This window comes from Rhyacophila brunnea, unplaced genomic scaffold, assembly GCF_057557595.1.
Source record: "Rhyacophila brunnea isolate RB1 unplaced genomic scaffold, BYU_Rbru_1.0 scaffold_22, whole genome shotgun sequence".
NCBI classification, from domain to species: Eukaryota; Metazoa; Arthropoda; class Insecta; order Trichoptera; family Rhyacophilidae; genus Rhyacophila; species Rhyacophila brunnea.
The window spans coordinates 32,840,533-32,912,621 of NW_028232882.1; the positions used below are offsets into that span (position 1 = coordinate 32,840,533).

General features: G+C 34.0%; 2 protein-coding genes and 1 long non-coding RNA gene across 5 annotated transcripts; all 3 read right to left on the bottom strand.

Annotated features, from left to right (window-relative positions):
• Positions 1-2,946: 2,946 nt before the first annotated feature.
• LOC147070476 (uncharacterized) lies at positions 2,947-13,661 on the bottom strand. Of its 2 annotated transcripts, XM_085949322.1 has the most exons (4): positions 13,140-13,661; positions 9,662-11,435; positions 4,552-4,755; positions 2,947-3,066 (listed from the first exon to the last, which is right to left on the bottom strand). In XM_085949322.1, coding segments are annotated over exons 1-3 (1,845 nt in total). In that variant the 5' UTR covers positions 13,209-13,661; the 3' UTR covers positions 2,947-3,066; positions 4,552-4,753. The 2 variants fall into 2 exon arrangements, with proteins under 2 accessions (XP_085805448.1, XP_085805447.1); XM_085949321.1 differs by lacking the exons at positions 2,947-3,066; positions 4,552-4,755 and having other exon boundaries at positions 6,905-11,435.
• Positions 13,662-27,159: 13,498 nt separating this feature from the next.
• On the bottom strand, positions 27,160-30,026 carry LOC147070477 (uncharacterized). The gene is made up of 4 exons (XR_015070979.1): positions 29,973-30,026; positions 29,565-29,709; positions 28,768-28,857; positions 27,160-28,363 (listed from the first exon to the last, which is right to left on the bottom strand). It is a non-coding gene; the product is annotated as an uncharacterized LOC147070477 (long non-coding RNA).
• A 2,842-nt stretch (positions 30,027-32,868) lies between these two features.
• On the bottom strand, positions 32,869-46,600 carry LOC147070478 (uncharacterized). 2 transcript variants are annotated; one of them, XM_085949473.1, is made up of 3 exons: positions 46,433-46,549; positions 40,294-40,483; positions 32,869-36,199 (listed from the first exon to the last, which is right to left on the bottom strand). In XM_085949473.1, exons 1-3 carry the CDS (start codon positions 46,457-46,459, stop codon positions 36,156-36,158), a joined length of 261 nt encoding a protein of 86 aa, XP_085805599.1. In that variant the 5' UTR covers positions 46,460-46,549; the 3' UTR covers positions 32,869-36,155. The 2 variants fall into 2 exon arrangements, with proteins under 2 accessions (XP_085805599.1, XP_085805598.1); XM_085949472.1 differs by lacking the exon at positions 32,869-36,199 and having other exon boundaries at positions 36,745-40,483; positions 46,433-46,600.
• Positions 46,601-72,089: the final 25,489 nt, after the last annotated feature.

Here is a 72,089-nt window from a genome sequence, read left to right on the forward strand (position 1 = left end):
AATTATTTTTAATCGTTAGAGTTTCGATATATTTTAATATTGTTATTAAATTAATTTTATTATTTCACCGATTGTGTGAAAATTCATAAAAATTCCCTATCACGCAGTTTGGACCATTCCATCGCACTTGCCAATTCCTAGGCACGAATGACGATGGGTTGCCCCCTTGCGCTCGCTCGTGGAGCGTACATATGCAACATGTCGCGGATCACGTAGAAAAGCTTCGCTATGTTTCGTACAACGTACGGAACAGTTCGCAACGTTGGGGCGGCTCGTAGACTCAATGCTGCGAGCCATGTTGCGAGACATTTTGTCCCCTAGTGAGTACAAGGCACAAGCGAAGCGACATCGTGAAACATGTCTCGCGTCACGTAGAAAAGCCGCATATGTTGCGTCCAACGATGTGCGACAGAGCGCAACGTTGCGCCAGCACGTAGACTCAATGTTTGGCGTCATGTTGCGATACATTTTGTCCCCTAGTGAATTCAAGCCTTTATTGTCAGGTCTGCCGAATGGTTCGGTTCGAACGGGATCGCTCAAATGAACATTGACACAAGAAACACTGTTCTAACGCCATTACAATAAAGGTGATATTGCTATAAATTCCCGATGCGTGATATCGCATAATGGAAATTGCGTGACATCTACCTATACATGTGCGAACGTCGCTATGCGAAAATTTACTTGCTAGCTACTGTATTGAGTGTGTTGTCCATTAATAATGTCACTGCATGCGATCATAAAATGCTGAGGATTAATAAGACATTTCATTTACATAATATATTATATCTTTCGTACAAAGTCTACAGATTGTTCAGAATCAACTCCCAAAGATACCCCAAATGCTTCATGATCAATATGGGCTCTTAATAATGGCAATATGTAATGTAATTACTACAGAAATATGCTTCAATTCGACCCCTCAGGGTCAAAGTGTATCTAATTTGGTTACATGTAAATTGTCACGGTGGCACAGTTCGCCGTGAGCTTTCTATCGGAAAGAAATGACCGTATACTATACGGTCCCCAATCCTATTGGATTCAACATGAACATTAATTCAATTTTCATAGCTGATTTTGGCAGGTTTCATGAATTCAAGAATGAAAACCTAACCTAACAAATAATTCAGTATATCGGCTATTTTTTAAATTTGTTTGCTGCTGGCTTCCTGTAAAGCGTAAACCGACAAGAACCGTGTTTTGTTTAGACATGAATTTTATCTCAGTACTATATGACCCAAAGAAATTGAACGGTCTTTAATATACGACCATATATTTCCGATACAACATTTCACGGTGAAGTGATAACAACAAACTGCATAGGTACGTACAAGTTTCCGGACACGATCTAATTTTTGTCTACTTTACAGAAGACCCCAAAAACACAGGTAAATTTACATTACACTGACATTAACAAGAAAGTTTGTTTTCAGGACATAAATATTGAATTATCTTTTGTCTGTTGAATTTTTGTTATTTAATGTACAGTTAAAAGTACTATACATAACTTAAAAATATATAATAGGTATATAATTGTAACTGTCAGTATGTTAGCGATCAAATATCTATTTTTAATGTATCAAGTTATTCGACCGCAATGATATATTCCCAGCGAATCATATTCCAGTAAACAACTTTTATCTGTATCAGCAGATTGAATGGTGATATGAAATACGCTATCGCAATGGAAAAGTAGTTGAATATCAATTCCCATAGTCTCATATTATATTATGACTAATAATATATAACATTCACAGGTACTCGAATTTAAACCGCTGACTCGTTCAAGATAATTATCTACTAGAATATAATGTTTATATATTACTTTCGACTGTTTAAATTACGAAGAATAATTTATCAAATGTCACTCGAAGATACGTTTCCAGTCTGTTACCATCGTAGTCTCGATATCGCTTCGCTCAACATCTGATTGTACCGAGGTGCGGACCTCGGCTCCGTACCTATCGTAAGACTGTCATTGTAATCTGAACTGCTGTAACGTCTATTGTACCAACCATTACGCTGCTAATAAAACTCGCTCCTGCTACATCTTCGACTTCATCTTCACCACCATCCTTCAACCCCCAAATAATGTTATAAATAATAAATACCTACCGCTTATTTTAAGATTTGATCCACATTTTAAATTCTAATTTCGAATGGGTTTTGAAAAAAAACTCACTTTTATAAAACAAATTTTAAAATATGTTTATTTAAATTTAAAGTTGACAAGTACAGACGCTTTTTGGGCTAGATTTCAAGGAATGAAAATCAAACCAAAGAAAAAACAGTAATTTACATCGTTTAATTGGGACATTAAATTTAAGATCACAATACATATTAATTACCATGTTACGATAAAAATGAAGACTGTGTAAATGCAATTGTTGAAGTCATTAAATCGAAGCATTAAAAGACGATGATGATGATCCACTTGTGCCTGGCTATTGTATAGAATTGAATCAAATTTTGTTTTGAAAGATAAATATTCATTGTTTAATTTTGAGGAATTTGCTTAAGTGAAACCGCAAATAATTTTCAACTATAGTTGCGACGAAATTTCGGACTGGCTGGCAATCGGAGAGCAAAAGTCGAGCTGTGAACACTTCAATTTGTTTTGTGATGGCGACGGGGGAATTAATTCTTAAATCGTGTAAAGATGACTAAAAAACGTTACCCATTTACTTGAAAAAGAAAACATGTCAATAAATATATTATTATTATTAGTAATAGAACAATAAACATAACATTAAATGGACGCATGTTGACATTTTATGACAAATTATGTTTTGTTCTGAACGCGTCATTTGCACAATCTTCGCGTCACATAGTCACGATTGTTTTAGACCGTGCCCCAGCTGAAGTATAGCCTTAATTGGGGCAGTCACTTAATTGGGCCAAAATGCCCTAATCCTGATACGTCCGAATTAAGCGGAATCTACTTACATGATTCGAGATAAGTTGGTTTCAGACTTAAGTAGAGGTCACTTGTTCAACTGTCTCTCTCAAACATTTGAGCGGGATTGTCTTGAGTTCAACAGACAAATCCTGATTCCCGCATTGCCTCTGAAAATGCCGATTTAACAAAAGTTGTATATGTACAAAAATGAACGTATATAGTTAAAAAGGCTCGCTTAATATTTGTAGACAGCCTGGCGTAGTAAAATTTGAAACTGGCAGCAAGATTACAATTATTGTAATTACTTTAGAAATTATTTATCAAGCAAATATAGTGAACATATTTTGAAACAAGTTAAAAGCTCGGAAAAATTCTTTTAATAAAACTGTTGATTGTATAAATTTTTGTTTATTTTTATTTGTTGTTTATTTGTTCCTGCAATTGTATGTAATCAATATATTTTAATAACAGTGATTACTGCGAATTATTATGTGACTATTTTTGTATGTTCTCTTTTGTACACATAGTGTACTTATTTAGATTTATTATAATTTAAATAAAATGATGTATTTTTTCTTAATTTCTTCCTGATCAATGGCACGGACGAGTTAACTTGCCAAAGTATATATGTTGAGTTAACTCGCGGGTTCTAGTAAACATCATAATTTCTGAATAAACTATTTGTGTATATTTTCTAAAAAACAGTTATCATTTTAGTGTGAAAATATTCACGATAAACTCGAGAAACATGTTGATTTGGTAAGTTTTCACAAATATTTATCGTTCTGTTCCTATTTCATATTTTTTAAGGGATTTATTTTATTCCGAAAATAGTTGGCCTACAAGTCGCACCGTGAGTGGAAAACCAACGTATCTGCAAATTTTTCAATTTCGAGATTGAATGCAAAACAACTGCAGAAGTCGTGAACCTGATCATGTAAAAGTGAAGCAACTGAAAGAACATGCAATATAATGTAGATATAAATCAAATATTATGTTTTTTTTTTAGAAAATCTATTTCTAACAAAACGAAGACTTCAAACCCTAATATATCCAAAATATGTCTTTTGCAGATGCGTTGGTTTTACACTCACGGTGCGAAGTGTCTACTTAGTAAAAATTGGCTAGCAGTGATAAGTCTTTTAACATTTTTTTTTATGATCGTTCGAAATAAGGAATGTCCCGATCTGTGATTTTGGAAATCTGGCAACCCTGAGCCTGGAGGACACATCACGATTTATTTTTTTCCGACCATGTCTGATCCTAATAGGATCATATTATGGGCTTCCACAGAGTAGAGGTTTGTAGTAACAGATTTTGTTTTTTAAGAGAAATGGATGTCAGCCACTTGCTCAACCTATTAGGTCCATACCCTGACTCACACAAATTGAAAAACAATATGTGTACCTGCCAGACCCAGGATTCGAACCTGAGACCCACGGCGTGATAGTCCAACGCTTAAGCCACGCGGCCACCGTGGGTGTAACACAAATTGACAGATAATAAAATATTTTACTTCAAGGATATAAACATTTATTTTAAAATAACATGTGGATGTGCAATACAATTTTTGATTATCGTGTGTTGATACTCCTTCAAGTGAATGTATTAAAAAATTTTAAAAAATCATTAAAAATACACTAAATACCTACCCGTAATTTTAGCTGAAACACCATTTGGAAAACGCTATGGACCGTCACACTTAGAGTTGGGTATTTCTCGAAAAAATCTCAATCTCGAGATTCGGGATTTTCCGAAATTATGAAATTTTGAATTCTAGAGATTCGGGATTTCCAGAAAAGAATTCTCGAGAATTCCCGAGATATTGGGAAATTTAAAAAAAACCTGTAAAAATCCTAAAAACAGACAAATTCCAAAAAAATATGATTTTTTTTATTTAAGTAAGAGACAAACAAAATAGAACTAAGAAAACAATAATAATTCAAAATATTACTTAATAAAATAGAATTTCAAAAAACACAGACTGTCAATCGCGTACGCTTTTGAGACACAAAATTCCTTGATGTTTGATGCAAAAACTGCGCTCATTTTCAGTCGACGTTGGCTTAATTGTGTTATATGCCCCGATCAGTCTTTGAACGCTTTGTGTTTTCTGTCCACTTTTTTCATATAGAAAATCGTTTTTTCAATTAATATTTGATAATAAAGAAATGTTAAAAATTTCAATTCTCGAGATTCGGGATGGACTGTCGAAAATTTCTCGTGAATTCCCGAAACCCAACTCTAGTCACACTGAATTTAACCTTAGCGGTAGGTAGAGGAGGCCCACCAAAGATCCTAGCCTGGGGGCCCGCTTCAGGATGTGGAGTCCATTATCATACTGCATCTATTTCTTTTTTTTATACATACTATTTTAATATTTTTCTGTTTTTAAATATGTGAACGTCATTAATAATTCAGTTCACTAGATGTAATAAATGGCACGCCGACAAAACCACCCGGATATTGCCGCCCAAACATTACCGCCAAACCAAATTGCACCCGTACCAGTGTTTGTCAATACCGCCTGGCCAAATCCGCCTAGATAAAACCACCCGCAAAAAATACAAAAATATATAAACAAGTGATTTTTTGGTTTTTTCGAATTGCGTTTTGATCGAAATTTACATACTTAAGATAATCAGTGTAATTTGAGATTTAATCCCTTGCAGCTGTTAGTAGTGTAATAACTTAAAATCATCAGCTTCTTTTCATCAACACTTTTTTATTTAATGCCTTTGTGTGGTAGTACATATTTCTAATTTAGAATATTTAAGAAGGTTAGCACACAATATTGAAATTAATTTTAAATAATTTATATTTTTTTTTATATCTTTATTTGTATGTTTTTTTATTTGTGTATCTAAAATATATTATGTAAAAATAAAAATTCTCTCATTTCTAAATTGTTTTGGCGGCAATATCTGGGCGGTAATGTCCGGGCGGTTGTGTCGGGACCCCAAAACAAATAAAATTTTAATTTGATTTGATCAATCATAATATAGAGTAGAATTTGATTTCTACATTCTCATATCAGCAATGGATAAAAATAATGCCACACTCCTAACTACTAAAGGCGGGAGGGGGGTCGAAAGGTCCCATTTTTTGGTTTTTCGCTTATATCTCGAAAACGGTGCATGTAGAAAAAAAATGTTTCAAATAAAAATGAAAGCTAATTAAATTTCCTATAAAATTGTCACTATACATATTTGTCGAATTCCCAATGGTTTCTGAGATATACGTTATTGAAAATCGATAATTTTCAACGTTAATTTTGCAACATTAACAATTTTCAATAACGTATGTCGACCCCCCTCCCGCCTTTAGCTCACCTCGCAGAGGCGGGGACTTTTAGTATGTTTACCTACTAACTACTCCTAACAAAGTTCTGAAGTCAAAAATTGTGGCATATTCCATACACTCGTATCATGAATCATATGAGGTGCTGAGTCGCTAAACTAGCTCGTGGTGATTTTTCGATAAAATTAGTTTTGAATATACATTATGTGCTCTATTGATAGATCTACCAACTTTTCCAGTTGAGAGTTTCAAATTCCTTCCAATTTCGTCGAGAAATCAAAATGAATATTGACGTGAGTCGCCAAGCGCGCTCTTTGAAAAAATAACGAGTCGCTAAATTGTCTCTTCACAACCGACCAATCAGACGCCGCCATTCAAATGCTGATTTTAAACGTACTTTAAATTCTCTATACAATCGTGTCAAACTGGTCACGTGAATGCAGTGAGAAAGTCGTGATTTTGCTTCGTTTATTTGATTGTTTTTATTAATTAATAATGGATGTTTCATTAGTTACTGTAAGGGAATCTCAACCAGGAGAATCAAGGAAGCGTTTGAGAAATCCAGCTGGCTGGAAATGTAATGCGTTACGCCAAGAAAAGTATTTGAAAATGGGCATTCCAAACATTAATTTTTGCTGTAGTTGTTTGAATAATCCAGTGGTGTCACATATTAATTTTTAGTTTCGTATGCGTTTTTTTAAGTATGCCGTAAATATTGAATATTAAGCGTGATGTGATTAAGATTTTTAATTAAAATTTTTCAACATAATTTTAGTTTGTGTCAAAAAATATTATTATTAACATTATTTATGAATCACTTGACGACTTTCTAAGCGAATCCATAATTATGATAAATTGATAAACATAACCGCCAAAGGACTTCATATGTATTTACATATCTATATTAAATGCTGATAACCCGTGTATAGGTGTGGTTGGGCACTGCGCTACCCTAATATTGGTTTATGACATAGACCAACTCAGATAATTTCAATAAGTAATGGGAAATGACTTACATGTTGATATAATTACTCATAGGATTGCGTTTGGTTTAAAAACATACTTTTTGGGATGTATTTATTTAGTTAAAAGTAGACACATGTTTCGACTTACAACATCATCAAATTAGTTTTTTGGATTTTCTCTAGTAAATACCAATTAAAATTATTTTTCGTTAGCTATTTAATACTAAATAGTCACCATACAAGTTACGAAAAAAAAATATTTCAAAAAATTTTGTATATGACAATTATCGTTTATTCGAAATCAAATTTGAGTTAACGAGATTATACTGTACTAATATTTTATTTAATCAACTTATTTTCAATAATCCCCAGAAATCACTTATTCTTTTATTTTGTATATGTACTTCTGTAATTTCTTGCTTGTTGCTTATTAATAAACAACAATTCATTATTCCAAAAAAATGCTTTTTTATGTATGTATGTATGTATGTATACCACTTTAAAAGCTAAATAGATGCAATGTAAAAAAAGATCTGCCAGCTAGTAGGTAAGTATGGCTACAAAACATTTCTTTGGCAAAATAAATTCTAAAATATCTATATTGATTGAAATAAATACGGGACACTACTGAGCTGTCATTTCTGGCCGACCATGTTCCCGCAAGTGCCAAATTCGACTCTATTGACATGGAATGTCAAAATGTGAGTAACAAATTTTGCTCCTTGCGACAGCGAGTGACTCAAGTCCGGTCTCCGGACAATTAAAATAGATTTATTTGGAATATTGCTGCATATAAATTGAATTTGAGGTTTTATTTTACTTTTAATATTAACCTAGAAGATACAAAACCACTTAAATTACACATAAAGTTAACACACTGTCCATAACAGTTTTTCGTGATTTACTCAAAACTCAAAAAACCCTCAGGAGCCACTTTAGCGACTCAGCGCCACATATATTCATTGACTGGACTATATCTACAATATAATTAAAACATAGTTAAGCTGGCTCACACATCTAAACTCATCTCGTCTGCGACACAGTCATAAATCAAACCATGTAGGAATGTCGCATTCATGTTGCATAGTCGGCCGCCTAGCGACAGTGACACGCACAACCTTTCAAGACGTCAGTAATCAACAAAAATTAAACATCATTGCACAAAACTGCCATCAGACGCCGAAACAGCAATTATTATATATTGGTACCGAAGAAATCTATTGGCGTAGTCTCTTCGTTGTAAAATCATAATACACTCAATCTCTTGGATGAAATAAATGTTGGTGCGCTCGTCTGCCATTTTGAACGCGGGAGATACGACAACCGGCGAGTTTGACTTGACATTTTAATTTGAAATGGCTGACTCGTAGCGTGCGCACGTGCATAAATGCAAGACAAGAGGACGCGCGACATGCGGTGCAAGTTGCGTGATATTTGTTGCTGGCGACACCGGATATTTTTTTCAAACGAAAATGTTGCATTCCAGCAGTGTGCGGAGGTCCATTAGATAATGTGTGTTTTGTGAATACAACAAAGTCGCATCGACGTATTCGACATGTTGCAGTCGAGAAGAGTTTAGCCGGCTAAGAAATACAATCATAGCAAACAACTAAATATTCTATCATTATTATTATCAAAACCTTATACATAATACAAGTTAATTGTTAAACAAATACGTTACATAAATCAATTAATTTAACAAATACACAGACAGCGTGACAGTGGGCGACATGCACCGTGATATGCACCTCAATGTGGGTTGCGCTTTAATTTATCTTGATTGCAATTCAATCGCAAATGGCAGAAATTCAATCGACGTTAATTATCAGCTTGAATCCGCCATGAACAACTTTGAAATGTTTTTTTAACCCTTGCAGAGTACGGCTTTCCCATTTGCACTTGTTGCAATAGTAAGGTTTAAGAAAAATGTGAACCAATGTGTGGTTCTTCAGAAGAGACTTTGTTTTAAAGCAACGAGAACACGAACTACACTTAAACGGCCTGGCATTTGAATGTGTAACCATGTGACGTTTCAAGTTAGTAGGATATTTGCAGGAGAAATCGCAGAGCTCGCACAAAAACGGTTTATCTTCTTCGTGTACTATGCTGTGTACTTTTAATTGAGACTCAATCTTACAAGTGAAACTGCAAAGTTTACACGCGACCGGTCTAACATCGCTGTGAACATAGCTGTGCATTTTCAAATGCTGTTTGCTTTTACACGTGTATGGACACTGGTCACATTTGAAAGGGCGTAGTGTGTTGTGTGATTTCTTGTGTGTGACTAATGCGTTCTTTGATTTGCCTTTGTAGTCGCACTGCTCACAGTGGTAACGTCTGACGGTTCTGTGCACCACGTGATGAACTTGAAAGTGGCTCAAGATGGCAGTCTTGAAATCGCACAATTTACATTTGAAATATTTTCCATTGTTATGAATCAATATGACATGTTTCTTCATTACAAAATTATTTCTGCATTTAAAATTACAATACTTACACGACAGAGGGTAAGATGAAGTCCTGGATTTACGATTCTCATCTGAGACCCTTGCGACATTTACCCTTACTGTTTTGAGTGGTAGAGAATAATCCGAATTATCCTCCATACCAGCCGAAACAGGAACATTATTTTCGTTTTCACTGAAGGAATGAGTGACTTCATTACTACGATCACTACCTCTCTCATGCGAAGAATTCTTTTCCAATTGCGAATCAAATTTCTTCTTCTTAGTGGGTGAAGGTGAAACCTGGCTTCTACTATTGCTTTCAATACTGGCACGCCTTTTTCTTTCTCCGTGAAAATTAGTTTTACTTTCACTGTGAACAGTACCATGTCTTTCTATTTTAATGAAAGAGGTATCCAGCTTTCTTTTCAATGGAGACGCAACGAGGGGTTCACTTTTTTTATCACTCTCAATCTTCTTATTTAGATTAGAATCCTCGCTTTCATTAAGACCACCCTTAACATTAATTAATGGATGCCTTTCAAGTTTAATTATAGCACAAGCTAACTTACTTTTTGCTGGAATATCACACGATTTATAACTATTTTCAACTATATCATGGTTAACATTTACAGTGTGTTTATCCATTTTAACATCAACAGAAGCCTTCTTTTTTGGAGAAGCTTTCGGACTCTTATTTTTACTTTTTTTGAGCTCATTCGCTGAAGCATCGTGTTCAACATTAAATGAGTAACGTATTGTTCCCGGCTTACTTTTCGTCGTGTGAGTGGCAAGTTTATATCGGTTTTTATCTATATCATCATCAAAAGATCCATTGACATTTACGCTGCGTTTTTCCTTTTCAATTACGTCAGAATCTAATTTCTTTTTCTTCGGAGAGGCTACAGGGCTTTTATTTTTGTTTTCTTTCGCAGACTGAATTTTGCTATCATTGAGAGAATTATTTTCATTCCCCGAACCATTGTATTCAGCATTAAATGAATATCGTATTGTTCCCGGTTTGCTCTTCATTGGAGAATCAATAATTTCATCATCAATATTAAAGGAAACATTCTTTTTAATTTTATTAAAAGATTTATTTTCACCATTACTAATATTCAACACCTGTTTTTTCGTTTTAATTACCGGAGACTTTAACTGAGTTTTCTTTGTTGAAGAAGCCTTAGGACTTTTAGATTTGTTTTCATTGACAGCATTTGTTTGGCTTTCATTCAAATCTTTAATAACATTTATGTTGCTTTTTTCTGTTTCAATTTTGGCATTATCCAACTTATGTTTCTTTGTACCTGGACTCTGACCCTTATTTTTGGTTTCTTTTATTTGATTCTTCTTCTTTTCACTCAGGGAATTGATACTTTTACCTTCATTCAAGGAATTATTTATACCTTCATTAAAATCATTGCTGTCATTTAATCCACGATTTACCTTGCTTGGTCTTGAACCAGGTGACTTCTTATTATGATTTTTTTCCTCTGTGTTGCCATCCTTTATCTTTTTAGGAGAACTGTTTTTCTTTTTATTTCGATTAATGGAATCAGTTTTACTTTCATTTGAACCATTGTGGGCAGTCAACATGTGGTTTTTGAGAGATTTCGTCTTTGAAGTTTTAAAACTACATCGATCACATGACTTCCCATTTTTTAAATTTTCCGTCTGCAAATTGGTGTCTTCAGCCACGGTGGTATCCGGGAGGTCCTCCGTAGGCGGTTGATCAGCTTTTTTAATAGTTGCAACATGCCAACTGCGATCGCCCCAATTAGAATCAAATCCGGGTTCGTATCTAGGTATGAACACATCACCCAATACCTGTAAAAAAGAATATAAGCTATCATACATGGAAGATACTTCAATGAGTCTTGTACATATTGCATATTATATGAATATGCATACACCCGATCCACTTTTTGCACGGTTTCGAAATAACACGGTTTAAAAAAAGTACCGATTATTTTTTAATTAAACTGATTTTTTTGCTTTAACACATTTAAAAAAACTAAAAATAATAAAAATACATATTATGTACATATATTTATAAAAAAATTGCATTGCAATGGACCGCAAGCCACTGGTGCATACATATGTTGTCACTAGACGCCGCCCAGACATACATACGTCCATACATGGCGCCACTAGTCGGTCACTTCGGGTTCCATACGAGAAACGCGCCACGTGCTTCGGCTTCAGAAAAAGTATCACCTTTGATACTTTTCGATCCTTCAATATATATTATTGACCGGTGGTTACTCAAACGAATACATTCGGCCATAAACACTAACACTAAGAGAAGGAATCGAGATGATTTGCCAGACGAGAATTGGACAAAACTTTAAAAATTACTATAAACTTTATTCAAATATACGATGTTCTTACAATTTTTTTTATTAACTTAGTTGTATATTAATAAATTGTATTTGTTTGTTTGTTTAACTTTAGATTTGACATGTCTGAAATAAAAAAAAGGTTAAATTTTTGTGCGCAACGTGGCATAGGAAAAGCTGCTTTAAATTAAATTTAAATGATATTTGGGTAATTGTGCCACAGATGCCCGCACATGAGCTTTTATATTTTTTTTAATGAAAACAGTTAATTCCATGTAGACAATTAATTAGGTATATTAAATACCTATACCCTACCTATAATTGTTAATTTAAAATTTGACATTTTCATACATTTATACATACGATTATATTAGGTTGGGGTAGGTTAGGTTAGGTTTGGTTTGGTCTAAAGAGAAAGTTATAAAATTTCATGCGGGCATCTGTGGCATATTTACCGATATTTGAATTCAATTTTCTTTAGTAAAAAGCTTGGGACTTTTTACTGGTTCTCCGCCGTCGCTCGCTGTCATCTGTCAGTGAGCGCAGTGATGCCAACCAAACTATAATTATAGTACATTTTGGTCCGCGTACAATTTTGAAAAATGGAATTAATTGAATTCGCCGGTTAGATTAGGTTAGGTTAAATGGAAAAATGGAATTAACTGAATCCGCCCATTACCATTTTTCGGTCGTAAGAGGTGGTGAAAACAAAGCATCGGAATTTCTCGAATTCTCCGTTATGTTTATGTGACAAACAAAAAACTTACATTTTCAACATGTCCTATAATTTTGGCGGAAATACTATCATTTCTTGGACCGCGTACTTACTATAAATTCGATGACAAAAAAATAGCTGAATTCTTAAATGGCGACTGACGCTAAGGACGGCGGAGGACCAGTCACAACTACCAAAAGCTTGACAAGAGGTGAATTCCGTCACCTTTTTTCAAAAAAAAAGCCCTGCACAAATCAAGCAGAATTTATACTTTTTAGGTTATATCTACTAACGGGGATACATACCGGCGATATAATACAGCCAAAATACAGTACACTATAATACAGTCGGGGGATTAAGGACTAGTGGAGATTTTGACAGCACGATTCGCGCTGACTTTGCAATCGATCATTCTCGTGGAATTTGATAACAATAATATGAAAACCAGATTACAAATTCACGATTGTAATACGATACCTCTATAACAATACTGCAATCAGTCAATTTTGTATTGGAAACCTCCGAGATTTTCTTTTTTCTGCCCATTTTGGGTGTTTATGATCCGTCAGTAGACCCCAGATATCATAATATTCAATGATTCTTTTCACAAGTCGGTCGCTTTATTATAAAAATGGCCGTTACGCCGAAGGTGTTGTGACAGTCCAAGAAATCATAGACCATAGACCAGTGCTCCCAAGTCAAAATTTGAAATTTCAGTAGATTTCTGTTTCTCAATTTAGACGAGAATTATTTTGCCGCGGGCCGCAGTTTACTTAGTTTTCATAGTAGGCTCGTTTTTTTTAGGAGTAATATTTCGCCGCAGGCCACAAGTTACTAATTTTCGAAAGATGGCTCGTTTTTTCCCCGGATGGTGAGAATTTTATGGAAGGAAGAAATATCACTAGATTTCATAAAATATCAGTTTATTGCCAAAAATTAAAATATCAGTAGATCTACTGAAATTTCAGTAGAAATGGGAGCACTGCCATAGACTAATATACTTTTAATCATAGACAATACAAGATGGAACGACGCCGTAGTGCTGCCATTTAAAAAAATATATCAATACTTATCTCTTCCTATAAAAGAGGGTCCAATCTCTTTGAATTTAAATAAGGGTGGGAATTAATCACACAATGCAATAATCAAAATTCACAAAAAAAAATAACTTTAACATTTGGAAAGTAGTTTTCACATATATTAAATGATTTCACAAATAAATAGATGAAATCACATAAAATAGTTTGTTTCACAAAACAAAAATCATAAATCAGTCATTGTAAATATAAATTCACTCAATTTTGACAACTGCACACATTTGTAAAATTGTTTTCACCGACAAATAATATATCGCACAAAGAAAAGGTAGAAATTCACAAATGTCAAACTAATAATTGTAGCAGCAATACAATTTATTAGAAGGCAATCGCAAAAATGATGCTTAGGTGTCAATATAATTAATGTTTAACGCAGTAATATAAATATGTGTATATTCGTGCTGCTATCGTTCATATATTATTTGATGTAAATCTACAACCAAATAACACCACCTAGGTATATCTTTTTCGGTTCATCGATATAAATTTTGGTAAATGTTGCGCAGATGCCGTCATGAGATTGTATAAGTATCATTTTTGAACTAAAACTAACCTAACCTATTCTAACGTAATCTAACCTAATATAACTTAACCTAACCTAACCCAACTTAACCTAACCTGACCTGACCTAACCTAACCTAACCTAACCCAACCTAACCTAACCTAACCTACCCCAACCTAATATTAGGTACCTAATAATATAATCTTAGATTGTGATAATGAAGTATCAAAATCTATGAGCATTTCAAATTTTAAATTAACAATTATTGGATCGAAAAACCTATGTGCCGACAGAAAAAGGTATTTATTATAATTGTCTACTGGAATAAACTGTTTTCGTAAAAAAAATCATAAAAGCTCATGACGGCATCTGCGGCACAATTACCTAAGTTTTAATTAACGTCACTTTCTAAATAGGTATTTATAGTATTATTTGAATCTGAAAGTAGGTACTATCACTTCCCTCCATTTTGGTAAGAGAATTTCTCAACTGTCACTTTGTGTTTTGTTTTCTTTTTTATCGTCTGGGTTCGGGATTTGGAGGTGGATAATTGACACACCGGAATTATGATGGAAAACGGCGAGTTTATTTAAACGTTAATATTATACTATATGGTTACATTTTGAATAATTTATTTTATCCGTACGAAATCGGCGTGCTCGCGATTTTTCTGTTTGTCGCGATCTGCCCGCCATCTTGTGATTTTTTCCAACGAAACCGTCGTCGAAAAGAAAGCGACGTTGCAAATCTCCAACGGTTAACAAAATTTACGGCATTGCCGGCTGGGCTCTTTTATTATTATTTATTTTCGTAATCAGCGCTTTATTATTTGTTGGCTTTGATACCGATTCGGGCGTCTCCAGATACACAAAGACATCCCCAAATGGGGACCATACGGGGGTGTCACAGTACCTAATACATACTTATGTTCTGCCAAAATATTGTTTAAAATCATTAAACCTAATTTTTATAGTGTTTGTATTCTTTGACGATTAATTGGTTACAATAGTATATTGATACGTGAAGACTACTTTTTCCTTAGTGCAAATCGATCATTTGAGTGTTGTAGTTGATTTGTGAATATCATCCATTTCCGATGTGACGAACAACTTTTTAAATGTTGTCAGTGCTTTGTGAAAACAGTCTATTCAATTGAGCGAATATATATTCCCCTTTAAATAATACTATGCAATTAACAAACCACACACAGATAGAGATGAAGTCACTACAAACGTAGATTTTGACTAATAATAATAATGTTAACATATTCCGTCATTTATTTTAATACTACCGGCCAGCGTGGCAATATTTTTTTTCCTCAGATTGCATCGTTCTGGCGTATGGCGTTATATTTAGCATTTTTCGACATCGCAAACCGCTTTCTTAAAATAAAGCTAGAATATTATAGCAAATTTGCTTAAAAATCAACTTGGTGGTATTATGTTAGTACTATATATGTATTATATAAATAAAATACATGTTACATTAAAATATAGTGCCTAATTTCTTATTTTTATTACCTACCTACCTAATTGTACGAAATATCGACATATTTTTTGAAATGCAAATTTATATTCTGGACACTGAATTTTGAGGAAATCTTAACATTTTTTCTGCCATCTAGCTTGTTTTCTCACCCTATCTAGCACATTTTGCTGATCTGATTTGTGGGTAGGTACCTAGGCATGATTTTTTTGCAAAAGGCACCACAAGCCACTGATGTATTTTAGGCAATTATTTATTCATAAAACACATCAAATAGGGTTTATACAACTTTCTATTTTACAACGTTTTTATTAGCTCGTATTCTTGTTTGTCCGGTGGTGTCCAGTACAAATCTTGCAATCGATTTTTAGCTAACTTCCCGACTAGCTAGACATTTGAAACTTTTAGAATACCTATATTATCAGAATACAACGACAATGGATCTTTTAATACTCTTAGCCATCTTTTTAGCAGAATTGAATTCATTTTCAGTTAGTTCTGTTTTGTATAGAAAGTTATTTCAGAAAATCCGTGAAAAGCAAGACTATTATTGGTTGCTAAGGGGGTGGTCCTAGCAACTAAATTATTAAGTAATATATACGTGCATTACTATGTAAATCAAAATGACATTTCAGTATTCTATATATTTTGTTTGTTTGTTTTTTATTTACTTCATATCAAGTACAAATTTGAGCATAATAATTCAACAGATAATTTAAAAACGTTCTAAGTATATAAAAAGTTCTTTTTATCTTGTAATTACTTGTATGTAGGGTGTATGGAATATTGTAGATGTATATTATGGGAGACGAGGTTATCAAATCGAGACACAGGCTTTAAATTAACATGTTTATTATACCAAAGAAATATATAAAATTTAGTTAAATTTGATAAATTTATTAGACAAGTTATGTAGCGAGTCGCAAGTATGAGTATTGAAAACAGAAACGAGACACAAACTGCTGGAGCAGAGAACCAGAGGAGGTACTGCCCACTAGTACAGATAATCGTCGCAAACGCTGTTTTCAGTTGCCAAAAAGCAAAGTGTTGTTCATACATAAATATCGGGAATGGGACGATTTGACACCGCGAACTGGCCTCCGCCGATTGGCCTCCGGTAATTGGCCGCCGGTACAATCGGACGCCGGCCCAATTGGACGCCGACCCAATTCAACGCCGACCCAATTGGCCTCCGGGAGGATTGGACGCCGCATAGTTGAATTAAATGCGCAAAGGAATAGACGTACGTTACGATTTGTTGGAGTAAGTAAGCAAGTCAGTTTAATATGCTTCTATCTTCTCAGTAGTTGTACCTTATACATTTCGCGCTTGACACATTTTTAATATAGATTGAGAATAATTATTATGCCTTATGATGTTTATTAAAAGAAAATAAGTCTTCCCTCGCTAAAACTTAAAGATGTGCATAATCAATTAATTTATTGTCTATACACGGGTACTTATTTATATTTACAACAAATATTAAAAATAATGTTAGATGTTAGAATGAAAACTACATTATATTTCAGCGTTTTATCGACTTAATATTATAATAAAGCTTAAATATGTATATTATTATGCATAAATGCGTATTTTAAGATAGTATGAAATTAAAAACAAAATATTAAGTAAGTTATCTGCTAAGTATAAATGTTTCAGTAGTTTGATTGATAAGCTACTGGGAAGGTACTGGGACGAAATCCCGAATGGCCGGAATCCCGAAATCCCGAAAAATGAAAATAATACAAACACCAATAATTGCGCAATTTTTGCAAGAGACACAAAACCCATTTTTTGTGGAAATATAAAAAAAATGTAAAATACACACATCAATAATTGCGCAATCGTGCGCGCAATTTTTGTAAGAGAGACAAATCTCATTTTTGCGGAAAATGGGTTTTCCGATTGCGCAATTTTTTCAGAAGAGACCATTTTATAGAACGAATGGATTTTGTGTCTCTTGTAAAAATTGCGCAATTCGCGATTGCGCAATTATTGGTGTTTGTATTTTACATTTTTTTATATTTCCACAAAAAATGGGTTTTTGTGTCTCTTGCAAAAATTGCGCAATTATTGGTGTTTGTATTATTTTCATTTTTCGGGATTTCGGCCTTCGGGATTCCGGCCATTCGGGATTTCATCCCAGTACCTTCCCAGTACCTTATCAGTAGCTTATCAATCAAACTACTGAAACATTTATACTTAGCAGATAACTTACTTAATATTTTGTTTTTAATTTCATACTATCTTAAAATACGCATTTATGCATAATAATATACATGTTTAAGCTTTATTATAATATTAAGTCGATAAAACGCTGAAATATAATGTAGTTTTCATTCTAACATCTAACATTATTTTTAATATTTGTTGTAAATATAAATAAGTACCCGTGTATAGACAATAAATTAATTGATTATGCACATCTTTAAGTTTTAGCGAGGGAAGACTTATTTTCTTTTAATAAACATCATAAGGCATAATAATTATTCTCAATCTATATTAAAAATGTGTCAAGCGCGAAATGTATAAGGTACAACTACTGAGAAGATAGAAGCATATTAAACTGACTTGCTTACTTACTCCAACAAATCGTAACGTACGTCTATTCCTTTGCGCATTTAATTCAACTATGCGGCGTCCAATCCTCCCGGAGGCCAATTGGGTCGGCGTCGAATTGGGTCGGCGTCCAATTGGGCCGGCGTCCGATTGTACCGGCGGCCAATTACCGGAGGCCAATCGGCGGAGGCCAGTTCGCGGTGTCAAATCGTCCTAGACCCTAAATATCGGTTTCAAACTCGCTACAGGTGAATTAATGAAAAATTAGAATGAAAGACAATATTATTACAATACTCCATGACATGAAAAAATATAAAATTCCAATTGTCCAAGAACCCATTTACAGTCGAACTTGGTTATTACGAGGAAGATGGGACCGACTGAATTTGCTCGTTATGAGCATTACTCGTTATATCAGAGAATAGGTATTTTTAAATGAGTGGTCACATAACACAAAAAGTCGCAATTCAAACAAAAATACACAATTAGAATTTTTCCCCGAAACAAGCATGGCATTTGTAAACTACTAAAGAAGTTGTTTATTGCAATGAACGCTGGTAGCTACCTACTGACTTCAGCTTAGATTTTTTATATGAAATTTCAACTACATGCGTGGATCCTTTTTCAATGTTGTCAGCGAAAATACCAATTAGGTACTTAGACACGTAACTAGTGTCATAAACGTAATCCGATCCCGGCGGCATCGGTCTACGGTCGGATTTTATTGCCTAGGGTCGAAAATGTTTTAAACGATCGACACATTAACAATTTTAAGAAAATTTTTAACGATATTTTTGCTTGGTATATCCGATTCCGTGATCGTAATAACCGAGTTCGACTATATTTGGTTTACCCCAAATTCTCAAGATTCCCAGCATTGAATATTTTTTTATGTTAAATTTCTCATAGGTTTATGTACCATTTTAAATATTTTTTTTGGTAAATGATGTAGGTAGTTTCTTGTCTCAGATCACTGCAACAGGTTTCCAGATCTACTGATCCATTTGCTTATGTCCTTCCCTTAATCAGAAAAACAATTTAGGCAGGTCAGTTTTCTTATTCGCATAACATCACTGTAAATTTATTAGCTTTTGGCTGACTATCACATTACTAGAATAACACGTTTTACATTCATCCATTCACTAGTATGGCAGCAGGATCTAGGCGACAGCACGGAGATATTCATCCAAAACATCAGTCACCAACACAAAATATTATCAAGCCAACTGCACTAGACGCACGGTTCGAGCATCAATCCATGACAGCGCGTTTTCGACATGGCTCCCACGGAAGGCATACGGGATTTAACAACATGCAAGTGTTGTCACCAAACAGAATGAGACTTCTATTTCATCGTTTCTTTGAACTAAATCCTCTCATGCGATCAAGAAACGTTTTCTTGATTTTAATCGGCACATGGCCGGAAAGATCATATCAATATCATGTTGGAAGGCAGCAATGAGATAGATGTAACATACATCATAATAAGGCCACATTTATAAAACTTTAATCAGATGTAGGTACATCAAAATTTTAATTATTTTATAATAATTTAACTAGGTATGTACTATTTTTACATGAATAGAAATTTGGATTCATTCACAAGGCCACAGATTCACCACTCCTGGGGTGGACCATAAGTCGGATTGAAGTACGATTTCTCATATTATTTACCGAGTATTTAAAATTTCCTATTGTTATCTTTTTACTATTATTTCTTCCTGAAAAGACATGGTATTAAAGAAAAACCAAACACGAATTTCATTGTTATTTAATTTTTAATTTCAATCACAATGACTACTATTTTTTTATCTAATTGTGGTGTTGCAAGATGAAACCAATCTTGGAATGATAATATTATATTTTACAACTTGCGACTTCGTCGATTTAAATGTAATTTATCCAACATAATAGATAATAGTTGGGTGCCTCTCCACTCACATCTCACCACTTTCTCACACCACTAACGATTTTTCTGCGAGAACGAAATTAGGCAAAGAATTGGGATGTCCAAGAACGCTGGGCCGGATATACGGAAGAAATGGAAAAATCGCAGCATCACAAAAAGCACTAAAAAACGACTGGTTAAAAAGCTAATATTTTCAATCTTCCTATACGGCAGCGATTTCCAAACTGGGAGGCGCGCCTCCCTGGGGAGCCGCAGCTAGTGCAAAAGGAGGGGCGCGAACAAAAAGATGAGTTTGGATTGACTACTATTAAAACGGAAAAATTGATAGAATTATCATGCGATACTTCATTGAAAGAAAAATATCAGAGTGAAACCCTAGTTCAATTTTGATTAAATCGAAGTAGAGAATATAGTATGTTTTCAAGCAAAGAAATGCAAGTACTGCTGCCTTCGGAACATCATATTTATGCGAAATGGAATTTTCTGCCGTAGCTACTTCTTCTTATTGTGCCATCCCCTAGCGGAGGTCGGCCACCATCAAGGCGATCTTAGCTTTGTTGTCTGCTACCTGGAACAGTTCAGTGGAGCTGCACTCGTACCAATCATGGAGGTTCTTAAGCCACGAAATGCGGCGCCGTCCTCTGCTGCCGTAGCTACAATAAAATCCAAATATCGAGCCCGTTTAGTAGTAGAAGGACAGCTATGAGTAACACTCTCCTCAATGACATCTGAATTTGATAAACTTTATACTAATAAACAAGCATGTTACCGTTTAATTACGTTATGTTAAGTTAAAATAATTAAATTGTGTTATGAAATAAAGGGGGGCGCCAATATTCGATTTTTTTTAAAGGGGGCGTAGTAACATAAAGTTTGGAAACCACTGCTATACGGTGTTGAAACCTGGATTTTCATTTGATATGAAGAGAATTGACGCATTCGAGATGTGATGTTGGTGAAGGATGCTCCACATTCCATGAACAGCCATGCGTATAAATGTCTGTACTGGAAGAGCTTGGCATAAAAAAAGTCTTTCAGCTAAGAGACGCTTTCTTCAAGTCTGCAGCCATGTCATAAGAGAGTGGGCAGCCTGGAGAAGCGTAATCTTTGGTGGTGTCGAAGGTAGGAGGTTGCGAGAATGTGCGCCTTCCAGATAGAGGGATCCTATTAAGAAAGTGACTCTATCAACAAGATCAGTGCAGTCACCCCAGACAGAAGGAAATTGTTTGCAACACTTGTAAATTCACTGATCACCATTCTTAGTAATGGATAAGAGATTCAATTTTCAATACCATGAATTATAGTTGCAAGAGAAGAAATTTTATCTAGCCACTTTGTACCTTTTGAAACATCGAGATGAAACTCTACTAAACCGGTACCAACATTAATCTGTCTTAATCTATGAGCTGTGTTTCATCAATATTACTCTGGTAGTTTTTGAGCAATAACAGAATAAAAATAGAGACAGACAAACACAACATTTTTAACATATATTCGTGGACATGTCAGTAGAAATCACTAACTCACGAAACACTGTTATATTCGATGTTTTGTGTTTTTGTATCCTTAAAATAGTTCATCTATTTTGTGTTTTATTAATATTATTATAACAATTAATTATTTACCAATTTTTATTTCATCAAACTGTTTTAATAACAATAATTCAAATATGGTAAACATCAGTAAGTATATTTGACTAGTTGACCGAGCCTCTCTACCCACTCGGGAAGAAAATCAATGTTTTGTGTTTTTAGTGTTTAAAAAATTATAAAACACGGAATGCAACTCTATCCCACAACTGTCAAAATTCAAACTAAGCTGACTAGTGACTGACTATGATTCACGATGTCGCACTGAATTGCGCAATTTTAAGCAAGCAAAAATCATTACCTGATTAGTCACCTTTGCTTGATAAAGATGTGGTTAAATATGAATTAATGATAAAATAAAATCGCAGATATTTGTAAATAAGCGGTAAATAAGTGAAGTTAGTCACTTATGCCAGATGCTCCACTGGATTTGGTTGTGTCAAGTGATTTACTGTTTAATATTTAGTTTAATACATATTTTACAGATATTTTTATAAACTTAGTTTATAAATATGTATAATTTAGTAAATACTTGATTTTTATTATAAATAAAACAGTAATTTGCTACAAATTTCTCAAAAAAAACTATTTTTACGAAATACCTGTTTTAATTTTTACCATATTTTTTATGTGTGCACTATTATCTGCCACTTTCACTAATTGGACACTGTCTGGTTTTTGGGATGGCGGATTACTGAGAGATTACTGTAGTCACCTAAATTCCAAACCAATGGGTTTAATCCACGTTAATTTTCCACTTGAATCCACCATGGACATCTTTCAAGTGTTTTTTCAACCGCTGCACAGTTTTGTATTCCAAATTGCATTCGTTACAATTGTAAGGCTTAGCAAAAACGTGAACTAACATGTGACTCTTCAGAAGAGACTTCGTTTTAAAGCCGCGAGGGCATGAACCGCAATTAAATGGCCTTGAATTTGAATGTGTAACCATGTGACGTTTTAAATTAGTAGGAAACTTGCAGGAGAAATTGCAGTGTTCGCACGAAAACGGTTTATCTTCTATGTGAACTGCGCTGTGTACTCTCAATTGAGACTTCTGTTTACACTTGAAACTGCAGAGTTTACACTTAATTGCTTTAACATCACTATGAACAAGCTTATGAATTCTCAAATGCTGTCTGGATTTACACGTATACGGACACTGGTCGCATTCGTGGGGACGTACACCGCTGTGCGTCACCATATGTGCCACTATAGCGTTCTTCGACTTGCCTTTGTAGTCACACACGTCACAGTGGTAAGGTCTAATGATTCTATGCACTATGTGATGAGCTTTAAGGTTTCCCAATACGGGAGTTTTATATTCACACAATTTACATTTGAAGTATTCTCCGTTGTTATGAATGAATAATACGTGTTCCTTCATCACCCAATTGTTCTTGCATTTAAAATAACAGAACTCACACGATAAAGGGTAAGACAGAGTTCTTGAATTACGTTCGCTTTCCGAAAACCTCTTAATATTTCCCATTTCTGTTTTGCTCGGAAGATAATCTTTCTCTATCTTCTCCGCAAGAACCATAGTATTATCGATGTTTTCATTAAAAGAATAGGTGACTTCATTACAAAAACCACCACTGTTCTCACCCAAGGAATCATTCTCCAATTGAGAATCCAATATATTCTTCTCAATAGCTAAAACCTGGTTTTTATCACCGTTTTCAATACTGCCACGTATTTTTCTTTCATTAAGAAAATTATTACTTTCAACGTGGTCCTCATTGAAATCATGTCTTTCTGCTTTAACGACAGTAAAATCAATCATTATTTTCAATGGAGAAGCGACCAGAACTTCATTTGTTTTATCAATCACATTCTTAGTACTTTCATCAGGAATATTATTCTCATTTTTTAGTGGATTTAATGAATGTGCTTCAAGTTTAATAGTGGCATAATCACAGTTAATTTGTTTTGGAGAAGCAGCCAAATTAAATCCGTATTCACTTATATCATCGTTAAAAACTTTATAATCATCAGAGGTTTGGTTTTCCATCTTAATCACAACAGAATCCAGCTCCATTTTCGGAGAAACTATTTGACACTCATTATTAATTTCTTTCACAGAATTATATTCACTACAGTTGAATTCATTCTCTGAATTAAATCCATTAAAGGAATAATGTATTGGTTCTTCTTTGATATACATTAAAGGGGCAGTCAGGTAACATTCATTACCATTAATATCATCATTAAAAGATCCATTAAGATTTATGGTGTGCATTTCCGTATTAACTAATTCAGAATCAAAATATTCTTTCAATGAAGAACCTAACATACTATTATTCATTTTTTCTTTCAAAAAATTCCTTTGGCTATCATTAAAAGAATTACTTTCATTCACTGAGGTATTGTATTCATCATCAATTCCTGGTTTGCTCTCCATTGGCGATACAATAATTTTACCATTGGTTTCATAAAAAACATTTCTAATATTATTCTGTGTCTGCCGATCGGTATCTTCAGTCATGACGGCTTCCAGAATGTCCCGGTTATCCTCTGGGTGTAGTTTTTTATAATTTTTAATAAACGCAACGTGCCAACTGCGATCGCCCCAATCGGAATCAAATCCAGGTTGATACCTTGGTATGAATTTTTCATCAAGTATCTGTAAAAAATAAAGCATAGACTATCATACCTGGGAAGGTTTTGCGTACCATTATTATGTTCAAAATGATTTGTGGTAAGAATGATGAACATATTTTTTTAACGGCAATTTTCAATGTTTTTGTAATAAGTAATGAGGATTGAATAAATAAGGGTTTTAAAATATTTGACTTTTTAGGTTCATTACGGTTATAAGGAATACACCCAGGATGTAGCCCTCAACTTCTCAAGAAAGCCTGAAATGGGCGTGTAATTGTCCGTAGTGACAAAATCACTGAATTCGGTTATGGGGAATACAGCGGCAAACACATTTTGAAAATATCCGATATACTGGATTATTTGTTAGGTTGGGTTAGGTTAACCTAACAAATAATCCAAGATATCGGCTATTTTCAAAATGTGTTTGCCGCTGTATTCCCTATAACCGACTTGTACCTTAGTAGGTACCTACCTACTTACTGATTGGATACGTTATTGTTCAATGATTTTGTCGCAACGGCCAACGACACGCCCATCGCTGGCTTTCCTGAGAAGTTGAGGGCTACATCCTGGGTGTATTCCTTATATACGTAATGTACCCGTTTTTACAACTTTTTTACAATCGAAAAGCCTATTTGCCGACAGAAAAAGGTATTTATTGTAATTGTCTACATGGAATACACTGTTTTCGTAAAAAAAATAAATTATAAAAGCTCATGACGGCATCTGTGGCACATTTACTGTTTTCTTTAGTAAAAAGCTTGACAAGAAGTGTGTCCTGGCACCATTTAAAAAAAAAAGTTCTGATTAATACATTCAATTTTCAAGGTATGTCTTAAGGCTATAACTTCAGCTGAGGCATGGTCTAAAAAGATCGTGACTACACGACGCGCAGATTGTGCAAACGACGCGTGCGGAACAAAACATAATTTGTCATAAAAATTCAACATGCGTCCATTTAATGTTATGTTTATTGTTATATTAAGTAGTAATAATAATAATATATTCATTGACATGTTTTCTTTTTCGAGTATATGGGTAACGTTTTTTAGTCATCTTTACACGATTTAACAATATATTCCTCCGACGCCATCACAAAACAAATTGACGTGCTCACATCTCGACTACCCCTCTCCGATTGGCAACGAGTGCGAAATTTCGTTCCACCTATTGTTGAAAATTATTTGCCGTTTCACTGATGCATGCTCTTAACAATGTCTTATTGTCATTCTCATATTCTCAATGTGAAATTATTCTAGGAATCTAAAATTGTGTTGAAATTCTTGTAGTTTTTGACACATGCTCGCGATAACAGTGTATGTATTGGGATTGTTGTCAATAGATTACCTAACAATAGGGAAAACGTACAAACATTATATCAAAAACAATACTTTTTATGTGATATAGGGGGGTATAATATATAAAATATTATGTCCGCAATGTAATACAACTCAAAAAAGTTTTTATAATACTGATATGGAGAGAGTTTGAGAGCACAAATCGCCTTAACTTAGCAATGGGCCATTCTTACAGAAATTGAAGAGAGTCAGATTGAAAACTACCATTAAAAAGGCAATAAATACCTCTACAAGAACACTGCAATCAATCATTATTATATCAGAAATCTCCAATGTTTTCTTTACTGCATACATTTTATGGTTGTTTATAGTCCGAGTGTCGTAAAAACCTTCGAATATCAATGATTCTTTCGATAATCAGTCGATTTGACATTGCGACTGTCATTATCAAAGGTGTTGTCATCTGTCATAGACTAATTATTGTTGTGACAAGATCATAGACCATAGACTAATATACTTTTATAGATCCGCCACTCAGGGATACCAACTGGTTCAAAGTTGTCTCTCTCTAAAGTAATATTCTGTCTCTCTCTAACAACTTGGTGTAGCTGGCGGGCTTTTTTTTAAATAATCTGTTGCATTGTAATATGGTAATAAAAAGTCAAAAAATTGATATAAGTATTATTTTTATTGCAGAAATATAAATGTACAACAAAAAATAATATTACATAGCATGATAAATTAATAATATTCCAGACATGGTATATAATATCACATATTACATTATCACAAAACCATGAAAAATATAAATTTTATCAAATACAATGAAATTGTGAATTACATTAGGATTTTACATATTTCAATTAATTCAAAAAACTAATTATTGTTCTCTGATCAACAGCATTTAATGATCATAATTCAATTAGGATTTAGTCGTCAGAATCCCAATTTCAACAGTTGAATAATGATTATACAGACATATAATAATTATACAGCTGGTTGGAAATTATACAATTAATTTGGTATGTACTTAAGTATTATTAATTGCATGTTATCGTCATGAAAAGATTATATTTTAAATTCTCAGAATTAATGATTTTGTATTAGCAGAGATAAATTACTATTTTTCATTAGTTTGTTTGATTAAAACCTCAATAACTGAAAAAAACCGATTATTGAAAATGCCATGTTTAATCTATATTGCATTTAAGGGTTTATTGGCTTAAAAAAATAGCTGTATTATTTTAAATAGAAATTACAAATTAAATCATCATTTAATTACAAGATTCGTTTGTCACTCACTACGTAAATTCGATATTTTGACATTAATATGCAATGATTCGAACTGAAAAAAGCTGTAATTATTTTAAACATTTTTATTGATTAATTTGTTAATTTAGATATCAGAAAATGAGAAATTAATCGATTTTATTAAAAATTTGGATGTATGAAATTCTTAAAAGGAAACGTAAAACTTGTGTTATTCTCACTGCTATATTATTTTATGCAAATCCACATATAAATAACAGAATTCTTTACGATTATCGATTACGATCGACATTACGATTTGTTTTAACTATCTCAACTGTAAAAGCTCGACCATTTTACTCGTCTGTTAGTCAGTAGCGAAGCATAGACAAATCGGATGATTTATTGTCCTCAGACTTTTCGCTCGCCTGCGCCTGCATTAGCATAAATTAAGAAAAAGACAATTCAAAATAAATTACTGTAAATTGGTTACATATCTTTTTAGATAAATATTAGTTCTTTGCTGTACAATGTTTGTAAATAAAATGTTTCCACAAAATGTATATAAACCCAAAAATTCTTAATTATCAACTTATTTTTAAAAGCATCTAGGTACAACTGTATTTAGAGTCGAGTTAAAATTGAGAGCGTACACAAGTTTTGCAGGAGACAAAAACATCATGGTTATTATAGAAATATATACAAACATAAATGGTTATGGAGTTTAATCATCCATGGTTTAACAATGTTAGATTTTTTATAGAATTACATCATTTGCAAGATGGGTAAATATTAACAACGGCCACTAGATGGCATTGAAAGTCAATTTTCGATTAAAATGGAGTCACTTTTTTCTAGTTTCATCGACGAATATATTATACAATGAAATTGGTGAATTACGTTAAGATTTTACATTATTTCAATTACTCCAAAAAACTGATTATTGTTCTCTGATCAATAGCTTTTAAAAATCATAATTCAATTAGGATTTAGTCGTCATAATTCAAATTTCAACAGTTTAACAATGATGATACAGACATATTATAATAATTATACAGCCGGTTGGAAATTCTATAATTAATTTGGTATGTACTTAAGTATTATTAATTGCATGTTATCGTCACGGGTTTATCGGCATAGAAAAATGGCTATATTGTTCTAAATTAAATTATAAATTAAATTATCATTTAATTACAAGATTAGTCTGTCAATCACTACGTAAACATCTAGAGCGGGTTTAGCGATTGATATATTATTATGTATATTTATTTATCCAATCTTCAGAGGTTATTTTATAACCCAACACAAACGTATTTGCTTTAAAATATCAGAGAAAGTATTCTGCCTTGGGGGTGAGTTGATCAACACAAGGGACACCAAGACGCGCTAAGATGCAGCCATATGTTTTATCTGAAACATCATAAAACAATGTATTATTTACTTATAATTATTGCAGTATATGTTTTATTTTTCAGTTTTGTATAGTTAGTCATGGTAACGGCCCATTACTTATATGTAATCAGATCAGTATAAAATGGCTGTAAAGCCTTAAGTCACATAAAAAATTGTTACCCATTTAATTAATTTAAAACAAGAGCTATGATGTTTTTGAGAACACCAAATGTAATGTGTATACATTATAATTTAATTCTTATTCTTGCAAGTCGGTTCCAGTCAATTTAGGACCTTGTGAACCTACCAATTGATGTAGGTAAGTATTGATATTTTTTAGTTGTGTGGATAGGATCGATTTGTGTCAATCAGCACTAGTGATTATGTACTTCAAGGCAACTAAAAACTTAAAAATTACTCACGCTTCTCTTTCTGAACAGCTGAAGTGCTAGACGTCTCCAACTGAAGCTCTTGCTGCATCGTTAGGGTTCCTGGCGATTCTGCACGTTCAGCTGAAATCGTGCAATATTCACCATCGTTAGTAATCGTTGAAGAACAGTTTACCATACCTAACAAATTGAGGAGAATTGAAATAAAGTTTGTGTCCACAGATTCATTATAACTTGTGTATACAGAATGGATCACACGAGTATATAACATTATAGCTCCATGTGCATGGATTTACCGGCACCAATAGTACATCCACGTTGGCCGCGCGGCTTAAGCGTCAGCCTATAGTGTTGTGGGTCCCAGGTTCGAATCCTGAGTCTGACAAGTACACATATTTTTTTTCAATTTGTGTATGAGTTGGAGTATGGACCTAATAGGTTGAGCAAGTGGCTGATATCCATTTCTCGTAAAAACAACTTCTGTTAATACAAACCTCCATCCTGTGGAGGCCCATATGATCCTATTAGGATTGGACATGGTCGAAGATAGTGTGTAAACTAAAATATCCCAATAATAACCGTTTACACCTAAAAGTGCTGACTGTCCCGCTAATCTCATTCTTCGAGCGTAAGCGAGACGCAATGTTGTCAATGTATGGTGCCATTTAACAGGTTGTGAAAATGGTAAACGTCAAAAATGCCCTGCGTCGCCGTGTAATTAGTATTATTTCAGGCAGATTCGCCACTTTCTTTCAACTGGCTATGCGTATCCGCCATGCAAGTCCCAACTACTGCGTTATGTAGGTACATTATTTAAAAATATTACTCACAAAATGAAAATCACATATCCGACGATGCATAGGTACATATAAAAGTCGCATCTAATTCTTTTTTATGGCCACCGCTGAGTCGTAGGTACCCACTGGAAAAATATTTCTGTATTCTTCTCTGGGTGTGGACGAAGCACTGCTTCAGCTGAAATATAAAATAATACTAAATTACGGTTTTGCTTCTCAGAGAAATGAGACCCCACGCAGCAGGGTTTATTATATTAATAGACTTTTCTACGATTCATTGATTGACATTCATGTTTGAGAGGAAGCTTGATGTATTATTGTATGTATGTCGAGTGTAATTGTTGTTTGGCTTGTTATATAGTGTATATATTAATTATTATGTCAAAATATAGTGCAGATGTATGAATACTTCATTTTAATGCAATATTGTAGCCAACTTACGTTTAAAATCAACACATCCTTCCTGGCATCATGGCACCCTTTTTGTTAAACATTGTTTAAATAATATTATAATTAATACATAATAATATGTATGTACTGGACACAAAAGTATATAGTTTGCTTATTTCGCTTTTGATTTTGTTTTAGAACAAACTAGTATTTTGTATATAAAATTAGCCGTTAATATTTATGTACGTCAAAAACTTTCGATTTTTTCTGTGGACGCCAGCAGTGCTGCCAGATGAAATAAAAATATGAATTTGCCGAATATTGCCATTAATTTGGCGATTTTTTCCCAAATGAACATTAACTAATTAATACCTCCAAAGTACGATAAAAAATTATAAGTAGGTAGGTTTTTTTATATCAAAAATAATTAAATTATTATATTATGTAATACCTACCCTTTTAAAAAATAACATTTTTTTAAATTTATGTTTTGTATAATATTACCTACACTATTACAGGATATCTTTCTAAAATAAGTAGGTACGCAAATTAACTATCATGATACAATATTTAGAATATGTTTTTTTATTGTTTAGACCTCAAATATAATTAAATAATAAATGCAATACTCTTAAAGTGACATTTTTCTAATTCATTTTTTTGATATATTCCATGATTTATTCCTAAAATAAGTAGGTAGGTTGGTACGGTAGTACAAATTTAAAGTGGGTTTTCCTATTGTTTAAATCTCAAAAATAATTAAATATTATGTAATACCCCAGCAATATTAAATAAATAAACGAACATTCATTATTATATAAAATATTAACACGAAATTAACCATAATAAATAACATAAACAATTAATTTTGAATATTAATCAATATCCCATAAACCATGTTCCCCAATCTCATATCCCATAACATCATGTTCTTTAAATGCTGTTGATCAGAGAACAATAATCAGTTTTTTAAATTAATTGAAATATGTAAAATCCTAATGTAATTCACAATTTCATTGTATTTGATAAATTTATATTTGTCATGATTTTGTGATAATGTAATATTATATACCATGTCTGGAATATTATTCATTTATCATGCTATGTAATGTTATTCATTTATCATGCTATGTAATATTATTCATTTATCATGCTATGTACTATTATTTTTTGTTGTACATTTATATTTCTGCAATAAAAATAATACTTATATCAATTTTTTGACTTTTTATTACCATATTACAATGCACCAGATTATTTAAAAAAAGAAGCCCGCCAGCTACACCATGTTGATAGAGAGAGACAGAATATTACTTTAGAGAGAGACAACTTTGAACCAGTAGGTATATTTGAGTGGCATGCCCCTGATCATAGACCATAGATAATAATATGTCATAGACAATATAGAATTTAAACAACTGCATAGTGCTGCCATTTAAAAAATATTAAGTACAAAAAATTAAAGTCAATTATTTGAATACCGGAAACTTATAAGGCTGTAAGTGCCAGAAATTGTGAACGGTTTTATTTAGGAAATGGATAGCATGTGCCAAGGCCAATGTCCTACAGAAGGGTACAAGTGCCACTGATGCCCGGAAATAATTCTTAAAAATTCCAGAAAATTGTGTAGGTTGTACGAATTGAATGTATTTTTAAATTCCCTCTACCTACTTTTTTTGAAAATGGCACTCACACCCTTTTAAGTTTACGGTATTCATTTGACTCTGTATAATTAAAATGCATTTTGGTGACAATTGAGTAGTGCATCCAATAAACCGCAGAAAAATTACCTACCCACTGCTCAAGTAACATAAATAAGATTGGTAGCAAATCCTCATTAATTGTCCTTATCTAAAGCGTCGATGACATTGAGCAACTTTACAAGCTGCTTGTCGGAGAGTTTAAAAGAGGGCGAGTAGTAAGCTAGTGCGATTGTGATGATGACACACAAAAATTTCCACTCGCTCAGAAGCCAACAAGCTAGATAGATTGTTTGCAATCTGCTTGTTAGCTAGTTCGATGATGACACTGGGCGAATTTACAAGCAGATTGTAAATTCGCTGGCTTGTAACTTGTAAAGTAGCTCAATGTCATCGACGCATAAGCAATTCGCTGTTTTTACTATCAAGCACAGGAAAACTGGATACTTCGGCCATATTTTCTGCAATTAAAGGTATGATTTACCTTGATTCATAATGCAGGGCAGCAGAAGCGTAAGTAGAAGGAGATTCTCTTGGCTATGCAACCTCCGTAAGTGGCTCAATGTCCACTTAGAGATCTGATACGACTGACCTAAGGTAGGGAGGTGTTCTGTTCTGCAAGTTGTTCGCCCACCTTCGATAGAAGATGGCAATAACAGAAGAGGGAAGCCCTCTCTATTAAAGCATTTGGTTCAGCCGCTGCTATAAATAGTAGGAACCATTTATTTTTACCCATTTGGAAAACGCTATGTTCCAGAAAATGTTTAATTTTGCCGAGTTAATCTTTAAAAACGATATAAAATATTTGAGTGATACTCAATGTGTACGCTGCAAGCAATGTTCAGGGGCACCACGGGTTTATCGGGAAAAAAATTCCAGACAATCTTGATTCAATGCGCCGATGCATGACGATGCTATATTCGTCTGCTTCAGGCGATTACAAAATACAGACTGTTCCCCTTATGGCTATGGTGATCACTTATTTGTTATCACAATCACTGCTAACCTTTTAATTACCACATTTAAATAACAAGTTAATTATATCTAATGGCCAACGACTCAAACGAGTTAAGACAGTGATATTCGATGTGCAATGTCGTGAATGTCTTCAATTTATAATTTGTAAAGTTCACTGTACGTAAAAATAAATAAATTTGAACCAATTCCCAAGGGTGCCATGCCAACTCTTCGCATTAAATTTATTTGAAATACTACCTATATAAATAATACAAACGATTTTTCTATACTTTTAATCATATTTGATCCATATACATTAAGATGGGTCATGAAAAGAAAGAATTTTACATTACAAACATAAAAAAACATTTTATTAAATTTAATTTCTTTTAACAAACAAGGACTTCAAGAAGTAAGGTACACCCAACCCTCGAAATTAAAAATTGTACAAACCCCGGAGCGCTTGATAATTATACGAAAATATCAACATAGTCATTTACTTTTAAATGTATTTTATAAAAGAAGTGTTAGATTTTTTTTTGTTATCTAGCTCAGGCGATCAAATAATTTTTTTCACCAGACAAAGTGATAATTTTGGAGATTTTATGAACCCGAACGGCGCTCCGGTCATTTTGAGGCCTGGGTACACCTAATTCTCTTTTTGCATGTTGGATAGGTTCCAGACAACTATCGTGTAAAAAAGATACAATGGGCATATAAAAATAGGAAACAGGGTTTCTTCCCGATTAGTTTGGTTTCACAACACAAGAAAAAACAATCTGTCCAAATTCCAAAGTCAATGTCGAGAATTTTCTTTTTTTGCTCTTCCTTCCAATTAGGGATTGCAATACCGAATGAAAATGTCAATACCGGTTTTCGGTATTTTGATATTGAATACCGGTTATGATACCGGTATTCGTTAAAACATTAAAAAAGAAGTACTTATCGTCAGTAATTTTCTACAAACACATATCTCAAAAAACACAACTTTTCAGGAGAGGCAAATAACAACTTTATTCTCTCAGTTTTTAATTTAGAAATAAATTTTCTTCTAGGAAATATCCATTTAGAATAGTTACACATATTTTAATGAAAAAACTGTTATGTTTCTTCAATTTATTGCACTATACTTTTGACCGATCAGTCATATTACTGCAGTAAACACGTATCTTGACTTACGAGAAAGAGCTTCAGTATAATCATCTGTCGGAGTTCAGTATTCTGTATACTTACAAACACGTAACTCAAGATACGAGTTTATAATACGAGGGTGGGTCAATAAGTCCTTAGAAAAGCCGACAGGTGGCGCGACTAGTACTGTAAGCGGTTTGTTTTCATGCAGCGGCACTACCGATTCAGTATGCTGCGAAGTTTCAATCAGATTGGTCGGGTTGTTGTGTGTTTCTCGTACATTTAAAAAAAAAATTTGCTTGTTTACAAAAATGGAGAAAATTGAGTTTAGAGCTGTTATTAAACATTTTAATATAAAAGGGTTAACAGCAAAGGAAATAAAAAATGAGTTGGATTTAGTTCACGGCACATCTGCTCCTTCACTTGCAACTATTTATAACTGGTTAAATGAATTTAAACGTGGTCGTACATCAACAAAGGATGAACCACGCTCAGGACGTCCTGTAGAGGTGACTACACCAGAAATGATCAATAAAATCCACGATATGGTGTTAAGTGACCGAAGATTAAAGTTGAGTGAGATAATTGAGGTTACAGGGATCTCAAAAGGTAGCGTCATTTCTATTTTACATGACAAATTGGGCATGAAAAAAATTTCTGCAAGATGGGTGCCGCGTTTGCTCACAGTCGACAATAAACACAATAGGGTGGTGGCCTCTAAAGCCCTGTTGTCGCTCATGCAACGCAATCCGGATGAATTTTTTCGTCGCTTTGTGACTGTAGATGAAACATGGATACACCACTATACTCCCGAGACGAAAGAACAGTCAAAGCAGTGGATTGCGAAAGGCGAATCATGTCCAAAGAAGGCGAAAACCGTAAAATCAGCTGGTAAGGTTATGGCTACTGTATTTTGGGATGCACGTGGAATTATTTTCGTTGACTATTTGGAAAAAGGAAAAACAATAACAGGGGATTATTATGCATCTTTATTGGACCAGCTAAAAAACAAAATTGAAGAAAAACGGCCTCATTTAAACAGGAAAAAAATCCTCTTTCATCAGGACAATGCCCGTGTTCACACATGTTTACGATCAATGGCTAAAATTGAAGAATTGAAGTTCGAATTGGTCGACCACCCACCGTATTTGCCAGATTTAGCCCCCAGTGACTTTTTCCTTTTCCCAAACTTAAAAAAATGGCTAAGTGGACAACGTTTTTTTTCAAATGAAGAAGTCATCGATCGGACAAATGCTTATTTTGAGGACCTTCCGAAAACTTATTTTTCTGACGGTTTAAAAAAAATTGAGAAACGTCTAACCAAGTGTATTGAGCTCCAAGGAGATTATGTTGAGAAATTAAAAAAAAAAAAAAAAAAACTGTTTTAATGCTTTTTTCTAAGGAATTATTGACCCACCCTCGTATTTATAAAAGTCTTTTATTGTGATACGAGTTTTTGTAATTGCTTAAATCTATTATGTTATAAAGTATGTTTTGACATACGTGTTAGTGGAATATGTGCGTATTCAAATTCTAAATTCATTACGTCAAACAACTCAAAACTGACAAAAATTGAGATAAGTGTTTGTAGAAAATTATTATTTTAACTAAAGCCTTCAATTTTATTCAAAATGCAAAAAAGTCCGACAAATAAGAATACGAGGTAAGAAAAACGTTGTAATATGTATAATTTAGTAAATACTTCATTTTGATTATAAATAAAACCGTAATTTGCTAGTACAAATTTCTCAAAAAAACTATTTTTACGAAATACTTGTTTTTATTTTTACCATATTTTGTATGTATGCACTATTAATCCGCCACTTTCACTAATTGGACATTTGTCTGGTTTATGGGGTGGCGGATTACTGAGAGAGTACTGTATATTAAAATTTAATCAACCCATCAAAAGATAAGTAATGAGCAACTAATAAAATATCATCTAAATTATCTACATGAAAAAACAATAAATAATAAATAAATCCACTGATAATAAATTAATTTTGAGTATAAATTCACAGAATAAATTGATCTAATTATAATTAAGAAGTTATTTATTTTTAATCGTGAAAATTATAAGAAAATTAAACCAGTAACTCAAAAGGGAAGCAATGAACAATTTTATTAATAAGACATTATCTAAAATATGTGAGAAAACCAATATTAAAATCAAAACAATTAATAATTATACAAGTTTGATACATACTCCCACGATGGCCGCAGGCTTAAGCGTTGGCCTATTGCATCGTGGGTCTTGGGTTTCGAATCCTGCGTCTGACAAGTACACATATTGTTTTTCAATTTGTGTATGAGTAAGAGTATGGACCTAATAGGTTGAGCAAAGTGGCTGGCACCCATTTCTCGTTAGTAGAATGATGTTACAATGTTCTAAAGCAGCGATTTCCAAACTGGGAGGCGCTCCCTGGGTAGGCTCGATATTGAATTGTTATTGAACAATAATGAAACTTGAATTCAATATTGTGACCATACCTAAAATAAATTTTGATATAAATAAAAAGGATTTCAAGTTATGCACATTTATATTTTTATAAAAATCAATGTTTTTTTAAAATTAATATAAAAAATATTAAAACGATGAATTAGTCAAAAATCTAAACGGTCAAAAATTGAAAACTTAATAAACTAAATTTTAATAATAAATATGACATAATATATAATTTAATAATGAGATGACCCTGCAATGAATTCACATTTTATTACATTTTTTTATAATTGTAAGTTTATTTTTTACACCCTCGATGGCCGCGCGGCTTAAGCGTTGGCCTATTGCGTCGTGGGTCCCAGGTTCGAATCCTGGGTCTGGCAAATACACATATTGTTTTTCAATTTGTGTATGAGTCAGAGTATGGACCTAATAGGTTGAGCAAGTGGCTGACATCCATTTCTCGTAAAAACAAAATCTGTCAATACAAACCTCCACTCCGTGGAGGCCCATATGATCCTATTAGGATCGGACATGGTCGAAAGAAGAAAAAAATAAAAAGATACATAGTAATAATTACAAAATAGTATTTCAATTATTAAAATTATACGAAAATTCAAGCAACACATCAAAAGGTCGGTAATGAACAATTATTAAAACTTTGCTAATAAGCATAAAATGTACTATATACCATTTATCAATTCAAACACTTAAAATAAAGTTATATCAATTAAATGCGAACTTTATAAATAAAAACTAAGCCATTGGAACAAAAAAGAGTGAAATAACATCTTGTAACTAAACTGACAAACAATATGAAATGACCGCCCAATATGACTCAGTCAATGCGAATACGCACCAATCTCTACTGGCAAGTAATCGTTAGTTGATTTAACGTCTTTTGCCAGTATTGATATTGATTTATTATATGTTATTTAATGGGGAGAGGCATGCCAGCAGTGAACCTAGCGGAAAAATACGAAGCTTGCAATTTGAGATTTTTTTTTGATAATTTACAATTTCAACTGTATAATTAATAAATATGTATCTGAAAACAAAAAAGGATTTTTTTTTAATTCAAAAATAAACTTTTTTTTTCCGACCATGTCCGATCCTAATAGGATCATATGGACCTCCACAGAGTGGCGGTTTGTATTGACAGATTTTGTTTTTACGAGAAATGGATGTCAGCCACTTGCTCAAACTATTAGGTCCATACTCTGACTCATACACAAATTGAAAATATGTGTACTTGGAAGACCCAGGATTCGAACCTGGGACCCACGACGAAATAGGCCAACGCTTAAGCCGCGCGGCCATCATGAGTGTAAAAAATAAACTTACAATTATAAAAAAATGTAATAAAATGTGAATTTATTGCAGGGTCATCTCATTATTAAATTATATGTTATGTCATATTTATTATTAAAATTTAGTTTATTAAGTTTTCAATTTTTGACCGCTTAGATTTTTGACTAATTCATCGTTTTAATATTTTTTATATTTATTTTAAAAAAACATTGATTTTTATAAAAATATAAATGCGCATAACTTGAAATCCTTTTTATTTAAATCAAAATTTATTTTAGGTATGGTCACAATATTGAATTCAAGTTTCATTATTGTTCAATAACAATTCAATATCGAGCCTACCCAGGGAGGCGCGCCTCCCAGTTTGGAAATCGCTGCTTTAGAACATCGTAACATCATTCTACTAATGAGACAACTTAAATAGCTGTAGTTTAATCATCGTCAATTTTCCACTTGAATCCACCATGTACATCTTTCAAGTGTTTTTTCAACCGCTGCAATGTTTTGTATTCTAAATTGCATTTATTGCAAACGTATGGCTTAACAAAAATATGAACTAACATATGATTCCTCAGAAGAGCCTTTGTTTTAAAGCAATGAGTACACGAACTACACTTAAACGGCCTGGCATTTGAATGTGTAACCATGTGACGTTTCAAGTTAGCAGGATATTTGCAGGAGAAATCGCAGAGCTCGCACAAATACGGTATATCTTCTTCGTGTACTATGCTGTGTACTTTTAATTGAGATTCAGTCTTACAAGTAAAACTGCAAAGTTTACACGCGACCGGTCTAACATTGCTGTGAACATTGCTATGCATTTTCAAATGCTGTTTGGTTTTACTGGTGTGTGGACACTGGTCGCATTTGAAGGGGCGTAGTGTGTTGTGTGTTATCTTGTGTGTGAGTAATGCGTTCTTTGATTTGCCTTTGTAATCGCACTGCTCACAGCGGTAACGTCTGACGGTTCTGTGCACTACGTGATGAACTTGAAAGTGGCTCAAGATGGCAGTCTTGAAATCGCACAATTTGCATTTGAAATATTTTCCATTGTTATGAATTGATATGACATGTTTCTTCATTACAAAATTATTTCTGCATTTAAAATTACAGTACTTACACGACAGAGGGTAAGACAAAGTCCTGGATTTACGATTCTCATCTGAGACCCTTGCGACATTTACCTTTACTGTTTTGAGTGGAAGAGAATAATCAGAATTGTCCTCCATACCAGCCGAAACAGGAACATTATTTCCGTTTTCATTGAAGGAATGTGTGACTTCTTTACCACGATCATTACCTCTCTTATGCGATAGAGAAAAAGCCAAAGTCTTGTGTTTACGATTCTCATCTGAGAGCCTTGTGACATTTACCTTTACTCTTTTGAGGGGAAGAGAATAATCAGAATTCTCTTCCTTACCAGGCGAAGCAGGAACATTATTTCTGTTTTCATTGAAGGAATGCGTGACTTCTTTACCACGATCATTACCTCTCTTATGCGATAGAGAAAAAGCCAAAGTCTTGGGTTTACGATTCTCATCTGAGAGCCTTGTGACATTTACCTTTACTGTTATGAGGGGAAGAGAATAATCAGAATTCTCTTCCTTACCAGCCGAAGCAGGAACATTATTTCTGTTTTCATTGAAGGAATGCGTGACTTCTTTACCACGATCATTACCTCTCTTATGCGATAGAGAAAAAGCCAAAGTCTTGGGTTTACGATTCTCATCTGAGAGCCTTGTGACATTTACCTTTACTGTTATGAGGGGAAGAGAATAATCAGAATTCTCTTCCTTACCAGCCGAAGCAGGAACATTATTTCTGTTTTCATTGAAGGAATGCGTCACTTCTTTACCACGATCATTACCTCTCTTATGCGATAGAGAAAAAGCCAAAGTCTTGGGTTTACGATTCTCATCTGAGAGCCTTGTGACATTTACCTTTACTGTTTTGAGGGGAAGAGAATAATCAGAATTCTCTTCCTTACCAGCCGAAACAGGAACATTATTTCCGTTTTCATTGAAGGAATGCGTGACTTCTTTACCACGATCATTACCTCTCGTATGCGATAGAGAAAAAGCCAAAGTCTTCGGTTTACGATTCTCATCTGAGAGCCTTGTGACATTTACCTTTACTGTTTTGAGGGGAAGAGAATAATCAGAATTCTCTTCCTTACCAGCCGAAACAGGAACATTATTTCTGTTTTCATTGAAGGAATGCATGACTCCTTTAGAAAAATCACTACCTTTGTTATCTGACGAATTCTTTTCCAACTGACAATCCAATTTCTTCTTCTTCATGGGTGACACTTGACTTTTACTATTGCCTTCAATGCTGGTACGTCTCTTTCTTTCATTAAGAATATTAGTTTCACTTTCAATGTGAACAGTATCTTCATCAACGTCTTGTCTTTCTATTCTAATGAAAGGGGTATCCAACAATGCATTCACTGGAGAAAAAACAAGATCTTCATCTGTTATATCATTATGCACATTCTTTTTACTTTCATTATGAAAATTATTCTCACTTTCTACATTACTAAACTCACCTTCAAGTTTAATAATGGCAGAGTCAATATTAATCTGTGCTGGAGAAGCAGTCAAATTATATATGTTTTCAATTATATCATCATTAAAAGATTCAATATGATATACAGTGTGTATTTCCCTTTTAACAATGTCAGAATCAAAATTTTCTTTCGTCGAACAAGCTGACAAACTATTATTATTGTTACCTTTTACAGAATTTCTTCTATTCTCCATGGCATTGTAATCAGTATTAAGTGAATATATTGTACCTGATTTACTTTTCATAGAACTAATAAGTTTACCTTTAGTAAGATAAAAAACATTATCAACATTCTGTGTTTGCTGATTGTTTGTAGCCGTTGACAGAATTTTCTGGTTATCCTCTGGGCGTAGTTTTACATATTTTTTAATATTTGCAGCATGCCAACTGCGATTTCCCCAATCGGAATCAAATTCGGGATGGTATCTTGGTATGAATACTTCATCCAGCATCTGTAACAATAAAACATAGACTATCATACATAGGAAGATACTGCAATAGTTCTCGTGTCCAATTTATATGTGTCGAGAATGATGAGTCCATTCTATTTTCATACAATATTTGGTAAATGTGCCGCAGACGCTGTCATGAGAGTTTATAACTCATTCTATTTAGACCAAACCAAACCTAACCTAACCTAACCTACCCCAACCTAATGTAATCTTAGTTTGTGATAATGATGCATCGAAATGTATGAAAATTTTAAATTAACAATTGAGCCCATATCCGGAAAACGAGTGTTATTCTGAAAACGGCGTTCAGAGATATTGGCAGTTAAACATTTCAGTTGGTTGTTGTGGAGATACCTGTTATCGAAAATATTTAATTCTGACGAATAAAAGTAGTCTGAGTAATTGAGAACACGGTTTATTAAACAAAAAATCTTTATTGGATAAACCATCATGTTTATAATAAAATATAATATATTTTATGGTAACAAATTTAACGCCGTTTTTCCGTAAAACATAAAATAATCATACAACTCTGATTTTAATGGTAACATCCTTTACCCTAAGTTTTTAAGTGAGTCAATTGAAGTGATGTCTTCATCAGGAGGTCCATTTCTAACTTTATTGGGATAAATTCCAATATATTTTTTAACCAATCAGCACTTTCTTGGCTTCACAAAAGGCAAACAAGACAAATTGTCTTCCATTTACTTTGCATCCCGTTGGATTTTATTTCCCATTTCCCAAAACTTGGAAAATAAATTATTTTGTTCAACGGCTGAAAAAATATATTGCACAACTTCTGACAGCACTTACTCACATTCATCAAAGTATATTTTCTTGATAATCTTTCCTTTAAAAGTTTTAAAACAGATTCAGATTTTATACTCTGAAAAGTAATAAAATATTTATCGCAATAACAAATGGAAATGCTGTGAACGTCCGTAAGCACGAATTGTGTGTACAAAGGTATTTATTATAATTGTATACATGGAATAATTGTAAAGCCAGTCCTCACCTACGCATCAGAAACCTGGACATTAACTCTGCGAAATGAACGAGCCCTGAACATCTTTGAAAGAAAAATTCTCCGCCGTATATATGGACCGATCAGGGATGGCACCAATTGGAGGAGAAGATATAATGCTGAGCTCTATGGGCTGTACGAAGATTGCAGCGCAGTTCAATCAATTACGATTGGGAGACTGCGATGGCTAGGTCATTTGCACCGTATGAATGACAATGAACCGGCAAAGAGAGTGATGTCCAGCAATCCAATAGGACGTAGAAGAAGAAGGAGGCCAAAGATTCGCTGGTTAGATGGAGCTGCCAGTGACTGCCGTATTCTGGGGGTACCAAATTGGAAAGCGGCCACACTGGATAGGGACAGGTGGAGGGAGCTGTTGGAGGAGGCCAGGACCCACACCGGGTTGTCGCGCCCCTGATGATGATGACATGGAATAAACTGTTTTCCTAAAAAAAATTATAAAAGCACATGACGGCATCTGCGGCACCCAATATTTTTGTAATGAAATTCCACCGTCCACCGGTGATCAAACAAAGGCCACATTCTCATATGTAAATTTTTGTAATTCAACCATGTGTTGAATGTTGAACAAGAAATCAATAGGTTTAAGGTTAGAAACTGTTTCCAAAATTATGTAAATCAGATGAGTATTACGAACGATAAATTCATCAAATCACTGCACGTCAAGTTATAGTTGTCGGTCTATAATCGACCATTTTAAAAAAAATGAGATATCTTATATTGTATATTGTGAAACTCCTAAAGTGAGGTCCATGGCAGCTGACCGTTTCTGCCACTGATCTTGGCAATATCTGCACATTTAATAACCCATGAAATTGACTCGTTGAATCAATTTAAAATAAATTGTGTTGAAATGTTCCCAATGTCATTCACAAAAATAAAATGTTAGTTATTGTTGATAAAGAAATAGGCTAGATTTTCTCAGAATTCGAAGTGTCTATAAACTAGCATGTCAACTAATAAAATAAGTCATAAAATTAAAAATTAATGTAGGTAAGCAATGATTTTTTATATAATTTTATTTTATTTGTAAGGCTTCGGCGTCATAGACAGGTGCCTTGTTTGGTGGCTACGTGCTAGGTGACATATCTTAGTGAATGAACGCACACTATTCTATCGCAATGGCCACACTGCACGCTTCACGCCTCGCTACGTGATTATGAGTCACCTCGTGAGTCTCCCGGCGAACAAACGTGTAAGTAATTTTTATTGTGTCACCTAGTAATTTTGCCATTGTCTATGGACTTTGCAAGATGGCGGATGTATCTTCAGTATGACAAATGTCAAAGACCGTATATTTTGAGGTTATGAATAATGACCCATGGGATGAATAATTGACATTATGCACCCAACAAGTTTGAATTTGAGACTTTCGAAATTTTAAACTTAAATTCTCTGTGAGAAGTAGCTTTCTGGTTAGTTTTGAGAGTGACATATCGTTGTTGACTCGAACGCTCCCAAATGTCAAATAAATTTGTACCTGCAATGTGGCAGTAGTGTTTTTAGTAGACAAGCATAGCATCTAGCTCAGTACTAGCGAAGCACCTGCCTATGTGGCCGAAGCCTAAGATATTATGACAGCGCTCGAAATCGAAAAGTTTACGAACCGGAGCGCTCGGAACTTTCTGAAGATATTACTTAAACACAGTTATCAAATTTTATGTGTATTTTATAAAAAAAGAAGTGTGTTTGTTTTGTTTTCTATATATGGCCTATCAAGCTCAGATGGTCAAATTATGTGTTCCACGAGATGGAGCGATAATTATACCGATTTCACGAACCGGAACGGCGTTCCGGTGCGCTCCGGTCCATTTCGAGCCCTGTGTTATGAGGTACAAAAGACCAGCATGTTAATTTTCAAGCATATCTAGTATAGGAGTCAGTGATGCCAACCGTACTATAATTATAGTACAATACTATAATTTTGATTTCGCGAAAAATGTAAAATACTATAATTTTACGCCAAGTATACCAAAATACTATAATTTTAAAGGATTTAAGACGAAAAATGTTCCTGTACTATATATTTTTCAGAAATACTATAATTTTTACGCCTTTGTACCATAATCAGCATAGAAAAATATGGCAACACTGATAGGAGCTTTATTACGAGAAATTTTAAGCTGTTTGCGGTGTCGAAAAACTCTAGGTTGTATCAGTGTTGCCATCTTTTAAAAGTGGAATTATAGTACAGAGCCTCCAAAATTATAGTATTTTGGGGAAAAAATAGTAGGTACGCGTTGCCATCTGTTGAAAATGTACCTACAGGTTTTTTGTTTCTCAGAAAAAAAGTAACGGAGAATTTGAGAAACTCCGAGACCGCTTTTTATTTAGGTAGGTACCTCTTCCGACCAAAAATGCTTAACGAAGAATTCTAGAAATTTCATTTTTAACCAAAGTCAAGGGATTTTTTTTACGTTTTTCGAGATCCAAATCTTATATTGCGAAATAAGCTTTTCACCAATTTATCGAACGGAAATATCTTGTTTAGAACTTTTTACATATTTTTCCGATATTTAAAATTATAGTATTTTGGGCGTACTATACCTGTTTTATATCGTACATAGTTCGCGGACCAAAATTATAGTACAAATACTATAATTATAGTACGGTTGGCAACACTGGGTTGAATGCCCTTATTATGAGTGAATGAGCTACAGAAATGGCAAGATGTAATAAATTCAATTGATCATGCAACTGTTAAGGCAACAATAATAATTGTACAGTTTAGTCAATGTCGACGGGGGATAATAATTACTGTAATTAAGCCAAGGGAATATTAAACACACAGAGTTTGAAAAAATAATTTTTGCCCTGCTCTTGGAATGCATTTTTTTCAGAGAATTTAAAAACAGGCTTTGGTGCTTTTAAGGCCTACCGCGCATGGACGATTACATAACCGGCCGGTAGCATTCGGACAATCGTTGGTTTGCTCGCGCATGGTCTAATTTATTACCGGCCAGTATTTTTGAGCGCGCATGGCGTGATAATACATCGGAGGCAATGCGCGCGCACTGAAGATATGAGTCCGCACCGAAAAATGGCGCTCGCGATATGATAAGAAACGTCAAAATGGATTTTGTAGAGCTTATATTATATAATATATGGAGGTTTTGTATAGATTATCAAACTGTTTTAAAATGTGGGTGTATATATTATTAATTTATGAAGAAAGAAACTGAAAAAATGGGACTGTACGCGCATGCAAAGCCAATAGGTACGCATCGATGAACTGTCAAATGTGGATCTCGTAACGGTTCGATGTATGCGTGCGCTCCATACGACCGCGTCACTTGTGCGTGCATGTATGAGTGCTATGACGTGTCATGCGCGGGCTCTCATTTAAAAGCATTGCCAATGGGGCCCTGGCCGGTTCGAATCGGTGTAAAATTTTGTGTCTGAACACAGATTTTCAACTCGGCCGTTCGCTCGATCGTCCATGCGCGGGGTTGCATTGCAATACGATGGTTACAACTCCTCGATTGTTGACCGTACGAATCGTACGATAGTAAATCGTTCATGCGCGGTAGGCCTTACTGGTTCTCCGTCATCGTAATCTGTCAGTCGCCATTTTTGATTTTAGCTATCTCTCTGTCATCGAATTATAGTACGCGGTCCAAGCCATTATAGTATTTCGGCAAAAATTATAGGACGTGTAAAAATGAAAGTTTTTTTGTTTGTCACATAAACATAACGGAGAATTCGAGAAACTCCGATGCCCTGCTTTATTATAACACCTCTTACGACCGAAAAATGCTAACACCGGCCGCCGTCATTAACTGTCACGTTAGTTTTTTACAATAGGTATACAACGCAAAACCACGTCCATAGACTAATATCGCACACTGAGATCTTATATTATTTATATTATACACCTAGATTATACTGACTACGTCCCTCTCTTCACGTTATTACGATTTGCTGTGATTGAAGTACGAACATTTGACGGAACTTTAAACATCGCAACATATGAACCCCCAACCAAACCGGCGAATTCAATTGATAAAATTTTTCAAAATTGTGGTATTTTTTACGTACTATACTTTTTTAATAGTACGCGGACGAAAATGTAACTTTTGGAATAGTACGCGAACCAAAATGTACTATAATTGAACGTAGTTATGCAGAATGTAGCCAGTCCACAATAATGTCAAGCTGAGATAATGGCACTTTAGTAACAACATGATTATTAAAAGTGTATGTAAAAATGTAAAATTGTAAATAGTATTTTATTTCAAGAATATTTTTTCTGCGGCTTGGCTATTTTCAGCAGAATGTAGAGAAAACCTTCTCGCATCAGATCTATATCAAATCTCATTTTTTTATTTTTTGTGGACTGGCTACTTTCTGCATAACTATGTCCAATTATAATTCGGTTGACAACACTGCGCTCACCAGTATTGCCATGTCTACTGAAATTTCAGTAGATCCACTGATATTTTTTGCCAATATACTGAATTTTTGATTTTTTTTCGAAATTCATGAAATCTACTGATATTTGTGTTTTTCCATAATTGTAAGTAAACTGATGATTATTTTAATAATAAACTTGACATGATTTACGCACGCCCTTTTTTGATGTGTGACACTTCTAAATTGACAAAAAAAGCATTGTAGCTCTACCCAAGAGCGCCATTTACCCACTAACATCATCATTGTTTCTAATAAATGAATAATATTAGTTATTGTTATTCTTAATAGTCTTAAATTATATCTAATATACTACTTTTTCCAAAATCTACTGATATTTTATGGAATCTACTGAATTTTTTGTCAAAATCTACTGAAATTTTAATTTTGAACTTGGCAACACTGGCGCTCACTGACAGATGACAGCGAGCGGTGGCGGTGGCGGAGAACCAGTGAAAAGACCCCGTACTTTGAACAAATAAAACAGTAAATACCTGTACAAGAATACTGCAATCAATCATTTTTGTATGAGAAATTCTTCGAGTTTTATTTTATGGTTGTTTATAGTTCAGTTCTCGTAAATACCTTTGAAATTCAAAGATTTTTTCAATAATCAGTTATGCGATCAAAACAAACATTTTGTGACACATGACCTCGAACACAAAAATCCCTTCATAGACTATGCTTATATTAATTATTGTCTATGACACCCAATTGGCAGTGTTGCCGTCTATTTGTGATCGAATTATAGCTGGTGGTCAAAGAAATTATAGTATTTCGGCAAAAAATATAGTAGGTGAGCGTTATTTAATATGTATACGATTTTGTTTTTCACAGAACAAATAACGGACAATTTGAGATATTCCGAAGCCCTTTTCTATTTTAGTTAGGTAGGTAGGTACCTCTTCAGACCAACTTATCTGTAGAATGGCCAAAAATGGAACTACGAACTACCATAGGACGCCATATTGAAAAACGTCATCCGGATGTTGGATTTTGTCCAGTTGTGAGACGTGATTAGGTAGTTTTCGACAGTTCTTCTTCAGAAGAACTTCTTTTCATTCTTCAGATAAGTTGTAGGTCTGTACCGGCGAATTCAAGAAATTTCACTTGGGGGCTTTTTAATCTCTTTCCAATAACTTTTTTTCTCGACTCGTCAATTTTTCTTCTATTATTACGAAACTTTAGTACCTACCTACTTACTTATAATACGGAAATATCAAAATTTTAGGACAGCCTACAAACTTATATGGAGAATGGGATGGGGAGCCACTGTCGAAAACTAGCCAATCACGACTCGTAACTGGCAAAATCTGACATTCGAATGACGTTTTTCAATATGGCGTCCTATGGTAGTTCGTAGTTTCATTTATGGCCATTCTCCAGATAAGTTTGTAGGTACCTAGGTACATAGAGCGAATTTTTTAATGACAACTTAAAGATAAAAATACATTTTTTCAGATATTCAAAATTATAATGTTTTGTGTGTACTATAACCTTTTTAATATCGTACATAGTACGCGGAACAAAGTCATTGTACAATAAAAAATATAGTACCTACTAGCGATTCCAATGCCGGGATCCCGCACTATTTTCGATATCTATGAATCCCGGGATTAGTAAACATAATTTCGAAGTTTTCGGGATTGATTTTTTTATCAATTTTTATGGAAAATAAAATATAACAGAAAAAATACTTTAAATTAAATAAATAAAAAAAAAGAAAATTATTATAATATTTTCAAACAGTGTGGACTCAACTTTATGCTTAAATTAGTTGATGCCATAAAATATGAAATGTAATATGAAGACACAATAACCCTTGCCGAAAAAAATCAAATACCTACTGATGTTATTATACTTCATGTATTTGTCATTAATAAAAATTACACTAATTGACTATTCAAATAATGTAATAAAATAACAATAACAGCCGAATTCAACACTCGATTCTATTTTTAGTTTGTTTCTTCGATCTTTGTGTATTAATGCTCGGTAATAGTTACGGCAACTATTTTTAATTGACGTAACATCTGGGAGGTTAATGCATTCGTCATTAATAAAAACGTTATTTATTATTATTATCTCTCCTTTTAAAATAATAACAATAATTGAAATTTGAAAATATGCCTGGCTACCTACCAAAATTAGATCCAGATCAAATTACGAAACACTACATGCTTTGGTATTAATTCGGGCATATTCAGATAATTTTTTTATATTGTATTGCCAACACAATATGTAGGTTATTTTTTATTTTAATTTAACTTGTGTTTTGTTATGTTATCTTAAATAAATAAAAATGTTTTACTTTCACATTATTATTTATATTTGAATATTATTTACTCCATTAAACCTATGTATTTCCAAGATTGAACATAAACAATATTAAACAAATGACTTAAATAGTATGCATAATTTTACTAGATTTATTTTTGACCGATTTTATCAACGTTATTTGTACATATAAAAATTAAATATTAAGTATTGGAAAAAAATGCCAATCCCGGGATCGTCAATTTGTAATCCCGAAATCAAGATTTTGGCTCGGGATTGGATTCCCTAGTACCTACCTACTATTCGCAACACAACATAGATGTTTAAGTTAAACCGCCAAACTTTTGATTGTCTTAAATGATTTATTTTATTTTGACAAAATCAAATTTTTGCATAAATCAATGAGAAGGATGTGCTTGATGAAGCTTGGCAAGATTAGTAATGTTTGTTTCAAAATTTCTTAGTTTCAGTCTTAAATCGCCTCGAAATTCCACATTCAATTTATTGAGAGAAATATTGTAAGTACAGACCTACAAACTAATCTGAAGAATGGGATGGGGGAGCCACTGTCGAAAACTACCCAATCACGACTTATAACTGGACAAAATCTGGCATCCGAATGAAATTTTCAAAATGGCATCCAATGGTAGTTCGTAGTTCCATTTTTGGCCATTCTACAGATAAGTTTGTAGGTCTGTACGAACATATTAACCCGCCTTCAATGTCAACTTCAGCTGATGGTTTAATAAAATTGGTCATGTTGCATATCGTAGGTACTTAAGTTTTTTAAAAAAATCCAAATTTTTATTTTTATCCGAATGCATTCTCTCGAGGTGATCTTTTAATTTGGCCGGTTTCATGGCATCATTGCTGAAAGTTTTCTCATAAAGAAGGCACAAGGGTTTTGTTTCGTTCATTGGTGAAGGTATAAAACCAAATTTTAAATATTCCACTGAATATTGCCTGCATTTCTATTTAGAAGTCGACACTGCCATTGCGGTAATAATCGAGTCGAAATAAAACAATTAACTATTATAATATAAAGTCTATCAATAAACAAGCAGTTTTAATAACACATCAGCAATTACATTCTAGTAGGACTGGTATAATATGGTATACTGGTCTATGAGTAGGAATATTTATTGATGAAAAAAATGTTACTAATACGTATATTAATATACTAATGTTAATGTCTATATTATAAATAATAGATATACATAATTTTGAAAACACTTCTGAGAAAATATATAACCAATAGAAAAAATCTTTTTGAAAACAGTAAGACTTCGCAGGAATTGAACCTGCATCTCTCGGGTATCGCGCCCACGCACATAGACCACTATGCTAAAGGAGTCATACTTAATTGCGACAAATTTTAAGTACAGGCAGACCTCGACTTACGAACGTTCGACTTTCGCACATTTCAAAAAAATCGTTTTTTTAAAACGTCGCGCTGGCCATGGGGTTAAGATATCCCCTTCTCGCTCGCTCACAAGCAAGTGCATTTCTTGCGTCACTTGCATCCTGCTCGCACCTGTCACTTTGCTTGTGAGCTAGCTAGGATAGATATAGTCTTGCGCAGGAGCGCGTGCGGGCGTGTCATGTTGTGCGTTTTGCTAATTTTCTTCATTTGAAATATTTCACCCTAAAAATTTATAAACATGAGTGAGAAACGGAAAAACTGCAGTGTTGATACGAACAAAAAGAAATCAAGGACTTATAGACTTCACATGACGTTCTGATTGCGGTGAATCTTTTGCTTCAATCGGACGTTCGTATGATACATACAGGTCTACTACGATATGTTCAATTTTGAAAAATAAAAATAAAATTAAGGAATACGTTCAAAATTGTGGAAATATATTATCTTTAAAGGTTGTTTCCAAAAGACACGGCATAGTTATGGATGAAATGGAAAAATATTTGTCATCATGGATCGACGACCAACATCAAAAAGATGTCCCTCTGAATATTTCAATTATTCAAGCGAAGGCTGTTAGTTTGTACAAAGATTGGAAGGCTAGAAAAAGAAGATTCTAACACGATTTTTCAAGCAAGTAACGGTTGGTTTATACTAAATTCACTGGAGAATCGGCTGATGCGGATAAAGATGCTGCAAAAGAATTTATTTCCTCATTATCCAAAATTATTGAAGATGGAGAATATTCCTCTAGCCAAATATTTAATGTAGATGACACAGGTTTATTTTGGAAAAAAATGCCTAGCAGTACATTCTTATCTAAGGAAGAATCAGTTGCCCCTGGGCATAAACCTTCTAAAAACCGATTGACATTGCTTCTTGGTGGAAACTTGGCTGGTGATTTAAAATTGATGCCAATGTTAATTTATCAACCCGAAAATCCCAGAGCATTGAAAGGGAAGGATAAAGAATTGCTTCCAGTAATCAAATAAAAAAGCCTGGGTTTACTGCGTTAATATTAAAAGATTGGTTCACTTTACATTTCGTGCCAGCAGTTAAGCAATATTGTAAAGTTAATGATTTACCATTTAAAATAAGAAAAAGAAGAGTGGCAAACAGTTAACTCTTGATAACTTTTTAAGGGAAACACCCGCAAACCCCACTTAAACATGTCTCTTAAACATCTTATATTTACTTGATAAATAAATATTTCAAAATACACACAATTTAATTTTTTTTTACTTCCCTCTATTTTCGAACATTCAACATTCGCACACCTTTTCAGGAACCAATTATGTGCGAAAGTCGAGGTCCTCCTGTAATGGCTTTTAATACTCTCTGAAGCGCTTTCCAAATTGAGTTACTATTGGTGATCAGATTTAGTAATTTAAATCAAAATAGGTATTACTTTAATTACTAACCGACATCACGGACAACTCCAAGATTTTTTGTTGTAACTTACGTGAACTTGCTAATAATTTTTAATTAACTATTTTTTTTTTCAACAAATAATTCACAAGATTTATTTATTGCATGTTCAATAATTAGAATTTTACATTCTTAAATCTTGTGAATTATTCGTTGAATAAAAAAAGTAGTTAACTAAAAATAATAAATAATGAAAATAGGCTGTTAAAGAATAATGGCATGATGGCTGAGCTGCTTATAATGTCGTGGGTCCCAGGTCTAGTGAATACACATATTGATATTCAATCTGAGTTTGGACCTGATAGGTTAAGCAAGACAAGTGGCTAATGTCCATTCCTCATAAAAAATAACAAAAATTAAAATCTGTTAGTACAAACCTCCATGCTGTGGAGGCTCGTTTGATCTTATTAGGATCGAACATGGTGAAATATTTCAAATGCGAGTCAGAATAGTTCCGCATTTGTGCAATAGAACCTCCACCTACTGATCGGGATTTTTCTCTGATTAGTGACGAGCAAAACATCCTAAATTTTAGACAGCTTTAAATATCTACAGGTACACATAACGAGCTATGGCACTTTACTGTTCTAGATTTATTTTTCTTTCAAATACCCACGTTAAACTAATTAATCTTTTTTTTAGAAATCCGTTTCATCAAAATATTAAAAAACGGAAAATCAAAATCCTTCTATGAATGATTCAATTGCAATCGGCAGACAGAACATACATTTTGTTGGGGGCCATATCGAGTACTTAAAGTCAGACAACGTTATCTACAAAAAAGTGTTTTTTTTTTTTTTTTTTGAGATAACGTTATTTTACATTTACGGCAACATGATAGTCAAACAACGTTATGTCAATCTTTTCTAAATTCTTATTAAATCGTCAGTAAAGTTTAACGCTAATTACATAAGTTACCCTTGTTTTCATATTTTTTTAAAACTATCCCTATAAATTTTAACATGATCATAAGCAAGGTAAATGTACAATACACAATAAATTATAAAATATTAACATTAGGTTTTAAATAAACATTTCCCTTGTTAAGTTACAAGAATCTAAAATAACGATTTTTGGCTCTCCTGTAAAGTTGCACTTTTGTAGATAGTGTTGTTTGATACTAAGCCCTCGATATATACTAAGAAATTTGGATAGGACATTCCGTGTATGGCGTGAATATGTTGATAAGTCTAGAAACATCAATTCTCAAAGCAGCTATTTCATAGAGGTATTAAATAAAAAGAGGGGTAAGGAATCGGCTTTCTCATACAACTGAATGAAGCAGGCCAACGATAGCCGGCAACTTACGAGAAATAGCGACGCGATAAAAAAAAATCAGGGCAACACGGAGGATTTACTTTGGTCATTATAACATACCCATATAATATAATGTTAAGGTGGAAATTTTGCCGCAACTTGATTACCAGCCTGCCTCACCATACTTTTTCACCATACTAGCCTGCTTCACCATACTTTCATATAACCTGCTGCCCCTAGAGCTATTTGTATGTTTGGCTTTCTGTGGTAAATCAGAATATTTTACAAAAATTTAAATTTTAGAAAACTATTTGTAAATTCTCAACTATAATTTAAAAACATTCCTGATTTACCACAGAAAACCAACCTTACAAACAGCTGCCCTGAAAATTGACGTTTTTCGACTTATCAACGTATTCATGCCATACACAGATATTATTTAATGGATTTAAATAACTTGTGAACACAATATAAAGTTTTCAACTTTATTCATATAAAAAAATATTATGTAAGTCATAAATCATTTATGGAAATAAAATTATTTGTATGCTATTAATTTATAGACAGAGTAAGATGTTACCAATACATCTGGTAGAAATCTTGTTTAAAATACTATACAGGTAAATTAGGGATTGCAATACCGAATGAATATATCAATACCGGTATTCGTCAAAACATGTCATACAAAAAGAAGTACAGTAAAACCTTGTTAATACGAATTCCACGGGACCGAAAAAATTCGAATTACGAAATGTATAGGGGAAAAATATTAAAATTTTCAAAAAAATTTTTTTTTTTGATTTTCATTAATTTCGTTTAGGATTATAGATGTACCTATGAAATTTCCGATTCCGTATGTGTTAATGGGTCATTAAATGTCAAGATACGAGTTTATGATATTTATAAAAGTCTTTTATTGTGATACGAGTTTTTTGTCATTGCTTAAATCTATTATGTTATAAAGTATGTTTTGAGATACGTGTTAGTGGAATATGTGCGTATTCAAATTCTGAATTCATTGCATCAAACAACTCAAAACTGACAAAAATTGTAGAAAATTAACGACGATATGTTCCAGTGGCTATACTGAAGATACAATGGACAAGTAGTATAAATAGAAGATGGATTCGATTACTTTTTAAATAAACCACACTCATACAAAATTCTCAAATTAAAAAAATTAATCGTGTTTATTTATATTTAGAAATAATTGCACTACAAGAAAAAGTGAAGTTCCACCACGGTGGTACTTGGTAATAATATATTGTTACAATTGAACGTAGTCCAGATTGCTCAGTAAAGTTTAAAAATGTAAATCTGGAATAACAAGAGAAATCAAATTCATTACCTAATAAAGATACGGGCTCCTAATGTAATATAGAAAAGTCAGAAGTGATGAATATGGTGGTGTAACTATCCTTGCGGATCTATTCTATACAGAAGGCTGCTATCGAGAATAGTTTATCATACAGGTAACCCCCCCCCCCGTTCAGCGCGACCCCGGCGAGTGCAGATTCGTTATATCGCAATCTTTTTTTTAAATTGAAAATTGTGGTAAGGGGAAATTATCCACCAAATTTAATTTTTAATGTGGATGAGACGGGACTCTATTGAAAACAAATGCCAACATGTACGTTTATTTCCACTTTTCTCAACTCATTGAAGAAACCGATGGAGGTGATAGAGATGCCATGCGGGTTTGATGGAAACAATTTAATATCACGAAAGCTATCAGAAATATCTACGAAGCGTGGAATGAAGTCACCCAGTCGTGTATGAAGGGTGTTTGGAACAGGTTGTTCAGTGAAATTTTTGAAGTTCACTACAATATTATGAAAATGATATTCAAAATATCATCGAATGGATTAGTCTTATAGCCATATCCGGAGGCATCGAAGGGGTTGATATAGATGATATTCAGACTTTGTTAAAATCACATGGCGAACCCTTAACTAATGAAGAGCTGCAAGAAATGGACTGACATACGTCCCGAACCAAAAAAAAGGCCCTCTCTCTCCACTATCAATGCGTGGAGATATTAGAAGACAACGACGAAAAGTGCTGTAAAACGAAGCTGTAAAATGCATCACTTTACAGTAATCGCAAATTTTGCCCAATATGTAAACGTAGAGAGGCCAAACAAGGGAATTCCCCGTTGGTCGCATATTTTCGCCTATCGCGACCATGTCCAGAACGTATCCCCCGCGATGAACGGGGGGGGGGGGGGGGTTACCTGTATTTATGTAGTTAATTGTTACAAAACGTTAACCGTCTAATTTATCAAAAGTTTTAACAGCCCCTCTCTTGATTGTGTTAACCATTAGTGCGAGATAGACAGTTTTGACGGCAAACTTATTGTAAAAATTATAACACCTCAATACATCAATATGATAAACTACCGTCGATAGCAGCTTTGTGTATAGAATAGATGCGCTGGTGCATGAAACACTGACATCTAAAGAAAACGATCCGAATTACCTTCCAGCTGAACCTAACGCACGTTTATGAGTAACAGTGATACATTGCAAGCCCAATGTTAGCATTTGGAAAGACTCTTAAAGCAGACGCTTCGATCAGATGGGAGAGGCGACATTAATACACCCTATGCAATGTGGAATCATACACTTCCGAAGATACAGCAAATGTGCCGAGTCAGACTTTATACCCATCAATAATGGACAAAACACTAGAGTCACCCCTACGAATCTGAGAGGAGCTGCACCGGATATAACATTGGTATCCAACGAGTTGGTACTAGAAGCTGGATGGAAAATGTACTCACTAAACCATAATCATCAGCTCTACGGAAACTCAATGTCACATAGAAGTTATACTTAGAAAATATGTTTGAAAGCGTAACTGAGAACAATATCGAGAAATTATCCCAAAATGATTCGGAGATGCCAAACTTCCAAACCACTTAAAAAAATCAGGTCTACTGAGAAATATCCGAAAAGAAAAGACCCACGATAACAAAGCGGTTAAGTGTCAGGCTTATAATCCCGTGGGACGTGGTACTAACATCCATTTCTTGTAAATACAAATATCTATTAATACAACCTCCACTCCGTGGAGGCTCATGTGGTCTTAATATCAAACATAGTAAAAAAATATTCGAGCGATAACTTAGAAAGTAATTCTAAAAACTAAGCACAAAGGATAAGAGCATTCTGTGTCTGGATCGTATTAAAAAAACCGCTGGGTATGAATACGGCCTCACAACTTCTTCAACAACTAGCAAACAAAAATAGTGGCGATATACATCTTATACGACTGACAAAGTTTCAAAACAATGGAAAGACATTGGATGATTATTCCAATCTTGAAATCAGGGTGGGACCCTACCCTGGTGTCATCCATCAGACCAATGATTGCACAATTTTGAGCATTTGTCGGTGATTACACTGATACACTGTATACAGAGAGAGTGTCAACTATTCCACCTTGACACAGCGGAAACAAACATCTATAATGGATAATATTGGTAATCTGGTGTTAAACATTAATACTGCACAGATAAATAATGAAGTAACTCTTGCAACATTCTTAAACAATTACAAATGTTAAGTGGTCTAACGAAAAAGTGGGTAGCCTTCAGTGGCGAAGGGTGGAGGTAGGCTGTTAGGATCCACCATAAATATTGCACATTAAACTTTGTTAGTCATACGTATTTGTTTTTATTGAACTAAGACTACAATTTACAGATGGTGTTGGTTAGTTTTTAAAAATCAATTAAACACTGCCTAAACCAAACCATAACAGTTTTGGTATATTTTGGGCGATACGACACTTTTTCATTCATACTAATTTGTTTTCGTTGGATAAGGAATATATATTAGAGTCTGTCTTCTATAAACTGGCGTGCCGGTTTCCGCCCCGCTTCACCATCCATCTTGTTCCCTCCCATTGAAAACTTGAACAGTTGAACGCGATGGCACGATGCTTTTCGTGTGACGTGTACGCCAGTTTATAGAATACAGACTCTACACATATTGTTAGTTCATTTCAGCCCTGCCTCAACTAAACTATAATAGATAAAAATATTATTATAATTCTATAAAATACCCAAAGTTATGTACGATTTAATTGCATAATTTTAGATATTTTGCAGATAGATGAGTATTTTTTTTTAAATTGTAAAAACTAACCAACACCATCTGTAAATTGTAGTCTTATTTTAATGAAAACAAATATGTTTGACAAAGTTTAGTGTGCATTATTTATGTTAGAACTTAATAGCCTACCTCCACCCTTCGCCACTGAAGGCTACCCACTTTTTCGTTAGACCACTTAACATTTGTAATTGTTTAAGAATGTTGCAAGAGTTACTTCATTATTTATCTGTGCAGTATTAATGTTCAACACCAGATTACCAATATTACCCATTATATACTTTTGTTTCCGTTGTGTCGAGGTGGAATAGTTGATACTCTCTCTGTATACAGTGTATCAGTGTAATCACCGACAAATGCTCAAAATTGTGCAATCATTCAATCAATCTGATGGATGACACCAGGGTAGGGTCCCACCCTGATTTCAAGATTGGAATAATCATCCAATGTCGTATAAGATGTATATCGCCGCTGCTACCTTAGTTTAATCCTCATTAATTTTCCACTTGAATCCACCATGTACATTTTTCAAATGTTTTTTCAACCCTAGCACAGTTTTGTGTTCCAAATTGCATTCGTTACAATCGTAAGGCTTAGAAAAAATGTGAACCAGCGTATGACTTTTCATATGATACTTTGTTTTAAAGCCGCGACTGCATGAACTACACTTGAATGGCTTGGAATTTGAATGTGTCACCATGTGAGTTTTTAAATTTGAAGAAAACTTGGACGAGAAATTGCAGAGTTCGCACGAAAATGGTTTAACTTTTACATGAACTGCGCTGTGTACTTTCAATTGAGACATCTGTTTACACTTGAAACTGCAGCGTTTACACGCAATCGGTTTAACATTGCTGTGAACGTAACCGTGAATTCGTAAATGGTTTCTGGTTTTACATGTATACGGACACTGGTCACATTTGTAGGGGCGCAGGCTGCTGTGTATCTTCTTGTGCGCCATTAAAGCATTCTTCGATTTTCCTTTGTACTCGCACGTGTCACAACTGAAAGGTCTGACCATGCTGTGCACCATGTGATGAACTTGAAAATTGCCCATAACGCCAGTCTTGTAATCACATAAATCACATTTGAAGTATTCTCCGTTGTTATGGATTAATATTACGTGTTTCTTCATCACCCAATCATTCTTGCATCTAAAATAGCAGTACTTACACGATAGAGGGAAAGACAAAGTCTTGGGTTGACGATCGCTGTCTGAGGTTCTTATAATATTTATCATTTTAGTTTTAATCGGAAGAGATTTATCTGAATTCTTTTTCAATCGAGAATTTAATTTCTTCTTAGTGGGTGGAACCCTCATAATATTGTTTTTATTACAGGCACCTCTTTTTCTTTCAATGAAAGAATTAGTTTTCCTTTCAATGTGAACGATATCATCATCAACGTCTGGTCTTTTTATTTTAATGAAAGCAAAATCTAATTTTCTTTTCAAAAACAAACCTTCTTTCTTCTTACTTATATTAGAATTACTATCATTTTCATTAAGACTACCCTCGACAATTAGTGGATGCCTTTCTAGTCTAATAACTGCATTAGCCAACTTAATTTGTCCTGGAATATCAGTCGATTTACATGTATTTTCAATTATTTTATCATTAACAGTAAATTTTTCAACGTTAATTCCAACAGAATCCTTCTTTTTCGGAGAAGCTTTCGGACTCTTATTTTCGGTTTCTTTCACAGAAGTATTTTTACTTTGGTTGAGGTCATCCGCTGAAGCGTCATGTTCAACATTAAATGAATACCGTACTGTTCCGGGTTTACTTTTTATAGGCGGAGTAGCAAGTTTATATCGGTTTTCATCTATATCATCATCAAAAGATCCATTAACATTCACACTGCGTTTTTCCTTTTCAATTATGTCAGAATCTAACTTCTTTTTCTTTGGAGAGGCTACAGAACTTTTATTTTTGTTTTCTTTCGCAGACTGAATTTTGTTATCATTGAGAGAATTATTTTCATTCCCTGAACCATTGTATTCAGCATTAAATGAATATCGTATTGTTCCCGGTTCGCTATTCGTTGGAGAATCATTAATTTCATCATCGATATTAAAGGAAACATTCTTTTTAATTTTATTAAAAGATTTATTTTCACCATTACTAATATTCAACGCCTGTTTTTTTGTTTTAATTACTGGAGACTTTAACTGAGATTTCTTTGTTGAAGAAGTCTTAGGACTTTTAGATTTGTTTTCATCGACAGCATTTGTTTGGTTTTTATTCAAATCTTCAATAACATTTATATTGCTTTTTTCAGTTTCAATTTCAGCAGAATCCAACTTGTGTTTCTTTGTACTGGGACTATGGCCCTTATTTTTAATTTTATTAAAAGATTTATTTTCACCATTACTAATATTCAATGCCTGTCTTTTTGTTCTAATTGCCGGTGACATTAACCGAGTTTTCTTTGTTGAAGAAGTCTTAAGACTTTTAGATTTGTTTTCATCGACACCATTTGTTTGGCTTTTATTCAAATCTTCAATAACATTTATGTTGCTTTTTTCTGTTTCAATTTTGGCAGAATCCAACTTGTGTTTCTGTGTACTGGGAATCTGGCCCTTATTTTTAATTTTATTAAAAGATTTATTTTCACCATTACTAATATTCAACGCCTGCTTTTTTGTTTTAATTACCGGAGACTTTAACTGAGTTTTCTTTGTTGAAGAAGTCTTAAGACTTTTAGATTTGTTTTCATCGACAGCATTTGTTTGGCTTTCATTGAAATCTTCAATAACATTTATGTTGCTTTTTTCTGTTTCAATTTCGGCAAAATCCAACTTGTGTTTCTTTGTAATGGGAATCTGGCCCTTATTTTTGGTTTCATTTATGTGATTCTTTTTTATTTCAGTTAGGGAATCATTGCTATTACCTTCGTCCAAACAATTACTTATACTTTCATTAAAACTATTGCTGTCATTTAAGCCACGATTTACCTGGCTCGGTCTTGGACCTGGTGACTTCTTATTATGACTTTTTTTCTCCGTGTTGTTATTAATCTTTTTACGCAATCTCTTTTTCCCTCTACCAATTTTTTTCCTTTTAATTTGATTGACTTCCTTTTCAGTTGGTAGTGAATCAGTTTTACTGTCATTAGAGCCACTGTGGGCAGTCAACATGTGGTTATTGAGAGATTTCGTCTTAGAAGTTTTAAAACTGCATTGATCACATGATATCCTATTTCGGATATTGTCTGTCTGCAATTTGGTGTCTTCAGTTATAGAGCTATCTGAAATATCCTGGTCATCCTCTGGAGGTAAATAATCATCTCTTTTAATGGTTGCAACATGCCAACTACGATCACCCCAATTGGAATCAAACCCAGCTTCGTGTACCGGTATGAATACTTCATTCAGTATCTGTAAAAGAGAATATTATAATATCAGTATAGTTAGGCAGAAAGCAGCCACCTTACAATTTGAACAAGGATGAGTTATTGAGTTTTACTTGATCCTTTCATATAGAGAAGTTTTACAAATGCACCGACAAAAAAATAACTGATCGAAGAATATGCCGCTTACATGTAAATTGTACGTAAAACATTTCACCGTGGCACAGTTCACCGTGAGCTTTCTATCAAAAAGAGATGACCGTGTACTATACGGTCTGCAATTTTATTAGATTCAATATGAACATTAAGTCAATTAAGTCAACCGAACCCAGGGGTCGGCAAACCGCGGCTCGCGAGCCACATGCGGCTCATTGGGTATTGGCGTGCGGCTCTTTGCCAAATTCCCAATTCAGATTTTTTACAAAAAGGTATGATTGTTGTCGTTTTAAATCTGCACATTGCAAAAGTCCACAAATTAAATTTTTCTCCATTTCATATTGACACAAGCACTTTTGAAATAGATTTTTTTTGGTGGATTTAACAAGCAAAGAGTTATGTAGCTTCAAATTTGTAGGTCTTGCCACCAAAATTGAGGATTTGGAGAGAGAAAAATGCAATTAAATTTCACAACACAGCGGAGCGCTCTAAAAGATCTACATAATAAGGTAGATACTACGATTTTTAATACATGGTATAGCTTTCCGAACTCATATTCGAGTCTACATAATATGTATGTGAACAACCATTTTCAAACATGAACAATATAAATAGCATTTAGAGTAGCCAAATAACCGATGAGAATTTGGAGTCACACCTAAAATTGAAAACTACAAGTTACATAGCAAACATACAGACACTCTCCAAAGAAATGCAAGGAAGGTTCACATTAGTTTTAAGGAATGCGTGAGAGTTGTATGTTACTCATTTTCTGTAAAAAATATATTTATAATTTCAACAATAAAACAACTTATATTTGCGTTAGTTTTACTCGCAAAATCTTCTTCACTTGATAAATCATATTAATCATAACATTCACTGAAATAAATCATATTTATAAAAATATATGTATGGCTCTCGAAAAAAATTTTAACCGTTGTGATACTCATATTTGGCTCTTTTGGTCCAAGAGTTTGCCGACCCCTGACCTAACCTAACCTAACCTAAGAAATAATCCAGTATATCGGCTATTTTCAAAATTTGTTTGCTGCTGGCTTCCTGTAAAGTGTAAACCGATAAGAACCGTGATTTATTTAGACATGATTTTTATGTCAGTACTATACGGCCCAAACAGGTTGAACGCTCTTTAGTATACGGCCATATATTTCCGATACAACATTTCTCGGTGAAGTGTGATATGGCGAACTGCATACGTACAAGTTTCCGGTCACGGAGTATGCCACCTTCTATTTGCCCAAAACTGGCACAATATTTTAAACTTATTAGTTCTGAATAATAGTAATTACGCATTCTGCAGAAAATAGATATGCCTCATGATCAGTTTTTTTATAAATTACTTACACAACAGCCAGCTTGCCAATATGTGGAAAACAGTTAGGTATTGTGGTTGTTTCTTGCAAAACGCAAGTTTTCTATAGTAACAAGCTAGAATCAGTTCATATTATAATAAATACAACCATTTTTATAATCTGATTAGACAAAAAAAAAAACAATTCCATCTGTAAAATTGTTCCTTGCTCCTATTGCTCCTGTAAATCAATGGACATAAGGCCGCGTCCGGACATGTGTAATGTGTAACGTAATGCAACATGTAATGTAATGCGAATTTGTTGTATAGACGTAGCTACAATCCTTACATGTAAGAGCTCGCACAGACGGGATTCCGGTGTCGAGCCACCGAAGAATCCAGCCACTGAATTCATATCGCACCATCACAACTAAACCGCCACACGTGCAAAATTATATGATTTGAGTTAATGATTACGTTTAACCGCTTCACCGCGGAACATTTAATTACTATTTAAATACCACGTTTAAATAACATGCTAATTATATATAATGGCCACCAAATGAGGATACAACAGCTGTGCTGTCAGCGCTGTAAGGATTAATAGTCTATCATACATAGTAGGGGAAATGTGTTCAAAATGGCATAGTGGGGAAAAATACACTTTTGCTCTACTGGCGAAATGGTGCAGTCTAACATGATGCAACTAGCTCAGGAACAATGCATGAACCTTCTTTTAAATATTCAGCCACATTGAGTTTACTCAAAACAGCCGTACAAGAAGATCATACAGTGGAAAGATTTGTGAACCAAACGAATATTTTTGCAGCTTGTCGACAAAAGGTAATATTACATGTATTTTATATTATTAAATGTATATATATATAAACCAGCTTAAGTAGCCGTTATTAGTGTTCATGTACGATGTAAATTTATCATAATTACTGAAGTGTAAACTGCATTTTTTTTAACGAATTTGCCAAATTCATTTGATTGGGATAAAATGGCATACATTATGGTAGGCTAAAACGGCATAATTATGTGATTTATGATTTTATTGTTTCTGAAAGATTATGTTCCGAAATTACCTACGTAAAACTCTGTAAGAGACATGGGATACAATGAAAATAAATCAGGCAGTTTTAGCTGTGAAAATGGAATGGAAGAACTTAAATAAGGCATTTTTTAAATAGAAATAAAACAATAAAAACGGAGATAAACATCTTGGAAGATTTATGACTACTTTTCCAGTGGAAATTGAATGTCAAAATATGAAATTTTTATTTGATAATATATTTTTGTTTCTATTTTTGACAAATATTTATGTCGTTTGCCATTTTGTACAACCGGAGTGGTGAAATGATTTTTAACTACACGTTTTTACTTCTTTTTTTTTAAGTAGTTTTACTTTATATTCATGCTCCATTTTTATAATAAATTATACGTTTTGATACTCTTTTTTTCATTAAACTAAACACTATGCCATTTTGTACACCCTTCCCCTACGTGTACGGAAAATTTCATATCTATAAGTTATCAAAATAAGTCAAAAGATCGTTCAATTTCTAAATATATTTCGAAAACACAGTACAAAAATGTGAAAGGTAAAACCAATTTTGCGTTATGGCGGTTTCGTACCAACTAATATATACCTAAAGTAATAATATAACTAACTAAAATATACTAAACGTTAATTTATTAAGATTTAAAATATTTTATAGCTACTAATCTGAAATGTCACACTATACCACTTACCGTGATTAAATTAGTTATAAGACCTTAAGTAGATAAAATGCAGGCTAACGTTTATTTCTAAAAGAACACACGCCTGTTATATTCAATCATGTATTTAGGTATTACAGAAGCGAAGGGTGAAGGTAGGCTGTTAAGATCCGCCATAAATAGTGCACATTAAACTTTTTTAGTCATACGTATTTTTTTTTATTGAAAAATTTACAGATATTATTGGTTAGTTTTTTAAAATCAATTAAACCCTGCCTAACCAAACCATAATAGTTTTGGTATACTTTGGGCGATACGACAAAATACATACTTATTTGTTTTAGTTGGATTAAAAATACATATTACACGTCATATTGTTGGTTCATTTTTTAAATTTATTAAACTCTGCCTAACATAATAATATTATCCTATCTATAAAATATTATCCAAAGTGATGTTCATATACCTAATTTAATCGCATAATTTTAGATATGTTTAGATAGACGAGTATTTTTTGACTATAAGTTATTATGGCTTGGTTTCGCAGGGTTTCATTGAATTTTAAAAACTAACCAACACCATCTGTAAATTGTAGTCTTTTTATTGAAAACAGATACAATATACGATTTAACAATAAACAAAAATGCAAAATGTACAATAAATGTAAAAATCATATTTTTTTTTTCATAATAATATTGTCATTTATGCATTTTATTTTGAAGAAATTCCTATTTAGCTAAAAAACATGCCTATTAATATTAATTATGTGTCAATGATAAATTCAATTTTACCAATAATAATACCATACGTGTGTGTCGTCGTCGTCGCATCAAAGCGGCCTTTGTTTAAATTATTATTATTATTACGATCGCCGGATAAAAAATGGTAATTAAAACCGCACTGCGGAAATAATAATGAGTTCAAGTGGCTTGACATTGTGGCGGGCAACGGAAAAGTGTGCGATTCTCGAAAACACGAGTATCTTCCGTCTGAACGCTCCCATTTAGTTATGTGTAAATGCGGAATCCCGTCTGAAAGCCCGCTAATACTCGTAGGGACGTTAGCGCTGATCCAGCTTCAAAAGTTCAAACAAAATTGACACTTTTTTCAAAGTAGTATTACCGAAAGAAAGCTCATCGACATCGAACACCAACGTCACTCCACAACGGGTGTGTCTGGATATATTATCATCCAAAAACGAATAAACATGATTTTGTTTGCTTTTATATAGAGTAAATATGCCCGCATGAGATTTTATAACATTCTTTTTAGACCAAACCAAACCTAACCTACCCCAACCTAATATAATCTTAAATGTATGAAGATTTAAAATTTAAAATTAACAATAATTATTGGATCGAAAAGCATCTGCACCCACCAAAAAATTTACTTAATATAATTGTCTACATGGAATAAACTGTTTTCGTTAAAAATATATTATAAAAGCTCATGCGGACATCTGCAGCACAAATACAGAAAGTAGTAGCCTGTCCGCTGAGGATCTCGGGTTCGAATCCTGGGTCTGGAAAATTCACAAGTTGTCTTTCAATATGTGTGCATGGACCCAATAGGATAAGCAAGTGTCCATTTCTCGTACAAAAAAACTTGGTAATTGTGCTGCAGAGGTGGACACGAGCTTTTATAATTTTTTTTTACGAAAACAGTTTATTCCATGTAGACAATTATAATAAATACCTTTTTCTGTCGCATAGGCTTTTCGATCCAATAATCGTTAAAAGTGCGTTAACACAGTCCAAGTACGATCCAAGTACACTTGGACCGAGTGCCATCCAAGTGCACTCGTATGAGACATCTTCATACTAATTATTCCTTTCCAAGCAACCGCGTTCTACTCATCCAAGTTAGCTTGGATAGGAATAATTAGTATGAAGCTGTCACTTGGATGGCACTCGGTCCAAGTGTACTTGGACCGTACTTCGACCGTGTCAACGCGGTTTAATTGAAAATTTGAAATTTTGATACATTTTGATACACCATTATCACAAACTAAGATTATATGAGGTAATATTAGGTTGGGTTTGGTCTAAAAAGAAAGTTGTAAAATCTCATGTCCACCTCTGCGGCACATTTACCAAAAACTTTTAAAAATGTCTTCGTGAAGTGAAGATTCATATTGGATTGTAGAACGATTGAAAAAAAGTTATTTACAAACAGAGAAAGCGTATAAAAGAAACTAAAGTTATGCTATTTAGGTTATGATGTCGGCGATGTAGTACTACCAAAAGCAAACATTATGAGGACATTGAAGACTCCGGGAGTTTCAGAAAAAAAGATTTCGACTTGACAGCATTGAATTATTCTCACAGAATTTAGAAAACAATATGAAAGAAAAATTAAAATTGAAAACGCTCATTAATTTAAGACATTAAATACCTCTACAAGAACACAGCAATCAGTCAATTTTGGGTCAAAAATATCCAGAGTCATCTTTTTTCTACTCATTTTGTGGTCGTTTATAATCTAGTTTGTGTAAATACCATCATAATAACATTCAAATTCGGTGATTTTTAGAATATCCAGTCGTAACGGCAAAGATGTTGTGACATGGGTAACCCATAGATAATAAACTTTACTTCAGTTCGTCTATGACATCAGCAGACCCAGACGTAAACGTCAATATCATAGACAAAATTTAAATAATGAAAGGAGTTTTACCTACCAATAAAACTCTTATTATTCATGTTGACTTTGAAGTCCTTGGAGATAGGGTTTGCTCTTTCTTCTTCGCGTGAGGTTATATTCTACTAATTTACTTTCCTTTTTCTTGTCGTTGGTCATTCCTCTGGTTTCATTTACTGGTCATACCCGCGCGTCTATTTTTTATATATAGAGTTTGGCATCACTTTGTCTTCATTATGATATGACTCAAGGAACCAGGTAGAAGTTACCTGGACTTCAAAGTCAACATGAATAATAAGAGTTTTATTGGTAGGTAAAACTCCTTTCATTATTCGAATTTGACTTTGAAGTCCTTGAGATATCTGTTTGTTATCACCTGGTGTTGGGTATGCCAAATTCCTGTATGTGACAATGATTCATTGACGAGGTACAGACCATCGTGACTTTCCATGTATATGGTTGAATAAAGAAGTTAATGGGTTCTTTTCCCCTTCTGAAGACCAATTCTTGAATGAAGCACTACCGAAGTATGCTAGAAGTGAGTATCAAACCTGCTACCAGCAAGTTCCAGCCTGCTTCATAATGCGATAGTGTGCATAGACAGTGTTGCCATTTTTTCAAAGTGGAATTATAGTACAGAGCCTCCAAAGTTATAGTATTTGGGGGAAATATATAGTACGCGTTGTCATCTGTTGAAAATGTATAGGTTTTTTGTTTCTCAGAAAAAAAATAACGGTACCTCTTCCGACTAAAAATGCTTACCGAAGAATTTAAGAAATTTCATTTTAAACCAAAGTCAAGGGATTTTTTTACGTTTTTGGAGCCATTTTTTCCAAGTTCTCTAAATCTTCTTATATTGCGAAATTCTAGTACTTTGCACCAATTTATCAAACGGAAATATCGAAATTTTAGTACTTTTTACATGTTATTTTCCGGTATTAAAAATTATAGTATTTTGGGCGTACTGTACCTGTTTTATATCGTACATAGTACGCGGACCAAAATTATAGTACAAATACTATAATTATAGTACGGTTGGCAACACTGTGCATAGATGATAGTGTCGTTAATCGGCAGAACAACGTAAGCGACAATTCATAAATTTTACAGGAGAAGGTTTTTTTTAAATTATTTCCGTAATTAGTTCCAAAAATGAATTCTGTTAATGTGGTTAATAATAATTGGTTACTGCCTATACGGAAATTATAAAACAATTGCATTAGTGCTTTTAGTTTTCGAGATAGTGGCGGTAACGCTGTTTTGCTTATGTCTATGACACGATATTTTTTCCAGGCATGTCGCTTACGCTATTTGGCGTAGTCGTTTTTATTTATAAATTTCATGCTAATTATCATCACAGGGCATTACTAATTAAGTATTAAAATAAATAACATAAGCACCCATTTATTTTACGAAAGGGGACGTTGTTAAATAAATTAAAAATATTTTGACTTTTTAAATTAATATTTTTGCTTGTAGATACTTATTCACATATAGGTAAAATAAAAATAAATGATTGGTATTTTTAAGGTTTCGCTTATATTATTAATATTATCAGGTATTGTTATTTTTCAAAATGAAATAGGTACGTATCTACTCGTACATAATTAAATATGGGGACCTACTAATTATGATAAAATAAAATTGTAATGAACTATTCAGTTTTACAAAAAAATTATTGTCCCACATTTTTTAAGCAGTAATCGCTGTATTATCCTCATTCACATCTTCCTGATCGGATTCCGGTAAAGTATCTTCCACTGATAATCTATGTGGCAGTTTCATAAACTCAACCGTCATCTCTGAGGGATATTACATTTAACACAGAGACTTTTATACTGTTACTCGTTATACTGGATTTCCGATATTGGTGATTTAGCACTATACAGGAAGGGTGGCTGCGCTTAAAGCATCACAGCACTTGATCGGGATCTGATGACATTTTCTAGGTCTAACAGTTTAGTCCTACTGTCACCAGAGTAGGTACAATATTTGGTAAGTTTTTTAAATTATGCCTTTCATAATTCACCAAATTTAATCTTGAACTTTGAAGGAATGCAAGTAGCAGCGAAAGATTTCCAGTCACGGAATTCTGCATATGACATGATGACCTAGCGTTGGAAATGATGGTGGGTCATTTTGACCCACCATAAGTGCCCAAACTACTATATACATGACTCAATAATTGTCGCATGAATGGAATCGACCGGCATCGTAGTACGACCAGTGGGTCTATTCTATACTTATCGACCGCTAAAGTGATAGATATTATCAAACTTAGGGTAGGTTTATATAAAAGTGTTAGTACTTATTGCAACAAGTATAATCAACGTATTGTAATTGTTACAATAAGTGCTAATTCTATAATACAAACCTACTCTAAGTTTGATAATATTTATCACTTTATCACTTTAGCGGTCGATAAATACAGAATAGACCCACTGGTAATAGAAAATGTATTTCTATCAATTCAATGAAAGTTGAATTTTTCATAAAAATAAGATAGCATACCCAGTGTTGCCCGGTTCTTATTCTGACCAATCACAGTATAATAATTCCTTGATTTTTTCCCGCTTTGTCAGTCCTGTCCAAAGATTTGTGCATGATTGCTGAGATCTCATTACTGCCACGTTTACCATTCACCCCATAAAAAGCAGTATCCATTATCTGTTCCACTTTCGTAGATACTTTCATTATAGTATGCGTATTTCGACTAGGGAGTGTTTAGCACCTTCTCGAGGTCAAAACTTGCGCACAAAATGTCATTGTGATTTTTACTTTTGGCCAGATCATTAAAGAACATCTCCTTGCATTTATCCTTTACGGTAAGGGGACATTTGTAAGTATCCGTTTCAATTAGCCGAAGTCTCTCGTCACCAGACATATTTGTTACTTTCTCGCAAAAAGAACACTATTATCTTTTTTGGTAGATGAAAACCCAAGTTGAACTTACTGTCTATTAAATACGTTTCTGAAAACATTCCGAATCACGACATTAGTGGATTTATTCAAAGAATCCAAATTTTCAGTATAAATTTTATACTTATACATTTTTAACATTTCAAAAATCTATAGGAAGATACTATTCTTCGTAGATTATTCCGACAGTAGTGAGATGTAACGGCGGGTAATTATTGTTTAATAAACTCTATTACCAGGTTTATTTTATCTCAGCCAGTTTTACTGGACGGCGCGAGCTTTGCTCCCAAATCGGTTTTCGCACAACTCACTACCAGACGGACCACCGAATAAACCGTACCGTAGCTTACACTATCAAATAACGTCGGTTACGTTGTTTTGCTCTACTTTATAATGCGATACAAGTTCAAACGCTAAAAGGCACAGACCCTAAAAAAATGTCACGCGATTGAGATCGGGCTCTAATATTTTTGTCACTTATGCGCTAGGTGATATTGAACAGTTCTCCATTTAAAACGCAATTTACCAAAAAGTGTCGCTTACGTTGTTCTGCCGATTAAGGGTCGGTGTGTTCTCCGACGCTTCCGCGGAAGTATACCGCTTCGTCCTGTGTCCAATAATGCAACCTAATATTTGCCAAAAGTCGGGTGTACATTTATGATCTCCTAAGAGTTTGCATTATATTTTTGTCTATGCCCTCACTGACAGCAAAATTTGGCGCGCAGAGTAGTTTTATATCAACAAAAACAAATACGTCGGTAAGTGAACATCATTTGAACATTTATTTCGGATATATTGTGTCTCTTTTATAGAATAGTATCTAGAAATCATACTTAAAGTGTATTTATTTATTTCTTTACAGACAGAAAGGAAAAATGGCAATTGCGAATCTTGTGCAGATGGAAATGCTGGTAGGGTTAATGGAATGTAAGTACTTACACAAAATTTTTATTCATTTCATCGGAAACGTATCTCGTATACTCGTAAGAAATGTACCCTACTAAAATAATGCCAACATGTGGTAGTACAAACATACAAAATTAAATTTAGATATTAATAAATAAATAAGCGAATAAAATGTAATATTAGTTAGACACTTATCCAAATCACCAGAGTCTGAGATGCTATTTGGTTGATATGTCTGACACATTTGGTTTGTACCATTTAGTAATACTTCTACGCAGATGTATTATTTTCACACCATTTTTTCTATGCTATTATTGTACCCTTCAGCTCAGTGGCGCACCCAGGATTTAATATTGGGGGGGGCCCAAGGAGGAGAATGTAAATTAGTCCCATAGGCTCTTTTCCTTCTTCACAGCCTAATTTCTCGTTTATCGGCCTTTTTTCTATTGCACTCGGTGTACCAACACCATAGTCCCCACATCCTGAAACGGGCCCTCAGGCTAGGATATTTGGCGGCCCCCTACCTACCGATTAGATTAAAGGCAGTGTGAAACACTACATTAACGTTTTTCAAATTGTGTTTTAGTTCAAATTAAGGGTAGGTACTCATACAGTGAATTATTGTCGATTTTAATACATCTACTTTAATAATGGAGCTGTCGAGTATCGACACATAATAATCAAAAAATATATTGCACAATTATATAACTGAAAATGTTCAAAGCCATGAAGTATAATAGCGCCGCAGGCGACTTTTTTTTACTATTAAAGCTAATTTATGATGTGTGTTTATCTCACTTATCTGGTCAACCTGACACGCCGGGCCCCCAGGCTAGAGCCCTGTTAGCCCTTCCCAGTCATGACCTACACCCCTCCGGAATCCGGGTGGACACCGAGAATCTTTTGACAGTTCCATTAGTGTTTCGAAATTTTTGTGTTAGAAATTAAAATCTAAGAAATTTTTCTAAAAAGGGTGCTGGAGAATTACAAATCATTTTTTTGCCGTGTTTTTATTTGTCTAAGCCCAAGGTATAGTTTATCGGCTTTCAATTTCAATGTTTAAAATCATTCTGATAATTTTCATGTTTGGGGGGTGCCAGGGCCCCTTGCCCCCCCCTCCCCCCCTGGGTGCGCCACTGCACAAACCTACCCAACAGAACACAGCCTAATTTCTCGTTTATCAGACTTTTGTCTATTGCACTCGGAGTACACCACTCCGGAATTCGGGTGGATACCGAGAATTTTTTGACATTTCCATTAGAGATTGAGTTTCTAAAAAAACCCGACATTAGTGTTTCGAAATTTTACTGTTAGAAATTAAAATCTAAGAATTTTTTCTAAAGAGGGTGCTGGAGAATTTCAAATCATTTTTTGCCGTGTTTTTATTTGTCTAATCTATTGGCTTTCAATTTCAATGTTTTTGGGGGGGGCCAAGGCCCCTTGGCCCCCCCCCTGGGTGCGCCACTGCTTCAGCTACTGTAACTCAAACTACCTTAACCGCAATGACGATGTGAAATACTATAAAATTACCCTATTTTCCTTAGTGCATCCTGAACTCGTCGCAGAAAGGATATTCAACGACCTCACCTGCATCGAAATCGAGAGGCAGTGGAGGGAGATTGCAGTGCGACTCAATGCTTGTGGGGGTCCCATGAAAACATGGCGAGATTGGAAAAAGGTGATGTACTATTACTAAATAATATGTTTAATAATTATTAATTCTTCGATTATCAGCTGTTTTCATAAATTAAACCACGTCTTTTGAAAGTATCCCAAATGTCACTGCCGTGTACACAGTACTACAGTCTGTATTCTATAAACTGGCGTACACGCCACACGGAAAGCATTGTGCCATCGCGTTGAACTGTTGCAAGCTTTCAATGGGACGGAACGAGATGGATCCAGGGAAACCGGCACGCAGCTTATAGAAGACAGACTTTAGATTGTTAGGTAGGTAGTAATATTGTTGAAATTGAAAAATTAAAATTATTATTGTTTTAACAGGTATGGCAAGACACACTGCGCAACACGCGGGCCAAAATGGCCAAAATCATTATTCCCCAGAGGAAGACGCGAGGCGGCCCGCCCTGTAGAATCCAGCTGTCTGCTCTCCAGAACCGAATTTTGGCTCTCATACAGCCAATAACGGTTACTGGTGAGCACATTGGACAGGGGAGCTTCTCTGGGGTAGGTCATTTATAAAATTCTATATTGATTAACAGTATAAAAGGATTCATCCGTCGCATGTTTACTTATGATGATTACATTTAATTTACAGATGCCTCATGATGTCCTGTCACGTATTGGTGCCGCTGCAACTCCTCCGTCTGCAGAAGTTGGTGCCGCGGAGTACTCCGGCAACAGCATGTGGAGCGTGCACCCTGCAACTCCTTCTGCAGAAGTTGGTGCCGCGGAGTACTCCGGCAACAGCATGCGGAGCGTGCACCCTGCAACTCCTCCTTCTACAGAAGTTGCCGGCAACACCATGCAGAGAGTCGGGGCTCGGAATATGTCACCATGTCGAGTGACATATTCCGAGTCATCAGATGCAGACATGGAAACCCTCGAATGTGCAATCTCTGCGACACCACGGGTCATGGCTGGAACTGTTGCATAGGAAGACAGTGCTGCCTTCATGAGAGCCCATGCTGCTA

Bases quoted from the DNA above. Each gene is read 5' to 3' on its own strand.
- LOC147070476 (XM_085949321.1), bottom strand. From the start codon at position 13,208: ATGGGCAGAAAAAAGAAAATCTCGGAGGTTTCCAATACAAAATTGACT. The intron at 11,436-13,139 runs GTATCGTATTAC...TCTTTTTTACAG, and splicing joins ATTGCAGTATTGTTATAGAG to GTATTGGGTGATGTGTTCAT.
- LOC147070478 (XM_085949472.1), bottom strand. From the start codon at position 46,459: ATGATTGATTGCAGTATTCTTGTACAG. The intron at 40,484-46,432 runs GTATTTACTGTT...TTATTGTTACAG, and splicing joins ATTGCAGTATTCTTGTACAG to ATGCTGGATGAAGTATTCAT.